Source organism: Lactuca serriola, chromosome 4 (assembly GCF_051521515.1).
Source record: "Lactuca serriola cultivar US96UC23 chromosome 4, Lser_US96UC23_V15, whole genome shotgun sequence".
NCBI classification, from domain to species: Eukaryota; Viridiplantae; Streptophyta; class Magnoliopsida; order Asterales; family Asteraceae; genus Lactuca; species Lactuca serriola.
Genome location: NC_136411.1, coordinates 25,153,858 through 25,225,946, shown reverse-complemented (window position 1 = coordinate 25,225,946; position 72,089 = coordinate 25,153,858). Strand labels below are relative to the sequence as shown.

Sequence of the window (72,089 nt, the reverse complement as noted above, 5' to 3'; positions counted from 1 at the left end):
TTCATTCCACATTTCCACTAAAAAATTAATAAGAAAGAAAACTGGAAGTTCAATACCATATTAGAAAGACATTAAAAATAGGCTGCTATAATATGTAAAAAAACAAAAAGAATAATCCATTAATACAAAAATAACTTGAGGGGCTAAAATATTTCAGAACTACAACAAAGAAAGAAGAACCCGTGTAAGCTATTTGACTGTAGAGATTTCAAGAGTGGTATGTCTGATATAGTTTAAAATTTCAAAATTAAAGATTATGTAGCTGCTAAACTGAATGAATGAAAATTTGTAGATGTCCATCAACAACACTTCTTCACCCTTCACTGCCAAGGAGTTGTGATAGAACCGTTCAAGAGTAACATCATTGTTTGTCTTGTAAAGCCTTCTCCGCCTAAGACGAGAAAATGTGAGCATTAGACAAGGAAAATCATGAAATCTTAAAAAATAAAAAATTACAAATCACCTTTTTCGTTGGATACCCGGTGGCATAATGACCCAATCCCTTGTAATGAGAACAAGTTCTCTTTTTCTTCGCCATCTCTAAAGAAGACTTGATTCTGGTTGCATTTTTGGGACGTCCTTTCGTATTAGTCAGGATAGTAGGATCCCGAATAGACAACTGAGGCATCATGTCTACTTGAGTAAATACCGCACAAGAACTTTGAGGTGGACTTTCAGGTGCATTTGGCTTATTCTGAATAACTTCATCTTCTAAAAACTTTACTAATAAATTGTTGAGTTTTCTTATCTTTGAAGGGGAAGTTTTTGCATGTTCGCTTGCTTTGTTACTGTTTGCACGCACATACCGTAAGGTTAAGGCACTGACTTGCTTTTCATTATTCATTTCGTCAAATCCAATGCCACAGGTGCTCACCTTGAACCTAGAATCAAGTGTCCACCTAGGTAAAATATAATAATTAGGAAGGGTTCGAACATGACTCTTCTTCATCACATATAGAAAATGATTTCATAATATGTCATATGTTTCAAATTTAGCACATGAACATGTGACATTGACTTGATCTTTGAGACAAAACATGACAAGTCTCCAATGTGCTCTATCAACATTCACTTTCCCAACCCGATATTTGATTTCTTCTGTACATTTGCTTAATGTCTCATGAGTTAGATTGCTAGTAGCTTTTATCCATTCTTTTTTTAAAAACCTCAAAAATCTTTCTAGTATAACACTCTCCAACTTTTGCTTTTATTGGATGAACTGACAAAAGAACTGCCTTTGAGTTCATAGTCTTAAAGTCCTCATCTTCTTCAACGGCTCTTCGAGATGCAACTGCTTTATCATACTGAACTACAAACTCATTCAACATAGTCTTGGAATTAACAAAATTCCTCAAAAAAGGAATGAATGCTCTCACTTCGTCCGCTTGTTGTCATGCCTGCAAAGAAAACATCCTTCAAGTAGGCTTTAACCCAATGATTTCGTTGGTTATACATCTGGTGATCCAACGATTATTTTAGAGGTTATATTTAACACATATAACTTCCCACTCTGCTTCAAAATCTTCTATTGAATCACTCTTTACCCATTGTTTATAAGATTCTTTGAAATCACTATAACGGGTTACAAGCGATCGAAGAAGTTATATCTCATGTTTCTTAATATGCCATGCACAGTAGCAATGTTGAATGTTTGGAAACACTTTTTTATTGCATTACCCATAGCCTTGTCTTGATCCGTTATAATTGCAGATGGGTACTTGTTGAACATGCACTTTAAGAAATGCTTAAATAACCATTGGAAAGTTTCTTCATTTTCATTTTCTAGCAATGCACCACCAAATAATATTGATTGACCATGATGGTTCACCCTAACAAAAGGAGAAAACGGCATCTTAAATTTGTTTGTCATGTATGTAACATCAAAGACAACAACATCTCCAAAATTTAAGATAGGCATCCCTTGACTTTCCATAGGCCCAAAAAATATTTCTAGGCGACCCATCCTCAAATAAATACACAACAAAATATTGGTTAAGATCAACTAATGCTTTATCTTGAAAATGTTTGATAACTCCATAAAACTCCTTACCTTTATATTGCTTTCGTTGCTCAGATAAGACATCAACACATTGTTTTGAAGTAACATTAGCTTCACATGGAGTTTTCATTGCATTTACAACCTTTTTAATTTGAGAAGACTTCAACCCTAATTGACCAAGCTCCACCATACGAGATTTACATGCCATTAAGCGGTGGAACTTCCCATAAGAACGATGTTTCATTACTTTGGTCGGTGTAAGACTTAAATCATGATTATGTGTATCATTAAAAATATCCACAAACCATTTTCCATCTTTCCTTTTTGAAATCCGAAGCATCGCTTCACATCCGGTCCTTAAATCTCTACGACGTTTCTTTGTTATCCCACTTGAACTATCACCCTTCAAACGTTTAAAACCTTGTTTGTTGCACACATACATCTATTTTGCCTTGTTTTTATAATTCCAATGAATACGTATGCCAAATCCATGTAAAAAGGCATATTGGTTATAAAACGTATATGCATCATGGCGTGTATTGAATACCTTTCCCATGTTACTTGTATCATTACTTTCTTCATCATCACATTTAAGACTTTCATCCACATCGCTTATTTTCTCACTCTCAGATAATGATTCCCAATGGCCATTGATGTCAATATCTTCAGTTATATATGTTTCATAAGGCCGGTCATCTACTTGGTTTTCTGTATTGATCTGTATTTTTATGTCCTGCATCAACAAAGAAACAAATATTATTTTTTTAATGGCCAGGAATATTATATGTGTATTAAAACCACCCAAAATACATGGGGTTATAAAACAAAACCAAACCTCATATGCAACAGAACAATAGATAGCATGCATAAAAATAAAAAGGCTTAAAATTTTACCTGGGACATCATTTAGACTAGTACGCCGAACTAAAATGGTCCTATAGAATTACAACAGCAAAGTAGTAGTTTTGTACACTGAATCCTGTAACAACACCCACAAAAAATATATATATTATTAAATGTTGCAAAAGTTCAAACTTAAAAATTGAATAAGGGAGAAGGCAACTGATCGTGTTACATACCTACAAGTTATGGGGAAAAAAATCCAAATCCAAATTACATACAAAAGGAAGTAGGATGTAAGCTTACTTACAGGAACAAAAACCAAAAAAAATAATAATAAGGGGCCTAAAATGCCAATGAAACTAGCGATTACGAGCCTACAAATTATGAGGAAAAACACAAATCCAAAAGAAGAAGTGAATGTAAGCCTGCAATTAAAAAAATCATGTGACCTAAAATCCCAATGAAACTAGTTACAAGGGTTGTGATCAAGGAGGATAAAGAAATACATGTCATAAAGTAGCAGTGGAAAAGACGACTTACAACATTCAGTTCCAGAACGTTTTCAATTACTTTCCCCAAAACGCCAAAGATCATCAAGGAGATTAGAGTTGGAGAAAGAATCGTATCAACAACAAACATAATATGTGAATTAGATAAACATGGAAACAATTTAGAATAATTAGAGTAATTAGAAAAATAAACGTATTTTGAAGATTTTCTAGGAAAACGATGGCGTTTCAAAGGGTTCTACACCCAAGCTTAGTTACCTAACAACCACATATTCACTTTTCCACACACACATATATATATATATATATATATATATATATATATATATATATTTATGCATTATATCTTAATATTTTGGCCTTTATTATTCTCTTTTATAACTAAAAAGTACTCATAATGCTTTGAATTATGATTTGCAGCTATTCGTTGACGATAAAGCACAAAAGAAAAGACTGAAGCGGAAACCAGGCTTAGAAGCTAAAAGTAATTAAAAATGCTGGAGCAACAATTATACCCCGCGTAAATAGCAATTACGCTAAGCGTAGTGACCAAATTGAATTACGCCCAGCATAACTTAAGGGTACGCCCTGCGTAATGGCTAGCACCGGATAAACTCCATCGCGTAGTAATCCTTAGTACGCCCAGCGTAATCCGACTTACGCCCAACGTACGTAAGTCGGCTACAAAGGTTATAAAAGTCGATTTTCAGCTAACCAGGAAAGAGGATTCGACTTCCAACTTAATTTAGTCGATATTATACTTCTGTAAAGCCGTTTTGAGGGTCTAGAAGGCGGCCAGAAGGCCGTTAAGCTAACGGGAGCGGAGATCGGAAGGGTTGGAGAGCAGATACGTGTCGGTAATCATATGGGTTGCTAACGTGACCATGTTTAGCATTCCATTGTGGTACTTTTCTGTATTCAGTTTCTGATTTGGGTGTAAAAACCTTTTATTTTGTGTTTATGATTGAATGAAGCTTTGATTATTAGACTAATTGCTATATTGAATTGTTTATTTATGTTTAATTTATCTTGCCAAACTTGTTAAAAGATCCTTATGTGTTAATGATGATTATTTTCTGTTAATTGTTAAGTGAATTGAGTTGTGTGAACACCTTCTTGATTGCTTGTCTCTTATGATTTTGATGACCATCGAGATTATAAGTCTAGGAATAACGAATGTGAAACTAGGATTAACTTGGGAATAAGTAAGTTAATGTGTGAGCCTTGTTTGATGACCATCAACAAGAGGTTAAATTGAATGATTAATTTGATTAACTATATTTATAAGTCTTGCTTGATACGAACTGAACACTAGGAAACATGTTAGTTTAATCAACTTATCACTGTTTAAATTGACTTGTTTGCTAAAGGATTAGTTATAGTGAACGCGAATCTAATCATTTTAGGAATCGGTGAGCATGAATAAATAAATTTGTGTATGCAATTGTCTATGTTTTTAAGGTGTAATTTATCTAAACCAAAGTACCTGAAGAGATTTGCTTTCCTGTTAGTTTATCGAGAGTTGTTATTTGTTAGTTTGAGATTTATTAAACCATTTTCTTTATTATTTTCGTGTGACCTGTAACCTATAACCAAATATATTAAATTAATCCACCGTTCCCTGTGATCGACACCCGACTTACCTAAGCTATACTGTAATCTGACTAGGTACACTGCCTATAAGTGCATAGATAGTCTAAAGTTTGTTAGGTTATAAATATTAAAATTAGTGGGTACTTTTGTGCACATCAAGTTTTTGGCGCCGTTGCCGGGACCAGCTTGTCATTAATTTAGTTTATTTGATTATTCGTTATTTGTTTTTAGTTAGTTTTTATTTTTAGTTTGATTTTCGATGATATCATTTCACTTGTCGGGAAGGTTCTTGTTGTTATTTGCAGGAATTTGGGATTGTACACATTGCTTGACTTTACTTTTCGCATGGGTTTCGAGGATGAAAGCGATTAGGGAATTCTTGACCTGCTTAGCCTACTACTTTGTTGATTTGTCCAACTCAATCCATGAGGCGTAGTATAGCAAGGCGTATTGTGGTGGTTAAGTGGAAGACCGAGCTCTTGCTGTTCTTGACTAGTTAGGTCACTTCTTGTTCCGCTTTTAGTTAAAGGTGCAAGGAAAACAAAGGAAATATTCTAACGGGTCCCGAAAGTGGGTGTTTTCGCAAACCAATTCTTGCATGCAAAGGTTTTTAATCAACCATTGTTGTTTGATCTTGACAAAGATAACAGATTGTGACGTCTCATTTTTTTTTCACGCATCGGAAAGTCATTTGCTGAAGAAATTAAAAAGAAAAAAATAATTAAGTTTTAAGTCCCTTAATTAAATAATTAAAAGAAAAGGAAGTTAAATTAAAGAAAAAGGAAAAGTTTCATTTAAACTTACACCCAGCGTAAGTTTACTTACGCCAAGCGTAAGAAACCCCGGATCGCGTATGGATTTTCATGGAATTGGGGTTACGCCCAGCGTAACATTGTGTTACGCCCATCGTAAGACGACGACCAGGTTATATCTTTTGACCCTTGACTTTTTTGTTACTTTTTCACAATCCCTTTCGCACACACAAACTGTGACGGACGAAGTCTTTCCAAGAATCTCGATTTTTCTACTTTTCTTGTAAAATTCGGCACACAAGTAAGTATTTCGGGTACTCAATGTTATGGATTTATGTTTAAATCGACGAAATTGGCTGCAAATTGCCTTTGTTCGAAATCTAGGGTTTATATAGTTCTTGAATTAGGGCCGATTTCGCAAATATATGTTCTGATTACCACTTGAATGGTCCGATTTCTATCAATTAACTAAACCCTAGGACTTAATTTGGTCTTAATCCCGTCCCACACCCATCGATTTAAACTCGGGGACGTACGCCTAGCGTAACCCCTGTTGACTTTGATTCTTGACTGCTACACATGTTTCCCTGTTAAGTGTTTGCTAATAGACAAGGAATTTACAGGGATTTATTCATATTTTTAGGGAGGTCCCGTTTTTTTCTACTGTGTAGGACCACGCAATCCTTATGCTCGATATGCCCATTTGGTTGCCCCTGCTGGGTTTATTGCTTGTAGAATTGCTTAATTTAAAAAAAAAAATGATTTAGGAACAAGCAAAGGAACCAGGACACAGACTCGTGAACCTGGACGTACGCCCAGCGTACGCTGGATGTACGCCCAGCGTATAGACCATGTCCAGCTCCAATTTTTTTGGTTTAAAAATTTGTTAATTCTGTAAAATTGTGTTTGGTTTTGTGTTTGTGTTTATTTGTGCAGATTATGGCCCGAAGAACCCAACGGACTAACCCACCCGAGGATGTGACCGATCACCGTTTCTTACAATTTCCGCAAACGCTGAACGATGCAACCCGGACACGATATGTCAACAGTTTGAGTTTGCTGCTCACCAAGGAGATCGACATAGCACCCTCATTTGATTGGGACTTGGCGACCCGGACTGGACTAGCTGCACTGATCCAGGAATTTTTGCAATACACGCACTCGGACGCGAGTGGTGTGGATTTGTTCGTGTGTCAGGGATGGGCACGATTGTTCAGGATCCAGGAGCCTGTTTATCGGGAATTTTTGCTGGAGTACTACGCTACAGTTTCCTATGATCCTAGGAAGGCACCCGATGACAGGACAACTTTTGCCTTCAGACTGGGGGGAGTGAGCCGGGAATGCAGCATGATAGAGCTTGCAACTCGAGTGGGTATTTACACAGCGGATGAGATGAGGAGTGTCCACTTCCCGGCATTCCTTGCTAATTGTCTTACGGAGCGGCCAGACGACTATAACGAGAACACTTTTTGGGCCGAGATTACGGAAGGAGTTTATACGCCATCTACTGCACGGGGTAGGATGATACGGTCTACTACCTACAGATTGCTGCACCGGTTGATTTCCATGACTCTCACGCATCACAAGAACAGTGAGAGAGTGCCTTCGATAGACTTGTATTTCCTATGGGCACTTGTTACTCCAGGGAGGCACCTGAACCTTCCCGTTGCTTTAGCTGCATATTTGGGACGGAGGGCCAGGGGACTTCGGGAGGATAGCTCGATATGCAGAGGGCATTTTATCACGCGGTTAGCCTGATCATATCAGTTGCTGACGCATGAGATCACGAGATCGATGGTGTTCCACGATATGAGGCCGATGAGTCTTCAGCTGTTGGAGTCGATGCGTGTATTGGAGCGGGATGGAGATGGTGTCTTGCGAGTATGAGCAGATGATGTGGCGGACGAGGAGGGTGCCGCCGAGCCACAGCCGAGACGGGTCCAACGGCGTAGACCTGCTCCTCGGGGAGTGCAGCAAGGACCTGAGCCGGAGATTGATATGCGCTACCTAGCTCTGGGCATTGACCGCCTTGACATGAGAGTCCAGAACCGTAGTGAATATGTTGCACATGTGGACAGGCAACAACAGTGGTATGGGGATGCGTTGAACGCATTCTTTGCCCACTAGGGGTTTCAGTATTCGGTTCCCTACCCACCACCATTTCAGCCATGGCATGATGGGGCCGGTACTTCGGGGACACAGCAGCATGATGATGGAGATGATGAGTGATCCTTTTTATTTTTATTTTTGTGTTTTTTTAGTTTAGTTTAGTATTTTTATTTGGTATGTAATTAAAATTTAATTTAGTTTGTTTTACTTTTGTTTTCCATGTTGATGCTCTTTGGTTGTTTGGATTTCTGCAGAATTTTCGCCCTTAGAAAGCTGGCAGTAAGTTCAACAGCTAGGTCCGACTGTTGCTAGAGAGAGTCGTGTGAGAGTTCGAAGATTATAGTCAAGACCCACAATTTTTCATAAGTGTGGGGTGCATATTGATTTCGTGAGCGATTGTTTAGAAGATTGGCAATTTTACGATATTTTGACTCTTATGATATGGATGAGCTGTTCCCACACCATAGAGTTCTATTTCGACGCGAGGAAGACGTATCATCCCGGCTGCCATGACATGGTTAACACTTTCCTATGTTGTGGGGGATTTTTTCATCGCAAGAGAAGAGATGTCATTCTTGACGAGACGACGTGGTCGACACTTTCCCATGTCATGGTTACTATACATTGCATTTGTTTGCAATCTTTTGCACCACATTTTTGGAGTCGGCAGTCTTGATTTTATTTTTCGGCAAATTCAGAAGCAGCAGTTCCAGTTTTCAGTCTTTCAGCAATATTTGAAGCAACTTGTAGCAGCCCCATTCGATCTCGCCACAACTACCCAGGGGAGTCTGTTCCTTTTTCTCCCTTTTTATGTTCTTAATCCGTTTTAGCATACAATGAGGGCGTTGTATGAAATAAGTGTGGGGTAGGGGGTCGGTAAAAGTAAATTAAAATTATAAGAAAAAATAAAATAATAGTTAGGAAATTGCTAGATTTAGGAAATTTAAAATTTTAAAAACTTGAAATAATAGTTTAATTTAGAAAAATCTAGTGATAATTTAAATTTTGCTAATATTGTATGAAATGATCCGATGAGAACTCAAATGTTTAGTTGAGCCAATATACGTTATAGTGCATTTGTGGCCTCCCTTATTTTAGTGAAATCATGAAACAAAAACATAGCCCCGCTTGGTTTGAGGGATGTAATATGTTTAGCAGCCTAAACCTGAAATGTATCCAGGAAAATTATTATCATTAACCAATAAAGGTTGAGGTTGAGCGCGTCTGCTTAAGCATGTAGGTTTTGAGTGAAAAAAAAGTGAGGTACATGTAAAAAAAAGAAAAGAGAGAATTACGAGTAAAGTTTGAAGAATTTTGGAGCAAATAAAGTGAAGATCAAAAGATCAAAAGATCAAAATTCTGAAGAAATCCAAAAAGTTGAAGATACCATAAATCAAATCAACAAAGGTGGTGAATTCAAAGAAATCAAAGATCAAATGTCAAAGAATTGAAGAATTCCAAAAGAGCTCCATAGTGGTATCGAAAAGTTGTAATTCTAGATTATGTATGCTTAGGTTGCTCAACTAAAAATACCTTGAGGTTAGGAGGTTTTCTGCGGATGGATTTGGAGGGTTGCATAAAATGAGCATTGTTCGGAAAAAGTGGGCAAGTGTTTATGAAGATTGTGAGTATTTAAAGTATGGGGGGCACTATAGGAAAATTTTAGACACAAATGCATGCGTTGCGGTCTTGACATAATGACTGAGTTTTAAATGGATTGTTTAGTGCGATATTGGTAAAATAAAATTAAAAGTAAATTTGCTTGGGGGCAAGCAAAGGCTAAGTGTGGGGTATTTTGATATGTGTATTTTTATATATATTTTTATGCATTATATCTTAATATTTTGGCCTTTATTATTCTCTTTTAGAACTAAAAAGTACTCATAATGCTTTGAATTATGATTTGCAGCTATTCGTTGACGATAAAACACAAAAGAAAAGACTGAAGCGGAAACCGGGCTTAGAAGCTAAAAGTAATTAAAAATGCTGGATCAACAATTACGCCCCGCGTAAATAGCAATTACGCTAAGCGTAGTGACCAAATTGAATTACGCCCAGCGTAACTTAAGGGTATGCCCCGCGTAATGGCTGGCACCGGATAACCTCCATCATGTAGTAATCCTTAGTACGCCCAGCGTAATCCGACTTACGCCCAGCGTACGTAAGTTGGCTACAAAGGTTATAAAAGTCGATTTTCAGCTAACCAGGAAAGAGGATTCGACTTCCAACTTAATTTAGTCGATATTAAACTTCTGTAAAGCCGTTTTGAGGGTCTAGAAAGCGGCCGGAAGGCTGTTAAGCTAACGGGAGCAGAGATCGGAAGGGTTGGAGAGCAGATACGTGTTGGTAATCATATGGGTTGCTAACGTGACCATGTTTAGCATTCCATTGTGGTACTTTTCTGTATTCAGTTTCTGATTTGGGTGTAAAAACCTTTTATTTTGTGTTTATGATTGAATGAAGCTTTGATTATTAGACTAATTGCTATATTGAATTGTTTATTTATGTTTAATTTATCTTGCCAAGCTTGTTAAAAGATCCTTATGTGTTAATGATGATTATTTTATATTAATTGTTAAGTGAATTGAGTTGTGTGAACACCTTCTTGATTGCTTGTCTCTTATGATTTTGATGACCATCGAGATTATAAGTCTAGGAATAACGAATGTGAAACTATGATTAACTTGGGAATAAGTAAGTTAATGTGTGAGCCTTGTTTGATGACCATCAACAAGAGGTTAAATTGAATGATTAATTTGATTAACTATATTTACAAGTCTTGCTTGATACGAACTGAACACTAGGAAGCATGTTAGTTTAATCAACTGATCACTGTTTAAATTGACTTGTTTGCTAAAGGATTAGTTATAGTGAACGCGAATCTAATCATTTTAGGAATCGGTGAGCATGAATAAATAAATTTGTGTATGCAATTGTCTATGTTTTTAAGGTGTAATTTATCTAAACCAAAGTACCTGAAGAGATTTGCTTTCCTGTTAGTTTATCGAGAGTTGTTATTTGTTAGTTTGAGATTTATTAAACCATTTTCTTTATTATTTTCGTGTGACCTGTAACCTATAACCAAATATATTAAATTAATCCACCGTTCCCTATGATAGACACCCGACTTACCTAAGCTATACTGTAATCTGACTAGGTACACTGCATATAAGTGCATAGATAGTCTAAAGTTTGTTAGGTTATAAATATTAAAATTAGTGGGTACTTTTGTGCACATCAATATATATATATATATATATATATATATATATATATATATATATATATATATATATATATATATATATATATTGTGAAGAGTAAATTACATGAATGGTCCCTATGTTTTAGCGTAATTTCCGCGTTTGTCCCTAATTGTTTGTTTAGCTTGGAAGGTCCTTACTGTTTTTTTTGTTACGCGCTTGGTCCCTGTCTTAACTAAAAAAATATTTTGTTTGATTTTTCAATTTATTTAAATAAACACACCCTCAAACCCACCCTGTCACGTTACCTTACATACCCTACAATTTTTCTCTAATTAAATAATAGGTTTTTTTTGGTAAGACAGGGACCAGGTGCGTAATAAAAACAAACAGTAGAGACTATCCGAGTTAAAAAAATTAGTTAGAGACCAAATGCGCAAATTGCCCAAACCATAGGAACATTCGTGTAATTTACTTTATTCTAAAAGATAACTTTATTATTGTAACTTTAGAAATTCATTTTACTACATAAATATACAAAAATATATAAATGTATTATATATATATATATATATATATATATATATATATATATATATATATATATATATATATATATATATATATATATATTAACGTAAATCACAAATCATATTTTCAAAATTTCTTTGAAAGAAATACATCAAACAAACTTGTTTTATGTCACACCTCCAAACTAGAACGGTGGAAACACCTGAGGGTGGATGACTTTATGTACAATATCATAACAAAATGAATAATAGTGATCAAAGCCATACAACCATCATATTGATAATTAAGAATGTAACATCCGGAATTTCAGGTATTATATTTATTCATTTTATTTCAAGTTTTGTGGAAGAACTCGGCGAGTTGGTGCGTAGACTCGCCGAGTAGAGATGCGATTTCTCACCCGGATTAATGACCGGACTCGACGAGTCGCATTGGCGGACTCGGCGAGTCCGCGCTGTTTAATGAAACCCTAATTTCTTGGGTTTGGGACCTATTTATAGGGCCTTATGGCCGTCATTTGTGCTCACCAGCCCCCAGAGCGAAACCCTAGTGAGCTTGAGCGTTTGGAGTGAGAGAAGGAGCCATTGTCGACCTTGGAGGTGTTGTCTAGCAAGGAAAAGGAAGCTATAGCCAAGAGGAAGCAAAAGGGTTAACTTCCTAAAGATCTGAGGTCCAGAACATCACGTTTGAGGTACTATTTTCAAACCATTTTCTGTTGTGGTGATGTTCATGATGATTTAGGGCTTATTGAGCCCTTTTTGTGACTAGATCTAGTGCTCCCATGGTCCCTTAGCGAGTTAGGTTCTGGATCTGGACCCATGGAGGTCCAGAGTGCCTCTTTGTCCAAGCTTTATATGAGTCTATGGAGGTTTTGATTTGGGATCATTGTATTTGAGGTTAAAACACCATTTATGAGTCAATAGGTGTGATATGAGTGCCAAGACATAAACTTTACGTAATAAATAAGCTTGACGGGATCTATGAGTTAGAGGAACAGATCTGACCTCAGAAGGTCGTTTGGGGTTGTGCATGGAATGCACTCGTCGAGTCCATAGGCAGACTCGACGAGTTGGAGCGAGTTGTTCCGTGTTTTCGAACCAGGGGCTGAGTAACCGAGTTGGGTGAGTGACTCGGTGAGTCGGAAGGGATTCAGAGGAATCGGGTCCCCGTAGGGACTCGGCGAGTTGGGTTGACCGTTGACCATTGACCAGAGTTGAACGGTGTTGACTTGGTGGAATTAGTCAACCATAGTTGGGATAGTGTTAATTAGAGATATACTTGTGTTATAGGAGGACGATAGCTCGGGAGATCGAGCACTAGTGATTTCCGGGATTTACGAGTTACCGAGATAAGCGAGGTGAGTCTTCTCACTATACTTTACCTTGAGTAGGTAATTAGAGTTATGTGATACAGTGGTGTATGCTATATATGTGTTATGTGTTGCACTGCATTATTCTATGTGATTTATGTTGTGCATGCTATAGAGTTAGAACCGGAAGGTTCACAGAGATAGAGCCTGAGGGTTCGTAGAGTTGGGTGCACGGACCCACAGAGTTCTAGCATCGAGTGGCTAATATGTGTTATATATATATATATATATATATATATATATATATATATATATATATATATATATATATATATATGGTATTTTGGGTAACTCACTAAGCTTTGTGCTTATAGTGTTTGGTGTTATTTGTTTCAGGTACTAGTGAGGATCGCGGGAAGGCGCCGGCCTGATCAGTACACACACGGGATTTTTATACTATGAGATCTTGGGATTGTTATATGCTATGAATTTGAGTTTCAAACAATGATGTTTTTATGAATAATAAATGAATTATGTTTTTATAAAATGCGAAAAATTGTTTTGAAATTTACGGTGTTACAAGTTGGTATCAGAGCCTTGGTTTGAGGGATTCGAGTACACCTTCGGGCTTATTTGAACTCAAACTGAGAATTTGAGAAATATTTTCAAAAAGAGTAAAAGATTTTTGGAAAACGCAGAGCAGAGTCATGTGTACAATCAGTCAACGCCCGAAGGGTGATTTCCCAAGATACCCTTATGTTATATGCTTATGATATTGACATGATGTATTCTCGTGCAAGAGTGGGCTAGGTACTCCTATTAGGACTAGAGTGGCCTGATTTGTGATGCCTTAGCCTAGGGAGAGGTGAGCTGCTATGAGATGCTTGAGAGTGAGTAGGTAGCAGCGAGGAGCTTATGAGAGATCTGTTAGAGAAAGGATTTTGCATAATAGAGTACTTGGGACTTGGGATCCTAGGAGGAGGACTTAGATTGTATATTGACGTGGTGTGGAAGGTAGTATTGGGCCCGTACTACTGAAAACACCGGGACGGTGTACAATTCAAGTAAGAATCTTCCAGATGTCGGGGATCAAGGAGGGATGAATTATCGAGTGCGAGTATGCTCGAGTGAGTTTCTAACATATCGTATGTTGTTTTTCAGAGGTAGATCATGGTGAGGACACGTCATGCGCCGGAGAGCAGCGAGACCAGTGATGAGGAGATCCGCCGGATCATCCATGAGGAGGTGGCTGCGGCCATCAGGGCAGAGATACCAGAGATGTTCGGGTCTATCAAGACCATGCTGATTGAGACTTTTGACGAGCGTTATGCCACTCTTTCTGAGGCTGCTGTTGCAGCGGCCACCGCAGCCATTGCTGCTGCTAGGCCGCAAGGGGGTGACTCGTTGTTGTTCAGGGAGTTCAGCAACACGAAGCCACCAGAGTTTGATGGGACACAGGATCCGATTGCAGCGATGAGATGGGTATCTGACATTGAGGGGTGTTTCTATACATGCTCGTGCCCGGAGCACTTGAGGGTTCGGTTTGCGCTGAACCAGCTTCGCCTGGGGGCGAAGGATTGGTGGAAGTTCACGACAGCACACTATTCTCCAGCAGAGCTTGTTGCGGTGACCTGGGAGAGGTTCACCACCATGTTTCATGATGAGTACGTTCCCCCGGTAGAAATGGATCGGTTGGCACAGGAGTTTTTGACCCTCAAGCAGGGTACGGAGTCTGTTACGGTTATTACCAGGATGTTTCATGAGAGGGTGATGTTCTGACCTGAGCACGTGTCTACTGAGCAGGCACGTATGAGCCGTTATTTGAGTATTTTGAGGAGAGATATTCGGGAGTTTGTGGCGAACTCCTCATACCGGACATTTGCCGAGCTTCAGGAAAATGCCCGGAAGAGGGAGATCGAGCTAGAGACTCAGGCTAGGGAGGAGGCGGAGTCTCAGGGGAGGGATCGGCAACCGGCACAGTCCCAGCCGGCAGCCAAGCGGGCCAAGCCCGCTGATCCCAGAGCAGGGAGCCAGAAGGGCCGCACTTGTGGAAAGTGCGACAAGGGTCATGATGGAGTTTGTAGAGTTGGATCTTGCTACAAGTGTGGAAAGGAGGGGCATATGTCCAAGGACTGCCCCAAGGGGTTTGCAGTGTGTTTCCACTACAACCAGACCGGACATCGGAAGGCCGAGTGTCTGCTGCTGTGAGGGTCAGCACAGGGAGCTTCTCCGGGGACTGCCCCTGCTGCGATTAGAGCTTCGGATAGTCGGCCGGTGAAGACCGAGACGTCGAAGGCTCGGGGGAGAGCCTTCCAGTTGATTGCGGAGGAGGTCCGCACAACGCCTGATGTCGTGGCTGGTATGTATTCTTTCATGTATTTATTTTAATGTTTGAGATTTTGTGCTTATTTTATGATATGTGTAGGTACTTTTCTTGTGAGTTCTGTACCTGCTTTGGTGTTATTTGACTCGAGTGCAAGTCGATCTTTTGTATCGTTGGCGTTTAGTCAGCACATCAGTATTAGTCGGGAGGCGTTGAGTCGACCTCTGAGAGTCTCCATTGCCGACGAGAGAACAGTGCATGCCACAGAGGTGATTCGAGGGTGTGTACTCGATATATTCGGTGTAGAGTTTCCTATTGATTTGGTCCCGATTGCGATGGGGGACGTCTGTGTCATCATAGGCATGGATTGGTTGAGCAGATTTGGAGCTGTTATCGATTGCGAGCGGCAGCTGGTGACTATACGAGACCCAAGTGGGGGAGTTTTTACGGTGTACGGCGAGGGTACCCGTCCCGATTCAGCGTTTTGTTCGGCTGCTAGAGTGAGACAGAGCCTACAGCAGGGTTGTAGTGGTTTTGTAGCATATGTGGTGGATACGAGAGTTGTGCAGAGAAACCGAGTACAGTTGAGGAGGTTCTGATAGTGCGGGAATTCCCGGATGTCTTCCCAGAGGAGTTACCAGGTGTGCCTCCCGAGAGGCAGGTTGAGTTTCGCATTGATTTGATTCCGGGGGCAGCTTTTATTGCCAAGGCGCCCTATCACCTTGCACCTCCAGAGATGCAGGAGTTATCCTCGCAACTTCAGGAGCTGATGGGGAAGGGGTTTATTCGGCCGAGCAGCTCGCCATGGGGAGCACCGATCCTTTTTGTGAAGAAAAAGGATGGTTCGCACCGAATGTGCATAGATTATCGAAAGCTGAACAAGCTAACGGTCAAGAACCGTTATCCTTTGCCAAGGATCGATGATTTGTTCGATCAGCTGCAGGGAGCATCTTAGTTTTCCAAGATTGATCTGAGATTTAGATATCATCAGATGAGGTTGCGTGAGGAGGATATCCAGAAGACCGCGTTCAGGACTCGTTATGGGCATTACGAGTTCGTGGTGATGCCATTCGGGCTCACCAATGCGCATGCAGCGTTCATGGATCTCATGAACATGGTATGTAGACCGATGCTGGATCGATCAGTGATTGTGTTCATTGACGACATTTTGGTGTACTCGAGGTCCAGGGAGCAGCATGAGGAGCATTTGCGAGAAATCCACAGTGTGCTGAGATTGGAGAGGCTTTATGCCAAATTCTCTAAGTGCGATTGAGGTGCAATTCCTTGGTCACCTCGTTAACCAAAAGGGGACCTTGGTCGATCCAGCCAAGATCGAGGCAGTGTTGAGCTAGGAGGTGCCGAAATCTCCTTCCGAGATCAGGAGTTTTCTAGGGTTGGCCGGCTATTATCGGAGGTTCATCAAGGATTTCTCCAATATTGTTGTTCCTCTCACCAGGTTGACCCGGAAGGGTGTGGTGTTCAGCTGGGGCCCAGAGCAGCAGGCCTCATTTGAGACTCTTCGCCAGAGATTGTGCGAAGCCCCGGTGTTGGCTTTTCCAGAGGGAATGGAGGACTTCGTGGTGTATTGTGATGCATCTATATCTGGGTTGGGCGCGGTGTTGATGCAGAGAGGGCATGTGATCGCGTACGCATCAGGGCAGCTGAAGCCTCACGAGGCAAAGTATCCCACCCACGATCTAGAGTTGGGGGCTGTGGTGTTCGCCCTCAAGATTTGGAGCCATTACCTGTATGGGGTTCGGTGTACGATATACACAGACCACAAGAGTTTGAAGTATTTGATGGATCAGCCAAACCTGAACATGCGTCAGAGAAGATGGTTAGATGTAGTAAAGGATTATGATTATCAGATCCTATACCACTCGGGCAAGGCTAATGTGGTAGCCGATGCCCTGAGTCGTAGGGCAGAGAACGCCCCGATTCGGGATATTTGTATGAGATTGACGGTGATGACTCCAGTGTTGGACACCATCAGAGGGGCTCAGGCTGAGGCAGTAAGACCGGAGAACCGTAAGAGAGAGCGAGTTATCGGTTAGGTATCAAAGTTCGTAACCGATAGCAGAGGGCTTATGACCTTCCAGGGTCGGATTTGGGTACCGTTTGTTGGAGGAATGCGTACCATCTTGATGGAGGAGGCGCATAGATCGAGATTCTCGATCCATCCCGGGGCCACAAAGATGTTTATGGATCTTAAGAGAGAGTATTGGTGGCCCTATATGAAGAGAGATGTGGCGTGGTTTGTTGAGAGGTGCCTAATCTGTCGTAGGGTTAAGGCTGAACATCAGAGACCGCATGGTAAGTTGCAACCACTGTAAATCCCAAAGTGGAAATGGGAGCAGATATCCATGGATTTTATCACCAAATTGCCAAGAACGGCGAGGGGCGTCGATGCGATTTGGGTGATAGTAGACCGTTTGAAAAAGAGTGCTCACTTTCTCGCCATTGGTGAGAGTTCTTTTGCAGAAAAGTTAGTAGAGGTCTATGTGAGGGAGGTGGTATCGCGACATGGGGTGCCGATCTCGATCGTGTCAGATCGGGATGTGCGTTTCACTTCCAGATTTTGGAAGAAATTCCATGAGGAGTTGGGTACGAGGTTGCATTTTAGTACTGCATACCACCCACAGACTGACGGTCAGAGCGAGCGGACGATTCAGACGCTCGAGGACAGCTCCGAGCATGCGTGTTGGATTTTGGCGGAAGTTGGGACTATTTGCCCTTAGCAGAGTTCTCCTACAATAACAGCCATCATTCGAGCATTGGTATGCCGCCTTTTGAGCTGTTGTATGGGAGGAGGTGTCGGACTCCCATTTGTTAGGGAGAGGTAGGGCAACGAGTGATGGGTAACACGGAGATTGTGCTTCAGACGACAGAGCAAATACAGCGGGTTAGGTAGAGATTGTTGACCGCTCAGAGCTGCCAGAAGAGTTATGCGGATAGGCGACGATCCGAGCTTGAGTTCCAGGTCGGTGATTATGTTCTCCTGAAGGTATCTCCTTGGAAATGAGTGATTCGATTCAAAAAGAGGGGCAAGCTAGGGCCCCGATGTATTGGGCCGTTCGAAGTAATCACGAGGGTGGGCAGGGTAGCGTATCGCCTGGAGCTACCTGCGGAGTTGGAGCGGATTCATAATACCTTCCACGTGTCTCAGTTGAGGAAGTGTATAGCCGACGAGTCGGTGGTAGTGCCATTAGAGGACATTCAGGTGGATGCGAGCCTGAACTACGCGGAGAGACCAATTACGATTGTGGATCGAAAGATCAAGGTTCTGAGAAACAAGGAGGTCTCTCTGGTACAGGTTCAGTGGCAACATCGGAAAGGATCCAAGTTGACTTGGGAGCCAGAGTGAGAGATGCGTGAGCAGCATCCGGAGCTATTTTAGGGATAAGACTTCGAGGGCGAAATCTGATTCAAGTGGGGGAGAATTGTAACATCCGAAATTTCAGGTATTATATTTATTCATTTTATTTCAAGTTTTGTGGAAGAACTCGGCGAGTTGGTGCGTAGACTCGCCGAGTAGAGACGCGATTTCTCACCCGGATTAATGACCGGACTCGACGAGTCGCATTGGCGGACTCGGCGAGTCCGCGTTGTTTAATGAAACCCTAATTTCTCGGGTTTGAGACCTATTTATAGGGCCTTATGGCCGTCATTTGTGCTCACCAACCCCCAGGGCGAAACCCTAGTGAGCTTGAGCGTTTGGAGTGAGAGAAGGAGTCATTGTCGACCTTGGAGGTGTTGTCTAGCAAGGAAAAGGAAGCTATAGCCAAGAGGAAGCAAGAGGGTTAACTTCCTGAAGATCTGAGGTCCAGAACATCACGTTTGAGGTACTATTTTCGAACCATTTTCTGTTGTGGTGATGTTCATGATGATTTAGGGCTTATTGAGCTATTTTTGTGACTAGATCTAGTGCTCCCATGGTCCCTTAGCGAGTTAGGTTCTGGATCTGGACCCATGGAGGTCCAGAGTGCCTCTTTGTCCAAGCTTTATATGAGTCTATGGAGGTTTTGGTTTGGGATCATTGTATTTGAGGTTAAAACACCATTTATGAGTCAATAGGTGTGATATGAGCGCCAAGACATATACTTTACGTGATAAATAAGCTTGGAAAGACTGGATCTATGAGTTAGAGGAACAGATCTGACCACAGAAGGTCGTTTTGGGGTTGTGCATGGAATGCACTCGTCGAGTCCATAGGCAGACTCGACGAGTTGGAGCGAGTTGTTCCGTGTTTTCGAACCAGGAGCTGAGTAACCGATTTGGGTGAGTAACTCGGTGAGTCGGAAGGGATTCAGAGGAATCGGGTCCCCGTAGGGACTCGGCGAGTTGGGTTGACCGTTGACCATTGACCAGAGTTGACCGGTGTTGACTTGGTGGAATTAGTCAACCATAGTTGGGATAGTGTTAATTAGAGATATACTTGTGTTATAGGAGGACGATAGCTCGGGAGATCGAGCACTAGTGATTTCCGGGATTTACGAGTTACCGAGATAAGCGAGGTGAGTCTTCTCACTATACTTTACCTTGAGTAGGTAATTAGAGTTATGTGATACAGTGTTTTATGCTATATATGTGTTATGTGTTGCACTGCATTATTCTATGTGATTTATGTTGTGCATGCTACAGAGTTAGAACCGGAAGGTTCACAGAGATAGACCCTGAGGGTTCATAGAGTTGGGTGCACGGACCCACAGAGTTCTAGCCTCGAGTGGCTAATATGTGTTATATATATATATATATATATATATATATATATATATATATATATGGTTTTCTAGGGAACTCACTAAGCTTTGTGCTTACAGTGTTTGGTGTTATTTGTTTCAGGTACTAGTGAGGATCGCGGGAAGGCGCCAGCCTGATCAGTACACACACGGGATTTTTATACTATGAGATCTTGGGATTGTTATATGCTATGAATTTGAGTTTCAAACAATTATGTTTTTATGAATAATAAATGAATTATGTTTTTATAAAATGCGAAAAATTGTTTTGAAATTTACGGTGTTACAAGTTGGTATTAGAGCCTTGGTTATTCATGCATCAGAATGTTAGATATTTGTCACCCTAGACCTGTCGGTCTAACTATAGCTAACAACTTATGTGCGGGGTTGTCAGTCCCATATAGATCTATACACAAGTGTCACGCTCTCTTACCGAGACTATGGTTATAATTCAGGAACTTTAGTATGTACTCAAGTAAGTACGGTTAAGGCTATGTCTCACAAAATTGTATTAAAATGTTTACGTCTAGTTTAATGAAAACCCTTTTTACAAATAGATGTATTACCCTTCCATAGTGGTTACATAGTGTAAAAATAATTATACCTTTAAATAATTATATGGTTCGTGCAAAATGATGAAACATTATTTGTGGCCCATAAACTATACCTATTATATAGTTTTATATGAATGTTTTCTTATGTCCATTTATATAATCATATATATAAATAAGTATAAGTTATCATGTCTAGATGTTTTAAAGATTATATCACATAAACTTACATCTAACACAAGTATGAGAATATTTGGTATGAAAAAGTCAATTTCTAGTTTTTGCACATTTTTAATGATATTTACCGGTAACTTTAAAAATATAACTTTGTAAAAATTAGTTTTACATTTTTGGGATTTTAACACAAAATAACTTTATATGGTTTAAACCATATATTTTAGTTAAAACCCACAAAATAATGTTCTAAACTTGTTATGACCACTTTTGTTTAAAAATCCATTTTTACATAAAATGATAGATTTTTGAGTTTTCTTTTGTAAAGTTAACTCCTTTGTATTTTGTCTAGTTTTCAAAATACATGTCCTAAACAACATATTTTGGGTTATATCCCACAAAAATGGTGAAATAACAAGAACCTAACCATTTTTGCTAGAAAAGTCATATTTTGACTATAAAAATCTTAATCCTTGTAGCTTGGTAGTTTTACCTTTTCTAAAGAACATATAACATAGATTATCTTTGTTTTTCTTAGTTTTGCATCACAAACTAACATAATACTAATAAATGTTCTACCAACAAGTAATAACCACATTTCATGAAAAATGATGTACACAACATAGAAATGATACATGCAAATATTTGTGTTATAAATCAAGCTTTTCTTGTATCCCCTCCCCCCCCCCCCCATATAACGTGAAAACTCGAAAGTATGGGGGTATGAACTCACCTTGAGTGTGTTTGTGGTTGGTGAAAGTGATGAAGATAAAGATCCTCAAGCTTAGAACACTTGAAGGTGGTTGAAGAACACTTGAAGATAGTATTATCCTAAGGATTTTAACACATGATAATGTGTGTAAATGAGATGAAACTAGTATGCCCGTGTGTGAAATCACTAGATTATGAAAAAAACACTTACCAAGTTGTCAAGAACCACTTGGAAAAATTTATATAGGGAAGGCTTGGACTTGTTCTTGCGAGAAAAGATGAAGAAGGATGAAGATGGTGACAGAGAAGGGCCTTTCGGCTGCAAGTTAAGGGGGAGAGCAAGGGGGTGGGGTGGGGTGGGGTGACATGATGTTTGCATTGTTGTATGTTGAATAAAGGCATTTATATATGTTGTGTAATATTTCTTGGTTGGAAAAGATGAGACAAGTCTCATCAAAGTCAACTCTTTTTTTTATATAAAAATTATTGATATTTTTATAAAAATGGTGTAAATTTTATAAAAAGTATGGTATAAAAATGTATAATTATCTAATTTCAATCATAAAAATTCAAATCATTAAAAGGGAATCATTATCAATAAAGATAATAGCACAATGCGTTGAAAATATTAATTATACAAAAATAATATTTGCTTGTATTATCGAATTTTACGTTATTGATCCTAAACAGGATTTTTATTCAATAATTGATAAAGAGCGACGCACTTTGCAATAATGTTTGTAGGTTATGCGTTAGGATACATCAAGATTCGCTTAAAAATCCTAAGACAGGTCGAGTTGAATTTTGTTGACTTGTTGACTTTTGCAGACTTGTTGAGTTTGTTTGACCCAAAATTGATAGTTGTCACATCATTCCCTCGTTAGAGGGAATTTCGTCCCGAAATTTGTACCTTGGGTGGGTTCTTACAACTAGAGGAAAAGTTGTGGGTATTTCTATTTCGTTTGGTCTCACATTCCCAAGTAAATTTGGACCCTCGTTTGGCGTTCCAACTGACATTCACTATGGGTATGCGACTTTGTTTCGTCCTTTTGACCTATGTGTCCATGATTTCCACAGGTTCCTCTACGAAGTGTAGACTCTTGTTTACTTCGATTTCATCGAGTGGGATAACAAGAGTCTCGTCGAACATACACTTCTTTAGGTTGGACATGTGGAAGGTGAGGTGCACGTTACTGAGTTCCTATGGTAGTCAAAGTTTGTAAGCCACTGGTCCGATTCTGGCAAGGATCTCGAATGGTCCGATATAACTTGGATTCAGTTTCCTATGTTTTCCATAAATTATCATTCCCTTCTAGGGTTTATAGTAGACCACAAAGTCTTCGGTCCCTTTTGGGAGCGACAAGATCAAAGCACTGCATAGAGCTTGTTTTAGCGTTTGGAAGGCAGTCTCTTGTTTATTCTCACAGCTGAAAGTCACTCCCTTCTGAGTCAAGGTGGCGAGCGGCTTTGTGATTTTGTAAAAAAAAATTATGAACCTTCGATAGTAGCCAGCAAGACCTAAAAGTTGGCGGATCTCTGGCGGTGTTCTAGGTGCTGCCTAATTTTCTATTGCCTTGATTTTGGAGGGATCTACATGTATCCCTTCCTCGCTGACTACGTGTCCTAAGAAGTCCACCCTTCGGATCCAGAATTCGCATTTTGAAAACTTCGTGTACATCTTTTCTGCCCTTAACATTTCCAAGACATGTCGTAGGTGCTGACTATGTTCCTCCTTACTTCGTGAATAGATTAGTATGTCATCGATGAATACTATCATGAATTTATCTAAGTAAGGTTGACATACACGATTCATTAGGTCAATGAACACCGCAGGCGCATTAGTCAGCCCGAAAGGCAACACTACAAACTTGTAGTGACCGTAGCGGGTTCTAAATGTCGTTTTAGGAATATCTCCCTCTTGGACTCGTAGTTGATTGTACCCCGACCTTAGATCGATCTTTGAGAAGTAGCTCGATCCTTCCAATTGATCAAAAAGTTCGTCGATTCGAGGTAGGGGATAAAGGTTCTTGATGGTGAGTTTGTTTAGTTCTCGATAGTCTATGCACATGCGGAATGATCCGTCCTTTTTCACGAACAAGATCGGTGCTCCCCAAGGTGAGAAGCTAGGTCTGATGAATCCTATGCTCAGCAGTTCGTTCAATTGACTGGATAATTCCTGCATTTCTGTCGGTGCTAAACAGTATGAGGATTTAGCTATAGGGGTGGCTCCAGGGTTCAAGTTGATTCTGAACTCGACTTGGCGCACAGGTGGTATTCCCGGAAGGTCTTCTGGGAACACATCGAGAAAGTTACAGACTTCTAGAATATCCTTGATGTCTTTCACTTCATGTTTCCCATCAACAACGTGGGCTAAGAAGGCATGGTATTCCTTGCATAGATACTTTTGAGCCTTGGTGCAAGAGATGATTTGCATATTCGCGCCGGGTTTGTCGCCATAAATGACGAGGGTTTCGCTACTTGGCAGGTTAAAGAAAACAAACTTTTCATAACACAGGATATCGACATGGTGAGGACTTAACCATTCCATGCTAATGATAACGTCAAAACTCCTTATTGTGATCGGCATTAGGTTGATTCGGAAAGAATAGTTGTTTAGAGTGAGGGTACATCCTATGTATATATCTTTAGTGCTTTCTGTTTTTCCATTTTCCATTTCTACAGTGAATGTTTCATTTAGAGATTAGGGCTTCTGTTTGAGTAAGTGTTTAAACTTGTGGCTCACGAAACTTTTCTCCGCACCACTATCAAAAAGTATGCATGCATATGAGTTATTGTCTCCCCTTTTTGGTTGTTCAGGCATGGCGTTATAATGCCATGATGGACTCCTTGGTCGACAAGAGTTTGTACCAAACGTTTGGCACTGTCGAAGGTGCTTGGGTTGGTGAATATGACTATTCCCTGAATCTGAGGGGATAGTCCCCAGATGTAACGTTCCACCTTCTTGGCCTCTGGTGTGACCATCCCAGGGCACATAGTTGCCAGTTCGTTAAATCGGGCGGTGTAAGTGGCAATATCAGAGCCCTTCATGGTTTGGTCCCACATTTTTTGTTCCAGTTTCTGCATCTCGCTCCTTGGGCAGTACTCCCCCAGCATCATAACTTTCAGGCCCTCCCAACTCATAGAGTTGGCCATAGCAAGGGTCAAAGTTTTAACATGGTCGTTCCACCACGATAAGGTCGAGTCCGCGAATGTACAAGCTGCGTATTTGACCTTGAATTTGTTCGGGTATGCACAAATTTCGAATACAGACTCGGTTTTCTTAAACCATCTTGTCAAGGTGATGACAATGTCGTCGCCATGATAGGTTCTGGGCTTGCAGTTCATGCATTATTTATAGGAGCACATATGTTGGTGCCCTTGGCTTTCACCCAGATTAGAACAATTGGTCCCATTCCCGCTTCCATTTCCGTTCTCATTCATGCCGTTACTACTGATTTGGGCCATAGCGGCCGCCACTGCGGCTGTTACAGCAGCTTGGAAAACGGCGGAGTCCATTTGTGGAGGTGGTGGCAGTGGAGTTGTTGAAGTGTTGACGACACGTCTGATAACTCTTCGTGGTGGCATCTTTCTGCCATAAGGTTTAAAGGTGGAATGATGGTAAGTCTTTGATAACGGTCATGAATTGGGCATTATTGTAATGGAGTGTCTCTACTATACATGTATTAGGTCCCGTTGTTATTGTAACTTGCAAGCAATTCATAAATGGAAATCTACTATAATAAGTAAGCAATTGCATAACAAATAGCAACACCCAATGAAATAAAATGCATGCCAATTTCATTGATAATATACTAGTACATGGTTTTGGGAAAATTGACCTTTAAGAAGGTCTACAATACATCAAGAGAAAATAAGAAAAAAATTGACAGCATAAGGACCCCTCGAATAGTGGAATCACTTATTCGTAGGGTCCAACCTACATACAGGGAAGAGTAGCACCAACGATTACTCATAAACCTAATCTATAACAAAATGTGAGTAGTATAAGCCCTACTCACGACGTGTTGTCTCTTGTGGGCCATGGGATGAAGTCATGGAGGCCTACATCTCCTCTACTTGGCGCTCAACCTCGATCACCCTCTCTTCGAGGGCCGAGTGTCTCTCCTGGTACTCTCTCGTTTCCGCCCGAGCGGTGGTGAGGTCCTCCTAGTGGCGGTCAATGATACTACATGTCCGGACGTAGTCCCTCTCCAGCTGTCGAGATTGTGCGACAGTGACCTCTGTAGCAGCCCCCACCTCCAAGACCCGACTCGTCGATGCCCTGGCCTGATCCCCGAGATGCGTGATTTTCTGAACCATGACAGGGAGGGCCCTGTCGGCCGGACCTCCGTGACTGAGGTTATAGAAACCCTGCTCCATGTCGTATGGGAAATTTTTGTGCTGCTGTCTGCTCCACCTCTCTAGATCCCCTGCCTAACGGGGCGTGGGCCCCTATTACCCTTGTCCATGCGCAGGAACACAGGCGAATTAGGGAGGGTTAATGACCTCGGACTCCGTGTCAGAGTCCTCCTCCTCTTCCTCGCTCTCCTCCGGATCCTCTTCGGGTTCTTCTTCGATCATCTCTTCGGGATCCTCCTCAATCCAGCCGCCGTTTCTCTGGTTGGGAAATTAAGGATCTCCGGGGTGGTGAAAACCTGTCGTGTTTATTGTGAAATGATAAACTTATGAGAGACACATAATGAATCTAGACGTATGGTTCTATCATTAAATAATCCTATAGTATTTTAAACTTTATATTTGGTTCTTAAAGTTTCTTTGTATAGGGTGTTGGTAAGTATTAGACTTGTCATTCACTACGACTATTCCCAAACGCATGTTGGTCATATCTCGCATAAATATAGTTGATCAGGCTATATTTATCCCATATATGATTACATGACTATCTAGGCTTAATCGTAGTGTTCCACTCATATTTTTACTTTTGTATTGTTCTTGTAATGACATTGGTCTAGTATGTATGTACTTATACTTTTATAAAAATATCATTATATTTTAAAACTATACTTGTGTGAAAATGTTTAGTTAGAGAGTTTTATTCCGATTTTATTTATAGTTGTATATCTTACGTGGTTTGATATACTTAGTTCACTATAAACAATTCTTTGATATCAATCTGCCACACCCCCAAACCAAAATGGGAGAAACATCTGAGGGTGGATGACTTCATGTACAGTATCATAACAAAATGAATAATAGTGATCAAATCCATACAACCATCATATTGATAATTAAGAAGTTTACATTGTATCCAAAAACATTGTTTACTTGATACCAAATACATATGGCAAAAGTAAATGACGTGACACTGCGACACCCCATCCTCAAAACCCTTTTCGTTACTTGTCTACTGATTTCCTGAGAATACAAGTGGTTTTGAAAAAGTGTCAACAATTAAGATTGTGAGTTCATAAGAGTTTTATATGAGAAAAATCGGTAACTTTTCCTTGTAAAAGTGATAGTGTATGTTTCTATAAAATCTAATATTTTCTTTAAAATTGAGCTGCATGTCTTAAACCCAAAGACCAAAATATAGGTTGTACTGTACTAGAAAATAGTATTATGTAGTTTTATCATTATATAAAACTGATTGAATGTAAGTTAGTCCCGTAAACCAAATGTATTGTAAATACCCTATGTGAGTTATTACAACCGGGCTAACGACTACTTAGCCTGCTACGACGTTCTTCAGGCGTCGGAATGTTAGACATTTGTCATCCTAGACCTGTCAGTCTAACTATAGCTAACAGCTTAGGTGCGGGGTTGTTAGTCCCGTATAGATCTATACACAATTGTCACACTCTCTTACCGAGACTCTGGTTGTAATTCAAGAACTTTAGAATGTACTCAAGTAAGTACGGTTAAGGCTATGTCTCACAAAATTGTATTAACAGGTTTACGTCTAGTGTAATGAAAACCCCTTTTACAAATGGATGTATTACCCTTCCATAGTGGTTACATAGTGTAAAATAATTATACATTTAAATAATTACATGGTTTGTGTAAAATGATGAAATAGTATTTGTGACCTATAAACTATACCAATTATAGTTTATTATGAATGTTTTGTTATGTCAATTTATATATATATATATATATATATATATATATATATATATATATATATTTGTTATGTCAATTTATATAATCATATATATATATATATATATATATATATATATATATATATATATATATATATAAGTATAATTTATCATGTCTAGATGTTTTAAAGATTATATCATATAAACTTACCTCTAACACAAGTATGAGAATATTTGGTATAAAAAAGTCAATTTCTAGTTTTTGCACATTTTTAACGATATTTACTGGTAACTAGAAAAAATATAACTTTGTAAAACTTAATTTAACATTTTTTGGATTTTAACACGAATTAACTTTATATGTGGTTTAAACCATATATTTTAGTTAAAACCCTCAAAATAATGTCACAAACTTGTTATGACCACTTTTGTTTAAAAATCCATTTTTAAATAAAATGATAGATTTTTGAGTTTTCTTTTGTAAAGTTAACTCCTTGGTATTTTGTCTAGTTTTCAAAATACATGTCCTAAACAACATATTTTGGGTTATATCCCACAAAAATGGTGAAAAAACTAGAGCCTAACCAATCTTGCTAGAAAAGTCATATTTTGACTATAAAAATTTTAATCCTTGTAACTTGGTAGTTATACCTTTTCTAAATAACATATAACATACTTTATGTTTGTTTTTCTTAGTTTTGCCTTACAAACTAACATACTACAAATAAATGTTCAACCAACAAGTAATAACCACATTTCATGAAAAATGATGCTTTATACACAACATAGAAATGAAACATGCAAACATTTGTGTTATAAATCAAGCTTTTCTTGTATCCTATCCCCCCCCCCCCCCCTAAAACATGAAAACTCGAAAATATGGGGGTATGAACTCACCTTGAGTGTGTTTGTGGTTGGTTAAAGTGATGAACATGAAGATCCTCAAGCTTAGAACACTTGAAGGTGGTTGAAGAACACTTGAAGATGGTATTATCAATTTTAACACATGATAATTTGTGTAAATGAGATGAAACTAGTACGACTGTGTGTGGAAACACTAGATTATGAAGAAAACACTTAACAAATTGTCAAGAACCACTTGGAAAAATTTATCTAGGGAAGGTTTGGACTTGTTCTTGATAGAAAAGATGAAGAAGGATGAAGAAATATGAAGATGGTGAGAGAAAGAAGGACCTTTCGACTGCAAGTTAAGGGGGAAAGGGAGGGGGTGGGTGGGGTGAGGTGATGTTTGAATTGTTGTATTTTGAATAAAGGCATTGATATATGATGTGTAATATTTCTTGGTTGGAAAAGATGATACAAGTCTCATCAAAGTCAACTCTTTTTTTATATATATAAAAATTGTTGGTATTTTTATAAAAATGGTGTAAATTTTACAAAAAAGTATGGTATAAAAATGTAAAATTATCTAATTTCAATCATAAAAATTCATAGCATTAAAAGGGAATCATTATCAATAAAGATAATAACACAATGCGTTGAAAATATTATTTATACCAAAATAATAGTATTTGCTTGTATTATCGAATTTTACGTCATTGATCCTAAACATGATTTATATTCAACAACTGATAAAGTGTGACATACTTTGCATTAATGTTTGTAGGCTATACTTTAGGATTCATCAAGATTCACTTAAAAATCCTAATACGGGGCCGGTTGACTTTCGTTGACTTGTTGACTTTTGCTGACCCAAAATTGACAGTTGTCACATTTTAGGCATATGATTCAAATATAAGCTTTTAAGATACAAAAAATACAAAAATAAATGTTTATAATAAAATGATAATCACAGTGATAATATTCATTTGGTTATAATTAAAAAAAATCATAAAAGGTAAAAGGGAGCCTTCTAGAGTAATAATGAAAAGTAATAAGGTACATGGTCTTCGTTTAACTTGTTCAAGTTATAGTAGATGATAGATGAACCATAAATTTATGTTAGATGATTAATAAACAATGAGTATGAACTAGTAACAAGGTTCGGTGTCATAGTCCAATATGTACACGAACCATTTTAGTAATGATTGTACTCATAATCAAGATATATTAAATTGCTGATGAACCATCAATTGATTATATATAGTTGAATTAGATCCCAAACTATGATTAAGTAATGATAAAATCTTTAACAATTTTAAACAAACAAAACATTTAAAAAAAGCGTTTCAAAACCTATTCGAACAAAACGTCAAAAAATTAGAAATATTTCTTCAAACAAAACATCAAAATAAATGTAACAAACAAAATGTCAAATAAAAAAACATTAAGCAGTATATTCAAATAAAATATCAAAATAGAAATTTTCTAAATAACAAATATATATAAATTAATAAATTAAATAAAACCAATAATCAATAATAAAATTATAATAAAGAAATTAATTTAATTTATACTAAAACATAGGAAAAAAAATATAATGATTATAAGTTGATAAATGGTTATAAGGTTTTTTAAAAGCAGTGAATGTTTGTTAAAAAAAACCCTAAAATTAATGCATATTTGGTAACGAGTTTTTAAAAGTTTTTTAGAGTTTTTAACTTTTTACTTAAATAAAATCAAATTAAAGAAAAAAATTTAAATCATCTACTTCAAATAACTTTTGAAAGTTTTTACCTTTTACTCCTTTCGTCCCAAAATTATTGTCCACAGTCAAAACACATATAGATTAAGAAAATATTGAATATTGTTAGCTTTATTAAATGAATTGATAGATTTAACCTTTTATTGCATTTAATTCAATGGTAAATGAACTAATAACGAGGGGTGTTTTAGTAAAAATGATATGTATTTTTAAAAGCACACTATTATTTTAAAAAAAAAAAACCAAAAAGAAAACATAAACTATTAATATGGGACAAAGAGAGTATATTTTATCATTTTTACACATTTTAAAAACATACAATCATTTTTATTAAACACTTCCATACATATAAAAGGTTAGGCTCTAGCTAGCTTTTAAGTTTCTACCTATGAATTAGTTTTACCAAACACCAAAAACGAAAATTGTTGGTCATTTGAATTGATTAGATTAATGTGTTTTCAATCGATATGTATTGAACTACATGTTGTATTTTTATTTTAATTAAAGAAAGGCAAGTTATCTTGAACTAAAAAAAACATAATTAAACATCAACTCTGTTTTTTATTTTTGAATTGTAATTTCAATTTTATTTAAAAAATACCATCCCACTGGATAAAGAACCTCACAAGATGTCATTATCATTTATCATCCATTCATCTAAAATGTCATGTAAATCAAAGTCATCCTCAAATTATTCTTACTCTCAATTCTTAATTATCTCTTCCTCCAAATGGAGCAATTTGCATTGCCTCTAAATTTGGCCCCTACCTTTGAAACTACTTATGAATGTTCATATGAGAATAATAAAAGTGTCGCACATCCAATATATATATATATATATATATATATATATATATATATATATATATATATATATATATATATATATATATATATATATATATATATGAGAGAGAGAGAGAAAAAAAGAGAGATTTGTCACCTTGACAAACATTAAACTTGATGAAATATATAAGATTTTTTTTGACAATTATGTAGAAATTATAACTTCTTACCCCGTCATTTGAAATGCCAAAAAAAGTAGCATGAATATTCTCCCTAATAAATGAAGGTTGTTTTTTTACTTGTCACACTTTCATTCACTTTGTCAAATGTTATTTTGTAATTATTTTAATTATTTTTTTTTCTATACGTTATTTTATAAGTTTTTCTATTTTATTAAATTTCACATAATATTTTAATGTGATAATTGCAATAAATGTAGTAATAAATGGATATTAATTTCACTAATAAACTTACCTTTTAATTTTAAAATTCCCAAAATTAAAGTTTTTTTTTATTTAAATTATTTGTTTAAATATAAAAAATAAAAAACTTTACCATTATAATAAATCATTATTTTTCTTATTTTGTTATAAATTCAAAGTTTTCAAATATTTTGACTTTTATTTTAATTTTTTTTAAATTAATCTATTTAATATATAGATGAACTAGTTAGTAAATAATATATAGAAGCCGGTTATAATAAACGTGATTTTCTAATTCTTTTAAGAAAAAATTGGGATAATGCTTAAAATAGTATAATGAAAAAGACATCCACCTCCAAATAGTTTGCCCAAATGTGGAAAAACCCATCAATAATTGATCTCATAGCCCATGTTACATGCATTTCCAATCTCAATGCAAATGACCCCTACCAACATAGTCAAACTACTTTCTATAAGTTGTTCCCACTAGTTCTGAGTTATCCCAACGACATCTTATCCACCACGTTAAGCCCTTCAAACTAATTGAAGTGTTTACAACTTTAAAATTAACTTTTCAGTAAAGTATTGACTTTATATTTTTTCTATTATATATATAATTATTAGTAACTGAGGACGCCCATTGCAGTGAGTTTTTATGAATATTTATCTGTTTTTGTTGTATATTAGGAAAGTTGAAAGTTGAGAACATATTATATATATATATATATATATATATATATATATATATATATATATATATATATATATTATGGGACGGGTGGTAAACACTAAAATTTAGAAAACAAAGGGTAAAAGAGAGACAAATTATATAAAATTGAGGAATTAAAGTTGCGCTTTACACGTTCATATATATATATATATATATATATATATATGATTGAATCTGGACCAATCATTTTGGTTATTTTAAGAAAGTAATTAATGCATATTAAATGCTGAAGATGTAATTAATATCCATTATATCTTCAACATGTAATATGCATTAATTACTTTTTTAAAATAACTAAAATGATTGGTCCAGAATCAATAATAGATGCACACAATAGATAGTGAAAACAAAATAACCTAACCATATATATATATATATATATATATATATATATATATATATATATATATATATATATACTAGCTGTGAGACCCATGTATTACATGAGTTTATTTAAAAAAAAAATATATAAAATTTTAACAATTTGAAAATTTTGAATTTATAAGAAAAATGAGAAAAAAATTTAAATTATTAAAATTAATGAGGCTTTAATACATTGAATACATTACATATATAAATCATTTCTAAAAAATACCTTACATATATATTACCTTACATATTAAATGTGAAATTTTAATTTAATAAAATGAAAAATACAATAAAATGACAAGTGGAAAATCAAAAATTCAAAAATTCTAGAAAATATCATGTGTCCAAATGAAGTAAAAGAGGACATGTGGCAAAAAAAACATTGATTTATTAAGGAGGATATATATATATATATATATATATATATATATATATATATATATATATATATATATATATATATATATATATATATATATATATATATAACGAAGTTCATGCGAAAAAAATAAGATGTAAAAATGTAAAAACCAATCATAATTGGACACATGTATGTGACAAATATTTTAATTTTCGAATTATATAAAAGTGTTTATTAAAATATAAGGGCAATAAAGTAATTATTTCTTATGAAATGTAAAGGTGGGTAGTAACTCGAATGTCGAAGAAATTTAGTAACCTCCCAATCGTGGAGCGTGAATCTAATCGGAATATATTTTCGTCAAGAACAAAGAAGTTGTCTTATTTTGAGGTATGTAATTTTTTTCGAATTATATGTTTGCGTTTAAAGCGATATCGGATGCTAGTTCAAGTAGGAAAATGGTTAATACGTGATGAGAATTGTTATCGAGATTTAGAAAACAATCATGATTGAATGAATGAAAAGTATGAACACAGAGAGTAAATATTAATCAGATCTTATATTGATGAAGAACTGATTATAATGTTTAAGCAGAATGAATGCTCTCGTTATCAAAAGCTCTTTCTACTTCTAACCTCAGTCTCTATTTATAGGCAACCTGAATGTACAAAAAATATACTAAGTCTAGAGCAATACACTTCGCACAAAATATGACTTAGTAAAATAACTAACATGCGAAACTAAAGAAACAAACACTTCGACTTTTTACAACTTTTAGACTCTACAATACGCAAAGGAAAAAAAAGAAGGTTTTGCAGATGGAATTTGAAGGAATTGTTAATCGGAAGTTAAACTTTGTTAATAACCCAATTGAAGTTGAACATGACGAAGAATCGGATGACAGTTGTTCAGTTGATCATTTACTTATCCAGAAAAAGTTAATCGATGAAGGTTTGTGGTTTATAAATAACGTTTTAGTTTTTTTGATCAAAACTTTGTGGTTTTATATTTATATTTTGTATAAGATAAGAAGAAGACAATTGAGATACATTCAAGTGGTTCTGTGAAGATTGAGATTTAGCTATTGCTTTTTCTGCAACACTTTTGATTATATTTCTCTTTCCATTGCCTTTTATTTTTATCCCACTAGGTACTTTGATTTTAATATCATCCACAATATGAAGTCCAATGCCATTCTCAACTTCTTTTATTTGATTTGAATTTGGTTTAGATGCAACATCCTTTCCACAATTTACACTTAATTCCTGAAGAGCATTCACCAATTCTTGTAATTTTTCCTTGTCATGAACAACCGTATCAATGCATTTCTCATAATATGAAAAAGCATCTTGCAGGAGATTAGAAATATCTGTATTGCACACCTGTCATCTTTGGTTTACCTTTTGAAAAGCAACATCCACTATATTCTTTTTCCATCGATCCAAAATGTATTTCTATGGTATCTCGAATATGTCATAATCTATTAGAACTCTAAATGCATGACTACATAGTATTCCAAAAAATGGGAAATGCAAACATGCACAATCAATTGTTTACTCATGTGCATTGAAGGATACCTGAAAGATAATCAAAATATTTGATTAGACAAATATTAATATAGAAATTAAAATAATTGTAAATAAATATCATCAATAAATAGAATTAAAAATTAACCTTAAATTCGGGTCTTTTGCCTGACTTAATTTCTTTGTAAACGATTGTGCATTCTTGAAAGCCATTAACTATGATAGAAGTCTTTTGAAAACACTAATAAAATGCCTTTTTAATCTGTTTCTGGACTTCAATGAATGCTTCTCGTGTGTAGACTAATGACACATGTTTTTCAATCTTCAAAGGATCAAGTGCAAATAAAAGTTGGGGAGAAGTATCTCTTGATGCAATATCCATCTTTTTTGCTCATCGCGTTGCGTTGAAAGTGCAGTGTCAAAATTGAACATAAAGTTTTCAAGTAAGTTTGTTGGACTGGAGAAAACATTGAAAAATGAATTAGAACTTTCAGACCGAGATATAGTTTTCATAATGCCACATATAGGTATCTCTCTAAAGCATGCGGAAATCCACTTGTCTCTCCTGTTGAACATATCATCTAACCATTTATTTTCCCTGAGATCAAATTCATCCAACATCATATCCCACTTACACTTAAATTTCGGTGGTTCAATATTCATACTTTAAACTAGTTGATTTACGTGTTTCTTGAAATTTGAATTTGAAACTACATCAGGTTTAATCTATCATTTAAAATGTTTAGATATTATTATTTTTACATAAGATATATAAAATTTAATGAATAAACAAATATATTACCTTTGAAGGCATTTTTGACATTATATGCCACATACATAATCTGTGGGTACATCCTTGAAGCTCCTTTGATATAGAAGAAGTTAACGTTGGATCCATATCTATCAAAATCATGGTTGTTTTTTTGTATATGCTGATAGAAAAGCTTTTAATAATCAAGAGTATGACTCAATTGTTTCGTCCGATATTAGTCCTGCTCCAACATTGATTGTCTTCTCATGGTTGTTAATAGCAGTGAAAGGAACAAATATCATATTGTACCTGGAATTTTTTTAAAATTATATAAATTAATGTATACTATATTTTATTATATATAATCATACATGTTTGTTCTGTACGTTGCATCCATTGAAATAACATCTGAAAACTTAGAGTAGTTTTCTTTTCTTGTTTCATCAACCCAAAACATAGCACTTGTTTCCTCATCATTTAACTTATATTCAAAATGGAAATTTGGATAATTATCTATGTGAATTATCAACTGGTCTACAACACATTGAGCATCATTTGGTCCAACAATATTGGTATAATCTCTCTAGAAATTCTTGAAATCATTCTTTGTTGCTGGCAAATGATCATATCCTCCTTTTAATGATGCTCGTATCTTGTGTGCTTTAGTTGCACCAACGTTGAGAGTTGAAGCTTTGAAAATAAGTTCCTGATCAGAAATACTAAGTCTATGATTATGAGAACAAAGACTTTCTTCATTAACTTCAGTAAGTGAATGGTTGTGTGCTTCTTCAAATGCATATACAGTAAAAGTATTTGTTCTATAATCCTTGTCAAAACCAATCATCGCCATACATCCTGTAACTTTTGAATATGATTTTCTGTCTTGCTTTTCAGTCGTTTGGATGTAAGAGTATCAATGGATTTTTTTCCTTGGTTGTCCATATCTGTTGCATCTTACATGTTTTTTTCTTAGACTGTAGTCACCATATGTAGTTGATCCTAATCTAATTCCAAAACCATCAGCTTTTCCATATGTTCGATATAGTTCAATTCCTTCATCTATAGTTGACACAGTTTGTCCTTTTCTAGGAATCAAATCTGCTAGAACATTTGGATTATACAGTTCTTCTTGATCTATGGTTGATTTTCCTGTCAAAATTTCAATAAGCTATATATTGAAATATATATATATATATATATATATATATATATATATATATATATATATATGTATATATATATATATAATATAAAGTATGAAAACTTGCCCTTATAATTTTCGTTTATTGTTGATTGTGAAGTCCCGATTGAAGAATCATTGAAAGATGCAGTTAATTGCTTCATGGAACAAATAAGAAGAAGATAAGACTTTAAAAGATTGCGTAATCATCTAATTCAATTGTTGATCAATTCAATTGGCATGACAGCTGAGTTGGAGAGGTTAACTAGCATTCCTGATCAATTCCATCCTCGTTCTGGTCCAGACAAATAGATATGTCCTCTTGATCCTGATGGTGATTATGAGGTGAAATTCCTAAGGCGATACATTGACCGCTCTCTCATGGTATTACCTACTCATTCTCACATTAGATGGTGTAAAATGATCCCCATAAAAGTCACATGCTTCATATAGAGGGCTGTGCAAGGGAGGTTACCTGCCACAGTAGAGTTAAGAAACAGGGGAATCTTGATAGATACTACTTTATGTGGAGCTTGCATCAGAATGGAGGTGAGTGTCGTACATATCTTGTTTAACTGTCCATTTGCAGGAGAAGTTCGAAATATGGTCCTTAATTAGTGTGGTATGGATAATAATGAGACAAATAGCATAATGGATCTTATCCATTCTATGGCTTCCCATGGAAGATGTCTAAAGGAAAAAGACAGTTATACATCGATCTGCTACGATATGATATGGGCAATTTGGAGAGCCAGAAATGATCGACAGGTGGTAGATGGAATCAAATCCATGGTGTATCTGTGGGCAAAACATAGGAGTAAAGGTGTTCATATTTCATGGGAAGAGTGGTGCTCTAGCCCTCTTTTGTAATTTGTATTTGTTTTGTATTTGACTGTAATGTTCACTCCTTATCCTAGCTGCTTGCTTAGTGTTGGTTCTTTTTATTAATGGTTGTTTCCAAAAAAATCTAATTCAATTGTTAGTATATTCTTTTAAAATCAATCAATAATCAATAATATATAATAAAATAATCGTTGAAAACTTGCCTTTATCACCTTCGATACCTTCATTTAACGATGATTCTGAAATTTCAATAGCTGAAGATTTGAAAGATTTATTCTTTTCATGATTTAAATCATAAGAAGATGACTTTTTAAATTCTCACATAGACATCTTTCCACATGGAAATTAAATGTTTTTAAAAGCAACGATTATCTTTTTCAATCTAATAATAAATGTTAGAAGAAAAAGCAATGCAGTTAAATTCGTAAAGATTAATGCGTTCATACAATAAGAAGTTATCTCTAAAGCAGTTAATGCACACGGTTATTAACTTGTAAACGACAAAACTGCAAAATTGGTCTCTGTAATATTCAAAAAACTTTGGATAGGGTCCAAAAAGTTTCCAACTTGCATGGATGGTCCAAAATCAAGGTTTTCCTTTGGTTTTGGTCCTGAAAGTGTTGAAATGTCTATTTTACCATTTTTATTTCTTTTTTCCATTTTTTTATTTAGTTTAGTATTTAAAAAATTATAAATAAAAAAAATATATCACCCTACTCCTCTCCACGACTCCACCCACAGTACCCCCTTCTCTCTCTCTCTCTCTCTCTCTCTCTCTCCTTATTCTTCTTCTTCTTCTTCTTCTTCTTCTTCTGCAAATCAAAATGAAAAAAAAAACTCGATTTTTTGCTAAAAATTACACTTCTTCTTCTTCTTCTTCTTCTTCACCTACAAATCACAAAGGAAAATAAAAAAATAAAAAACTTGATTTTTTTTCTACAGATTACACGCACAATGAGACCCCCAAAAAACATGGTTCTTCAATTTCTTTTGCCAACCTTCAAGAACCAACTCATATTCTTCAATGATCAAACACAAACACCCCATTTTGAATCTCTCTCTTTCTCTCTCTCACGTGTTTCTCCTAAGCCCTAGATTAGTTCTCCCCTTCCTTGTTATTGCAATTGAAGATGGTAGTCGACTACATCTGCATCTTTTTTCTTTACTTTCCTTAAATTTTCCCAAAATATAGAGTTGAGCGGGGTTGTTCGTCTCCGGTGAGATTTTCCAACGAATACAGGAGGAAGAGGATACAGGTTGATGCTGAATATGGAGGAAATATGAGGGAGGACGTGTAGTCGGCAGTCATTGTACCTCTCGATTTGGAAGAGCTGAGAAATCAAACCCAATCAAGACCCTGTCTCCCTTATTTGGTGTATGCAGATCTATAACCCTCTATTTTTATGTACCATTAATCTGGAACACATCAATTCTTCATCATCCAGATAACGAGCTTCGTCCGAGAAGTCCACTGTGAACCACCTTCATCTACCACCGGAGATAACCTCCCTCGTCTTTGTCTCTCATCAAGTGAAATCAGTTATGGCTTCCAATCGATTTATCTATTTTCTAAAATGAACTAGAAATAATTGACTTTCAAACTATTTGGAAACAATCGATGTTCTCAAAATCAAAATGATAAACTTTGGGTGTGTCTCTATTTATTTGGATTTAGGTGTAATGGAGGGTGGGTTCTTGTGATACATACAATACTTTGTATATATATGTGTGTGTATGAGAGAGGGCGAGGAAGAAGAAGATGAAAGAGAGAGAGAGAGAGAGAGAGAGAGAGAGAGAGAGAGAGAAAAGGGGGGGGGGAGGAGGGGGGAAGTATGGGGTGGGCCTTTTGTTTAATATTTACAAAATAGAAAATATATAAAAAAAGAAAAAAGAAATTTCAAGGGCAAAACAGTCAATTCAAGTGCTCCATGGACCAAAACGACACAAGTTTCTTAATTTTAGGACCAAAACCAAAAGAAAACCTTGATTTTGGACCATTCATGTAAGTTGGAAACTTTTTGGACCCTATTCAAAGTTTTTTGAATACCACAGAGACTAATTTTGTAGTTTTGTCTTTGTAAACTATTCCATTCTTTTTTCAATAAATTACTTATATACCCCTTTAAAATAATTTAAATAAACAAAAATTATAAAACATAATTAATGATGTGTAGCATTCTTAGACCGGAGGGTATGGGAGGGATGTTTCCCTCACTTTTTGTGGTCCACACCACCATTTCCTTCATTTTCCTTTCCCTCACCTAAAACCCAAGGAATGGGTGGGAAGCTCCCCTCACTATTTTTTTTTATTTTTTTAAAAGAAATATATTTCATACATATATTATACTCACTTTGTAGGGAATTAAAAATTATGAATTTTGATATATTTTTATATTTTTTTAGTAGGTATATAATTTTATAAATATTAAAAAATTTTTTAAAAAAACTACCCAATAGCATGAGGAGAGAGAGTGCGGCACCCCCTTCCCCCACCCACTACAAAAATATCACCCTTTAGTGGCGACACTATTACCGGTGACGTGTACTTTTAGCGGCGACAAATGCTAGAGTCGCCGCTAAAAGTATACGTCGCCGGTAATAACATCGCCGCTAAAGGGTTATCACCTGAATCCGCGTTTTCCCCCTCCATTACATCTAAGTCGTTCGATCAAATATCCAATCCAACGGTTAGGGTATCCTTATCCGCACTAACCTAATATCGACGACATATGTGTCGCCGCTAAAAGGTAAAAATGTCGCCGCTAATAGTTAGCTAAAAAATGACATGTTACCCTTCCATCCAGATTGTCGCTGGTAAAGCCCTAATTGTAGCCGCTAAAAGTGTCGCCGCTAAAGGATCTCGCAGATAAAAAAACGCACGTAGTTTCTTCATTTCTCCCATTTTGCTTTATGTTTACTGCATCCCACACCTCGCCTCTTTCAGCTTCTACCGAGTTTGTCTTCAATTAGGTTGTTCCAACTAGATATCTCCCCACATTGTGTGAGATTAAGGATCAAGGGGTGGTTAGGGCTTTTGGGACCGATTTCTAGCTTCACTTCTTGAAGAAAGGTTAGTTGATTTTGTTGTTTCCTTTTTAATTTGTATGTTAATTTCGATTTTTAGCTGCATTTGATGATTAAATGACAATAAATTGTTCAATTTCTTGTTTTTGGTGATGTTGTCTTTGGATTAGAAAAAAAATGAATTTGAATGTTGTAGTTTAGCCTTTAGAGACATTTGGTGATTATTAAGAGCTGAATTTGATGATTAAATTGCAATAAATTGTTCAATTTCAATGTTTTTGGTGGTGTTGTCTTTGGGTTTACCGGTGAGGGTATTTTCAGGTGAAGACCAATTTTTCCGGCTACATATCCGTTGATTTCCGCCACTACAGGTTCTATTATTTCATTTTTTTTGTGAATTTGGTGTATATATGCCAATGTATGTGTGTTTGATGTATATGTGGTATATGAGTATTTGGTAGAAGTATATATATATATATATATATATATATATATATATATATATATATATATATGATGTTATTATACGTATTTGTTATAAGTAGGATGTTATTGTATGTATGTGAATGTATGTATGTTTGTTGTAAATGTGGTATATGATTGTGAAATTTTTGTATTTGATATAAATAAGATGTTATGATCTATATATGTCAAAGTATGTGTATTTGGTTTAAGTAGGATGTTATTTTGTGTGTCTGTGAATGTATTTGTATTTGGTGTATATGTGGTATATGTATGTGAAAGTATGTGAATTTTCATGTTCTTGTGTATTATGTGAAAAAGTATGTGGTTTTGGTATAAGTAGGATGCTATAATTGAAAAAAAAATAAAAATAAATTATTGTTATAATTGGAAAAAAACACAAAAAAATGTTATAAAATTGTTTAAAAACTTATATACGAATACTAGAAAGTTTTTAGTTTGTTCCCAAACTAACCCCTAGTTAACCAATAAGTTATATAGTTAACTAATAATCTTCAACTTAACTTATAATCTTGCAACATATTTATACAATGTTATAAATAAATAAATATATATATATATATATATATATATATATATATATATATATATATATATATATATATTTCATAATATCGACGGTAAAAATGAACAACACAACAACATAATATAATTGTTTAAAGTACAATGCTATAATTGAAAAAAAATGTTATAAATAAAAAAAAATAGAAAAAGATACAATAGTAAGAAATGTTTTTTTATGGATATATCAAATTATTAATTTTCCTTTATTTAATATTTTATTCATTAAAAACTAATTGCTAAACATATAAAAATAAATCATTGTTATAGTTTGAAAAAAAAAACACAAAAAATGTTATAAAATTGTTTAAAACCTTATATATAAATACTAGAAAGTTTTTAGTTTGTTCCCAAACTAACCCCAAGTTAACCAATAAGTTCTATAGTTAACTTATAATCTTCAACCTAACTTATAATCTTGCAACATATTTATACAATGTTATAAATAAAAAAAAATATTTTTTAATCTTGACGGTAAAAATGAACAACACAACAACATAATATAATTGTTTAAAGTACAATGCTATAATTGAAAAAATATTATAATTAAAAAAATATAAAAAGATACAATAGTAAGAAATGTTTTTTATGGATATACTAATTGCTAAATTTTTTAATTTAATTTTTTAACTTTATTATTCTTTTAATTGTAAAAAAAATATGGATTGGAAAAAAACACAATGCTAATTCTATATACTAAACTCTAAACCCAAAATTATGTTTCAGCAACATCATGTCTATTGATAAAAGTTGGACTACTAATCTATATCAAAACCATCCCGGGTTCCAAGCAGGACTCAAAGCTTTTATCGAGAAGTCCAAGTCACACCTTGATAGTAATGGTAAAATCAGATGTGCATGTGAAAAATTTGATAACCGTTACTTCAAGTACCCAACTGCAGTTGAACGCCATATATTTATAAATGGTTTCAATAAGTCGTACAAAATTTGGATCTATCATGGTAAATCTTTTATTCCTCAAGTCGTCTTGCCAAGTAACGAAATGGCCGATTTAATCGACGATGTGATGTGAGAGTCGAGAGAAAATGATACCAACCTTGATGAAGGAACCTCGAATACGAAGGGTAGCGGCGTGGATGATGATTTTGCATAGTTGTTAGAAGAAGTGGAAACTAAATTGTATCCTGGTTGCATTTTTTCTTCCCTTGAGTTTCTAGCAAAGTTAATGCATATCAAGGTGAACAACAAATGGATTGATAGTTCATTTGATCAACTCCTTGAGTTGTTGCAATTAGCGTTTCCCAAAGGCAACAAGGTTCCCCTTTCACATTACCTAGCCAAAAAGAAACTAGAGTCTATTGGTCTGGGGTATGATTCGATACGTGTGTGCAAAAACGATTGTTGTCTCTTTTGGAAAGAACACAATACATTGCAAGTTTGTCCTGTTTGTAAAGAGAGCCGATGGATCAATAAAAACACCAAGGGTAAGAAAGTACCTCATAAGGTGTTACGGTACTTTCCTGTGACCCCTAGACTACTACGTTTATATTGTTTGAGGCACACTGCCAAAAATATGATTTGGCATAGTACCGGACGTTCAGAAGATGGTGTGATGCTTCATCTTGTTGATGGGGGACATTGGCAAGATTTTGATAAAAAATACCCCGACTTATCGAGTGAACCCCATAACGTACGCCTAGGTCTTTCAGCTGACAGTTTCAATCCATTTGGAAACATGTGTATTCCACATAGCACATGGTCGGTCATACTCACCACATACAATCTGCCATCCTGGCTTTGTATGAAAGAGTCATCGTTTCCTAGATGTTAATGATCCGTTAAGAAAGAGGTTGGACTTTAACGGGATGGAAGAGACAAGACCCGCTCCTAGACACTTTAGTAATGACTACATACAAGAGTAACTAGGTCGTCTACTAACTCGTAAACCGGGTAAACATCCTAAGCATGGAGGCGGGGAGCCAAAGCGGCAAGATTATGAGTTGAACTGGTCGAAACGAAGCATTTTCTTCGAACTCGAGTATTGGTCTTCTCTACAGTTGAAACACAACATAGATTTCATGCATGTCGAGAAAAATGTGGATGAGAGTTTGTTAGGTACTCTTCTAATGAACGATAAAAGCAAAGACACATCAAATGCACGAGATGACTTGAGAATTCTAAGCATTCAGAGAAATGAATGGTGGGAAAAAAATGGACACAAGTTTCATAGACCCCATGCAAGATACTCTTTCATGAAATCTAGTCGACAACTCTTTTCTCAATTTATAAAATATGTTAAACTATCAGATGGGTTTGGTTATAACATCAGTAAGAAAGTGAACGATACCAATACTAACATTATTGGGTTGAAATCGCATGACCACCACATTCTTATGCAACGTCTGATACCGATTGGAGTAAGAGGGTTGTTAGACAAAGACACTTATACACCTATTGTAGACCTTTGTACGGTTTTCAAGCAACTTTGTTCCAGAACATTGAAGGTGGAGGATATGAGGAAAGCAAAAGTAGACATTATTGCAATCTTGTGCAAGTTAGAATTCATTTATCCTCCAGCATTATGGTTCATTTACTTTTGCATTTACCTGATGAAGCGATTGTCGGAGGCCTGGTATGTATGAGATGGATGTATCCCATCAAAAGGTATATGAAAAAACTAAAAAACTATGTCAGAAACAAGGCGAGGCCGGAAGGTTCTATAGATGAGGGTTATGTTGCTGAAGAAATGTTCGATGTACCTTCGAGATGTAAAAAATCGTCCGGAAAGAAATGAAGAAGTTGTCATTGAAAAAACAAAGTTTTGGATGTTTGAGTCTAAATGTCGACCGACCAGCACAACTCAAATCAAAACTCTTAATATAACTGAAATGCGTAACATGGAATGGTTTGTATTGAATAGCTGTGAAGGAGTCACACAGTATATCAAGTAACTAATCTTATCTCTAACTTTCATCCTTAATTTTTTTAAATCTTTTTAAATCTATATCCTTTGGTCATCAACATAGGAATTTCAAATATGAACATCCCCAAAGTGATGAAAAGAGAGAATTTTGTAATTGGTTTCGTGAAAAGGTAATATAAATTAATAAACAAATTTGTTTCATTGATCTAACGAATACATAATACATATTAATTTATAATTGCTAGGTTCATCAAATGAAAATAGAAAACTCTCTAGAATTCCACAAAGAGTTGTCGGCTCTTGCAATGGGTCCGCAAATGAATGCTTATTCTTACACCGCATACGTAGTCAACGGTGTTAGGTTTATGGTACTTAGTCGTGACACACAACGTACAACACAAAACTATGGGGTTTTAGCGGTGGGTGAGAAAGGTGAGAAATATTATGGCCAGTTAGAAGAGATTATAGAGTTGAGGTATACACATGATTATTCAACTGTACTATTTCGTTGCAAGTGATTTGATACTCGAACAGGAGTTATTACTAGTGATACTTTCACCACTATCGATACATGACGCAAAGCATAGAAAGATGATCAACTCATATATGCTTCACAAGCCAAACAAGTGTTCTACATCAGAGAGCCAAACAATAACCATCGGTGTGTTGCCGAGCATGTTAACCATCGAAGTATTTGGGATCTACCATCGAACGATGACCGTGTCCAAAATGTTGACAATGGCTCACACGAAAATGTTGACAATGTAGATGTACTTCAAAATATCTCTTCATCCGATGCTCCACTTTTTATCAATTTCAGCATGTACTTTCAAAACATTCCTAAAGTCATTGTTGATGTAGAAAGTGCAACTGAAGTTCCTCCACCAACAAGTACAGTCAATCATGTTTCTAATTGCGAAACTGATTACAATGAGACCGATTCTGATTATGATACCGAAGAAGACACTGAAGGATATGAGGAAGATTCTGATTAGAATAGTTCTTATGTAATACGTGTTTGTAATATGAACTTTATTTGGATTTCTTGTTTAAATAGAAATGTTTATTCCTATGTAAATGTTTATTTCAATGTAATGTGTATTTGTAATAAAAATTATATTTGTATATCTTATAATTTTTCAGGAAATGATGACAATATGGCTTTTGTTTATGTATAACATGGCTAATGTTATGGGTCGTGGACACGGGGCTGATGGAGTTGAGGACCCACCTCTCCCAGGTGGTAGAGGTGATGGTTATCACGAGCGGGACGGTAAGTCTTATTATGAATTTTTATTTACTATTTTTTTCAGTTATTATAAATTAAATACCGTTTCTAATAATTTTTAATTACATTTGTAGTTGATCAACCTGCACGAAGGAAAGTTCGAGGCAAAGCGAAAAATATAAAGCTTGAAAAAGCGACCTTATGGAACCAGGGCAAACCGATTAGCATGGAATATGATAGGGATATCACATTTGATCCCGTAGGAGAGCCGAAAGACATGTTTTCCCGAGAAGTTGGAAAAAAATGTGGCAGATGGTCTCATTTGATAAATGGACTTGGAAAAAAGTTTCCCCTGCAATACAGGACACCGTATTACAACATTTAGCAGTAATTATTTATTTAAATATATTTTATATATTTAACTATAATTTTTTTTTACTTGGTTAACTTTTTTTTCTGGAGACACAGTTTGATTTGGATCAAATGTACCGGGATGTACAAGCTAATATGTTGACAGAGAGTTTTCAAGCAGCTTTGTTAAAAGGTTATCGAGAACGTAAAGCTGACGCAAAAGAGTATTTTATGTTAGCCGGAGGGTATGAAGATATCCCGGGAGCATTAGCCAACCCTCCAGAGGGTATGGAAGTTGATAACTAGAAGAAAGCAATTGAGTATTTCCAAATAGACGAACACGGAATTGCTTCAGAAAGGAACAAAAAAATCCGTGAAATGCAAACAAATGTGAATTGTGGGGGTCGAGCTCGTATACCAATACTTGTTATAAGAAGGTAACGTACAATACATGTAATTATTTATTTAAAATATAATCTAATTTTTAAAGTTAAACAAAACCTTAAGAGAGTGGAAACGTTTCGCAAAGCTCATATCGATAAGAATGATGTATTTGTTATTGTTGAGGCGGAACAAAAATATGTAAGTATTTAATTATAATTTTATCATATAGTTAAATGTTTATTTATACTTAATTGTTACTCACTTTTGGGAGTTACAGAATCGGTTAGTTGAAGAGCTGTTAGAACAAACTGAAGGTGAAAGTCAGTTAACACCTGCTCAAGAAAGAACTATGTTTGAGAAAGTATTAGGAGAGCGACGTGGCCATATTAGAGGCATTGGCCGTAAACCTTCTGCTCTCCCGCCGATTCCACAACCTTCGCAACCATCACAGGTAAAACAATCTACTTTGGTTTTGTGGTGATTATTTGCTAAAAGGTTTGGTAATTAGGTTTTTGTCCCAAGTGCAAAAAATAACAACGTACTTTGTTTTTTTTTTTTTGTCTTAGTTTAAAAATAGCAATCTACTTTAGCATCGTAAATGCATGTTGATTTGGTAATTTTGGTTTTGTGGTGATTATTTGCTAAAAAGTTTGGTAATTAGGTTTTTGTCCCAAGTGCAAAAAATAACAACGTACTTTGGTTTTTTGTCTTAGTTTAAAAATAACAATGTATTTTAATAGTTTTTGTTTATGTTTGATAATTTAACTTATAAGTTTATATATGTTGTTATTAATTATGTAGTTGTAAAATCTCCGTGCAATGCTGAATGACCCGGCATGTAGGGATGAGTTGTATTCGTTTTTTCAATCCCAAAATAATCGAGGAAACGATGGGAACGAAGATGATGGTATGTAGGCCAAGATGAGTTTTATGTTGTCAGGCTTTACTACTTGGTAGATTGTAAAATTTTAGTTGTTTTTTGTAATTACCGGCGACACTCGACATTATTATTTTTTTATATTTAATCGGATATTATGACTTTTGATATTTAATTAATTATAATCAGATGTTTGTTTTATAATTAGCAGGGACACTTTATTTTTTATATTTAATCGAATGTTGTTAGGTAATTACCGAGTACATTATTACCAACAACCAAATCGTTAATTACAAAAAAAAAAATTAAAAAATGAAAATTGTAATTACCGGCGACATGGTCATTAGCGGCGACATCTATCATTAGCGGCGACAAGTTCACCAATAGCGATGAAGTAGTAGCGGCGACTTATGGCCAGCGACGCGCCGCCGCTATTACTATTACCAGCGACAATTTGACTTATTACCGGCGACTTTTGTCGCCGCTAATGATCGTGTTCCTTGTAGTGACCTCTTTCCCGCAGGTTGCTCCCCTCACCCAAGGGATGGTGTTCCAGTGAGGGAAGTTTCCCTCTCCCCTTTCCCACTTCCATTTCGTCTGGTCTTATTGGTTCTTGCGTTTTCATATATATATATATATATATATATATATATATATATATATATATATATATATATATATATAGGGCTAGGTTATAGTGAAAACATTTGAACCTAACTCTCTCTCTCTCTCTCTCTCTCTCTATATATATATATATATATATATATATATATATATATATATATATATATATATATATATATAGGGCTAGGTTATTTTGTTTTTTACATTTATTGTGTGTTACAATGCACCAATAGGAATTTAGTAAATTAAATAATTATTTAATTAAATAATTATATATATTAAATGATATCCATAATTATAATTCTCTTTTTATGGAAACTAATTAAATCCGTTGTTAATGTCAGCAATAACATTCTTTCAGAATGAATTTGCATCTAGGTTTTTATATATGAGTTCGTACTTTGTTTCAAGACTCAATCACTTAAAATACAATAAAGTTGTATGGAATATGAAGAACGAGAATGTATTCTACTAGAATACACTCTCGTTCTTCTAGATATGAATTTATTTTGAAAGAATATTATTGTTGACATTTATGACGAATTTAATTAGGTTCTATAAAAATAAGTTATAAGTATGGATAACATTTAATATACATATAATTAATACTAAATTCTTATCGGTGCATTTTAGCACACAATATATATATATATATATATATATATATATATATATATATATATATATATATATATATATATATATATATATATATATATATATATATATATATATACTCGCAGTTTAAAAAAAATGTTCAAAAGAAGAAGAAAAAATAGAAAATCTTATATTGAAAGACGAGTTGAATACTCAATGAATGATACTCATGTTATAAGGCGAGTTGGGCCTACATGGGATATTAATTTCCTGGACACATATGTATCGTAAAACAAGAATTCTTGTATTTTTCACATAAGATATACCCACATCTTGCAAGGTTCCGAATGCATTGGCATCCATCACAAATTTAACAGAATCTCTATTGGGTGTACTTTCCTATTTCCATTTTTCAACATTTACAATAAAACCCTTCAAGGGATCTCTCTATAAGTATGCAGACCTCCACTTACTTCTCTAACACCCTAATTCTTTTGATTCTCTTTTTAACTTTCATAAAGGTCCACCAACAAGAAGATGGACAGCTCTTGCAGTGAGAACTACTTGGATGAGCTAAGAAGAGGGTCGTGGACACTCGAGGAAGACAATCTTCTTATCAATTACATCACTCGTCATGGTGAAGGCCGTTGGAACGCCCTAGCAAAATCTTCAGGTACATAAAACATGAAAAGAAACACTATTTATTCGTGTTTCGTGAATTTTATGGTCGTATATATGTTGTCTTCTTTAACAAAGGTTTGATATAGTCTTCTTTGTGTTCTTTTCATCTCTCTTTTTGACAGGATTGAAAAGAACCGGTAAAAGTTGCAGATTGAGATGGTTGAATTATTTAAAACCAGATATTAAGCACGGTAATCTTACCCCACAAGAACAAATCTTAATCCTCGAACTACATTCCAAGTGGGGTAATAGGTGAGACTACACGTATGCCAATATATATATATATATATATATATATATATATATATATATATATATATATATATATATATATATATATATATATTTGTGTGTGTGTGTGTGTGTTATGTTAAGAGTTTAAGATGATCTAATTTACTATTGTTTTCTGTCTTCAAGATGGTCGAAAATTGCACGCCACTTGCCAAGAAGAACAGATAACGAGATCAAAAACTACTGGAGAACAAAGGTACACAAACAAGCATGCCACCTTAAGATCGACTCCAATAGCAAGAGGTTTGTGGAAACACTTCGGCGATTTTGGATGCCAAGATTACTTGAACAAGTTGAACAAAACTCATCCTCATCGTCATCATCTATTTGTACATCAACATCTGAAACTGATCAAAACAACTTAAGCACTTCACCACAAACCGAAACAAACTCTAATGGTGTCCTCAGTAACATCTTCTTCGCTATCAAACAAAGCCGACAACCCTAATACGAGCTCAAGCATTTGTTCTCAGATTCCACAGCTATGGTCTTTCCTGAACATGTAAATCTCCAAACAAACCCTAATGGAGAAATCGCTTACTACGACTCATCACGCCAATACAACGACTGTTACCATGTGAATATCAGTGAATTTGACATGGGCTTCATCCATTTGGACATGCAAGCAGTGGGACCTGGTGACATGTCGGCTCCAGAATTCCAGCTTACAGAAATAGATTGGATGAAAGACGACGAATTGGCTAGCACATCTTGGAACATGGATGAATTGTGGCATTTTAGGAAGTAGGCAGTTTTTGTTGCCATTGATAGTTGGCCATGATATTATTAAAGTTTGAGTTGTATATAATGCATAGGTGCTTGTACATCTCTCTCTCTCTCTCTCTCTCTCTCTCTCTCTCTCTCTCTCTCTCTCTCTCTCTCTCTCTCTCTCTCTCTCTCTCTCTCTCTCTCTCTCTCTCTCTAAGTTTTTTGAAAACATGGTGTATTAAATAAGTTTGATAAAGTAAAAAAAGAAAGCAAAAAAAAAGGACATTGCCTAATTTTTTTCATTTAAAACCTTTTCAATTTCTATACATGTAAATTTACAAACACTTTCTATATTTCATAACTTAACACTCATTTACTAATTTTACATTATTAAACACAAATAAATTACAATTAATATCTTTTAGTTATTAGAAAAAAACAAAAGTATAAAAAGTCATTGTGATTTATCAAAGGTCATAAACTCATTATCCGTGAATTTTTTAACGAATATGGTCTATATTTCTAAAATTACATGAATGGTTTTTTTACCGAGCGTCGTTAGTGTTCATCCATTAGTATCGTGTATTTTGGTCTTATATGTGACTATGGGTAAACCATAGAGATCATTTATGTACTTCTTCTATATTTTATATTTATAAATTTCTAACTTTGTCACCACTTTATTTTTTAAAATATTATTTTGAACTTTGAAAAATATTACTTTTACCTATTTATTTTTTAAATTTTCGTATTTAACCTCGTATTATATATAATTTGATTTTTATTAATAACTTCCGTTTGTTAACCTAAAAAAAACTATTTTTACATGTTTATTTTTTTTAATTTGTAGGTATAATTCAAGGTGGTCAACGTTTCGACTTTAATTTAGAACTTCCGTTCGTTATTTTTTTTTTTAAATCACATGGTTTTTTTTATAAACTTGTCGATTTAAATTCGAGTTTGTCTAGATTTCAACGTAGTTTTTCTTTTCGATTTTGTGTTTTACTTTATGTACGTTTCCTAGGTATGAGACGGTCACATATAATATCTTTTGTTTGTTAATTTAAAAAAAAACGTATTATATTCGAGTTTGTCTACGTTTCGATGTATTTTTTTTTATATTTTGTGCATAATTTTATGTGTATTCCTACGTATCATTCGGGTCACACATAATAACTTTCGTTCGTTAGTTTAAAAAAATATATTATATTCGAGTTTTTCTACTTTTCGATGTAATTTTTTTTACATTTTTTACGTATTGGTATAGATTCGAGCTCGTTTACATTTTGGTGCAAATTTTTTTATGTTTCATGCTTATTTTTGTGTACATGTTTTTTTCGTTTGTGTTTTTTACATTGAAACGTAACTTTTATCAATACAATCATTAAAATTTAACTTACAAAATCCAATGCTTATAATTATATTTTTATCTATTATATGTGAACAAACTCATACGCATGAACATACATAAAATAAGCATCAAAACATACAAAAAATTACATCGAAACATTAAAAAAAATCAAATTTCTATCGAGACGTGCATAAAAATAAGTAAGATTTTTTTAAGTTAACGAACGAAAACTTAAATAATCAAAAACATATTATATGTGACTCGATGATAATACATTTTTTTAAGTTAACGACCGAACGTTATTATATGTAACCCGAATGATACGTAGGAATGTACATAAAATTAAACACAACAATGTAAAAAAAAATATATCGAAACATAGACAAACTCGAATATAATAGGTTTTTTAAAATTAACAAACGAAAGTTATTTATATGACACATCTCATACGTAACAAATGTACATAAAGTTAAACGCAAAAACGAAAAAAAATTACATTGAATCATATAAAGACTCGAATTTAAAACAACTTTAGAAAAAAATCATGTAATTTTTTTAAAAAGAAAAATTAACGAAAGAAACTCTAAATTAAAATTGAAATTGTAACGACCCAAAAATTAACAGTAAAAATTTCGTTTTTAATATGGCTAAAACATTGATACCATTTATTTCAAACATTTCAAATCATCATTAAGTAAAATCATCTATCAGAGTTTATCCCAAAATCATTCATTGCGAAAATCGTAGGTGTGTGCTCTGCGATCAATCCGAGTCCTTCCTTTCCAAAACGATGATACTTGAAACAATAAACAAAACCTGTAAGCATGAAGTTTAGTGCGTTTCCCGGAGCATACCACACACACAATCCACATATCACATATCATGTTAGCTATAAAAGCTACACACATATCACATAAGCAATGTATACATAAAACCTGCAAGAATGCCATGGGCTACCTCACATGGTCTTTACTTAGGACTGTCATGGGCTACCTCACATGGTCTTACATCCAATGTCATGGGCTATCCCACATGGTATTACATCCAATGTCATGGGCTACCCCACATGGTCTTTACCTAGTACTGCCATGGGCTACCCTACATGGTCTTACATCCAATGTCACAGGCTCCCCCAGGGTCTTCATGCAAAACACACAATCACATATCATATTAAATCACAGAATGACTAACACATCTATCATAATCACATAATGGGCCGACCTTGGTGCGTTAGACCCATGGGTATGGTGGTATGGTGAGAAGACTCACCTTACACTGCTGAAGTCCCGTAGACACAATTCCAACTGCTGGATGACAGATTCCCGAACTATCAATATCAAAACATCACCCAATTAATAATTGGGTTCCAACACAAAATCATAAGTCCAAGCTCGGGGTAAAAGACTGCTTTACCCCTATCTTAGCTTGATTCAACTCAAGGCTCAAATCCAAAGGCCCAAAAGTTAAACTATGAATCAAAGCCCAACATATGGCCCAATTTTCCAAATTGGGCCTAAACCTTTACATGGTCTTATTCTAAGGCTCAACTATTTAGTCCAGTCCAAACATTTGGCATTTCAAGTGGCCCAACATCTCATAATCATGAAGGCCCAATTATGGCTCATCTATGGCCCAACTTTCCAAATCGGGCCCAAACTGTAGCACCTAGTTTTTGGTACGTATTTTTTTGATTTAAGTATTTTGCATTTTGGCCTGGGACTTAGAGAGTTGAAGGCCCAACTCGTCGAGTAGGAGCGGGATAGGATGCGGGACTTAAGTATTGGACTCGTCGAGTCAGCGTCTAGACTCGACGAGTAGACTCTGACTGGACAAAACCCTAATTTCAGGACTTGCACCCTATTTAATCATCTCATTCCGCCCCCATTCATCCCTGTTGCTTCCAGAAACCCTTCATAGCAAACCTTAACTATGTGTGGAGAGATTTTAAGAGCTTTTGAGTGATCTTGGTGTTTTATGGTGTCAAGGAAGAAGGGAAAAGCTTAGAGGATCGAAGGAGGACCAGAGGAGTTTGAGTTGGTGCTTCCTTTGCAGCTTCCAGAAGGTATAAAGTCTATACCTTGCTTGTTTATTTGTTAGATCCCTTTTTGGGGAGATTTAGGGCTTTATAAGCCATATGTGGAAACCAACCATGATTGCAAGCATGGTTGGGGGTCAAACTTCAGATCTAGGACCTTTGAGGGGTCAGAAGGCAGGAAGGGGTTGCTTTTGCATCCATGGAAGGCTCCATGCAACCTAAGAGCTTCTTTGGAACCTTTTTGGAGCTTAAAGTCCCATGCATGCACGTAAGTTTGCAACTTTACGTGCTAGATCGATTGTAGGAGCCTAGATCTATCTCCTGGACAAGTATTGTACATCAGAAATCGAGAAATGAGACTTGGACAACCTCGACTCGGCGAGTCCAAGGTTTGACTCCCCTTTAATGTTTGGGTTCGAAGGAACCCGGTTGAGTGTTAGAAGGGTGTTAGAGGGTCCAAAGGAGTGACCCAACGTATTAGACTTAGCCTTAGACCTGGAGTTCATGGGACTCGACGAGTGCTAGAACAGACTCGGCGAGTCCAAGGCAATCTCCTAATAGTTGAAGATGAACTCGACGAGTTGTTCATTCAACTCGGCGAGTCAAGGACAGGACTTATTTATCAGATGAAGGTGAACTCGACGAGTTGTTCATACAATTCGGCGAGTCGGATGAAGGTTCATTCGATGTTCATATAGAAGGGGAACTCGTCGAGTCGTTGCTAAACTCGACGAGTAGAGTCGTGGATAAGGACGAGTAAAGGGTTAGGGAATCGACGAGTTGACGACCTAACTCGGCGAGTCGGGTCAACTGGAAGTTGACTTTGACTTGAACTTGGTCAGGGGTAAAATAGTCATATTACCCTAAAAGGAGATATCAGATTCTGACCAAGTGTTTTATGGGGATTATAGTCGGAGGATTTCCGGAGAAGCAGTAGACAGAGGTTTCCCGCACAGATTATCAGCAGCTACTCGTACGAGGTGAGTTACCTTCCAGTAGCGGTGGGTCTACGGCCACAATGTCGGCCCATCAGTAGGAGTTGTATGATTAGATGATTGTCTTTGTGATATTCATCTAGATTTGCTACTACCTGATATATTTATGTGCTAGTATGATATGATGCAAAGTGCTAGTGACAGTAGGGGAGATAGTCCCCAGATTACCGGTCGATAGGGCCGAAGGGGTAGTCATACCTAACCATGCTAGATAGATTATGTGATATGTGTTATGTGGTAGTAATAAGGGGTGAAATAATCCCTAGTATCCGGTCGAGAGGACCGAAGGGGAAGCCAGCACCCAGATATACTAGCCAGTATCCGGTCGAGAGGACCGAAGGGGCAGGTCGGGCACCCAGATATGCCTGACAGTATGTGTATGTTATGTGACTGTATGGTATGTGGTACGATGGGGGAACTCACTAAGCTTCGTGCTTACAGTTTACAGTTTTTGTTTAGGTACCTTTTCAGCGAAGGGGAAGGAGCTGGCGCTGTAGCAGCACATCATACACACACGCATTGATTTTCCGCACTTGAGATATTCTGGGATTGTACTCTGACATGTTGATATTATATGATTTGGGTTTTCATACGTGATACATTGATTTACAAAATGATATTTTGTTACATAGTTTTCTTATGAATGTTTTTATAATCAGTTAATTAAAATGAAATTTTTGGACTCGTAATTTGGGATGTTACAAGTTGGTATCAGAGCCCTGGTTTGAGGGATTCGGACACACCCTCGGGGGTGTCTGGACTCAAATTGAGGGATTAAAAGATTTTACAAGAAAATGGTTTTCTAAAGGATAAGTTAAAGGAGTTTTGAGAAAGAACGAAGTGTGTGATGTGCACGACCGGCCGAGATCAAGTAAGTATTCCCCAAAGTACCCATACAAGTTTATGTTATGTTTATCAGCTTCAGTAGAACATCATGCTAGAATAGGACTAAGGATCTAGGAATGATGCCTTATGTGCCTGCTTCATGTGTTTTCAGCTTTTGAGAATTGCATGCTAGTATTGAGTAGACAGCAGTATGAAAGCTTGTTTAGGTTATGCCTAATAGTATGAGCTTAGCATTATATGCTAGTACAGTTTCTCGTTATGAGGACAGGTTTGCTTGAGTAGTTTCCTGCGTTCGAATGCTGCTTGCTTTGTGCTTTATGGGACTCTAAATGATAGGAGTTAGCCATTAGGTGAGTACATCGCGTCACATGTGATTAGGGTTGAATAATCTCAGAGTGTTGGATTTGGTTTTATTGCGCAGCTCTTGTTTGAGTCTAACCGTTGTAGGGACGAGTATTTTACTCGAAGGATTATCTGAGCCTCGTTACATGTGATGGTATTCAGGTGATGGCTAATTGGCATTACAAGGAGACCTTCAGTAGCCGAGGACCGGTTTGGGTGGAGTCAGAGATTTTCCCTAGGGTAAGCCTAGGATGAGAGTAATAGAGATCGGTAGCAATAGTAGTGACTTGGTGGAGTCGAGGCGGTCCTTGAGGAAAGTACGGATAGATGTGGAAGGTAGGATGGGCCCGTACTACTGAAAGCAGAGGATCCGTACTTGAATCTAGGAAGGCTGAGGCAAGACGAAGGAAATCGTGATGAATGTGATCCCTCTAGATGTATCAGTATCACTAACGGTTGTCATCATGTATTGCAGAATGGTGGTACTATGTCCGAGGCCAGCAGTTGGTAGCTCAAGAGAGGGATCGAGTTTGAGTTCAGGCTCTGAACTAGTGGATGAGAGGCTACGCGAGTTCATCGCGTCCGAGATCATAAGAGGCATCCTTGATGCGACCCCGATCATCTTTGGGTCGATCAAGGAAAGGATTATCGAGCTGATGGAGGATCGCCTTAGGGCGTTCAGGAGTGACATGGAGACCAGCCAGTCAGGTTCACGCATACTGTCCTTTAAGGACTTCAGGGGCAGTGGCGCCCTGGATTTCCGTCGGGTGAAGGACCCCATTGCTGTCAGTCGATGGATTGCAGACATTGAGTCTGCACAGTTGACCAGCTTCTGCCCGAGGGGTCGAAGGTGAGATATGCAGCAGGGTGCTTGAGGGACAGAGACAGAGATTGGTGGGAGTCGGTTGGTGACTCTCTGGGAGCCACAACTGTTGAGGCTATGACGTGGCCAGACTATGTGACTCGGTTCAGAGCGGAGTTTGCACCTGCAGTGGAGCTCCAACAGTTGGCTAGGGAGTTCTTAGACATGAGGCCGGCGATGGAGACTGTGGCGGAGATCACCGCCAAGTTTTGGGAGAGGGCGTTACTGGTGCCCTAGTATGCGGGAGACGAGGACATGAGGAGGACCCGCTACCATGACATGCTACGAGCTGACATTCGGGAGCATGTCAGTTTCTCAGCTTGCCCTACCCTGGATTCCATGATTGCCAGGGCAAGGGAGAGGGAGATTGATCTGGAGCACATCCGGAAGAGGAAGGCCGAGGAGGGACAGGTTGTTGGGGCTTCGGGGAAGAAGCCCAAGGGATCAGATGTTGGGCCAAGAGGCCAACAGAGCTAAGGCCGCTGCAGGAAATGCGGCAAGACACATGAGGGGGCTTGTAGGTTAGGGGCGTCTGGTTGCTACAAGTGCGACAAGCTAGGACATTTTAGCAGGGATTGTACCTCCCCTGCACCTGCTATTCAGACGTCGGAGTTGCTGTGTTTCCACTGTAACCAGAGGGGCCACAAGAAGGCCAATTGCCCCCAGTTGACAGCGGCAGCGCCAGTAAGGGCGCCAGCTCCAGCGACCCTATGGATTACTGATGGCCGGCAGGGCAAGTCAGAGGCTCCAGTGGTGAGGAGCCAGGCTTTCCAGTTGACTACCGAGGAGGCACGCGCCACACCCGATGTGGTGACGGGTATGATTCTTTCTCCCTGATCTATTTATACGATGTTTATGATATTGATATATGCTCTTTGTGTACATGTTTAGGATCGTTCCATGTGAACGGTATTCTGGTATAAGTGTTGTTTGATTCATGTGCCACTCGATCTTTTGTTTCTCTTACGCTCAGCAAGAGGTCTTTTGAGTCTTCGGGCATGCTGGATTGCCCTTTAGAGGTAGAGTTTGCCGATGATCGATCGATGTGAGCATCAGCAGTATTCCGAGATTGTGTGCTGAGATTATTCGAGGAGCACTACCTGGTAGACTTGGTTCCCATACCTTTGCGGCGGAACAAGGTTATTATCGGTATGGATTGGCTAAGCCCCTATGGGGCGGTGATCGATTGCGTGCAACAGTTGGTGCGGATCAGGACCCCAAGTGGGGGAGAGCTGGTGATTCAGGGTGAGAGGCCACAATGAGGACCATCATTATGTTCGGCATCGAGGGTTAGGCGTTACCTTCAGCAGGGTTGTGCAGGATATGACACCTATGTCATGGAATTCGGGAGGCGGGTAAGGCGACGGTGAGTGACGTTCCGGTGGTGCAAGACTACGCAAATGTGTTCCCAGAGGAGCTTCTTGGGATACCTCCAGAGCGGCAGGTGGAGTTCAGGATCGACCTAGTCCCTGGTGCGGCTCTGATAGCCAAGGCACCATATCGGTTGGATCCTCCCGAGATGCAGGAGTTGTCTACACAGTTGCAGGAGCTGCTAGACAAAGGATTTATCAGGCCAAGTAGTTCGCCTTGGGGAGCCCCGATCCTGTTTGTTAAGAAGAAGGACAGGTCGCATCGCATGTGCATAGATTATCAGGAGCTAAACAAGGTAACGGTGAAGAACCGTTACCCACTTCCGAGGATTGATGACCTTTTTGACCAGCTACAGGGAGCATATTGGTTCTCCAAGATTCATCTACGTTCAGTATATCATCAGATGAAGGTCAGAGACTAGAATGTACAGAAGACTGCGTTCTGGACGCGCTATGGCAACTATGAGTTCGTGGTGATGCCTTTCGGGCTCACCAATGCTCCTGCCGCGTTCATGGATCTCATGAACCGCGTGTGCAGACCGATGTTGGATCAGTCCGTGATAGTTTTCATCGATGATATCTTGGTTTACTCCAAGACACAAGAAGAGCACCAGGATCATCTGCGAGAGGTTCTAGAGACTTTGAGAAGGGAGAACTTGTATGCTAAGTTCTCCAAGTGTGAGTTCTGGTTGCGCGAGGTGCAGTTTCTCGGGCACCTTGTCAACCAGAACGGAATATCGGTAGACTCGGCCAAGGTGGAGGCCGTGATGAGATGGGAGGTTCTGAAGTCTCCATCCGAGATTCGGAGTTTCCTGGTATTAGTCGGCTACTATCGGAGATTCATCCAGGATTTCTCCAAGATAGTCGTACCCTTGACGCGGCTGACGAAGAAGGCCGTAGTCTTTCGCTGGGGGCCTGAGCAGCAGGCAGCGTTTCAGACACTTAAACAGAGATTGTGTGAGGCGCCGATCTTAGCCCTGCCAGAGGGCGTAGAGGATTTTGTTGTGTACTGCGACATGTATATTTCGGGTTTGGGCGCGGTTTTGATGTAGAGAGGGAATGTCATCGCCTACGCTTCGAGGCAGCTGAAGCCTCACGAGGCGAAATACCCGAAGCATGATTTGGAGCTGGGGGTTGTTGTGTTCGCCCTCAAGATTTGGCTTCATTACCTCTATGGGGTCCGTTGTACCATTTACATGGACCACAAGAGTTTGAGGTACCTCATAGATCAACCGAATCTAAACATGAGGCAGCATCGGTGATTGGACGTGGTGAAGGATTATGATTGCGAGATCCGTTACCACCTGGGGAAGGCCAATGTGATGGCAGACGTGCTTAGCCGTAAGGCAGCGTCGATCAGGTATATCTGCATGAGGATGACCGTGGTGACTCCATTGTTGGAGCAGATTCGAGAGGCCCAGAAGGAGGCCATGAAGGAAGAACATCGGAAGAGTGAGCGGATTGTAGGCCAGGTTTCCTCCTTCGATTATGATAGTCGAGGGTTGTTGACCCTCCACCGAAGGGTGTGGGTACCGTACCATGGGGGTGTACGCCAGGTTCTAATGGAGGAAGCGGACAAATCTCGATTCTCCATTCATCCTGGGGCGACGAAGATATATATGGATCTTCGTTTGGACTATTGGTGGCCCTACATGAAGCGGAATGTAGCATGGTATGTGGAGCTGTGCTTGACCTGCAGGAAGGTCAAGGCCGAGCACCAGAGGCCACATGGCAAGATGCAGCCGTTGGATATCCCGCTGTGGAAATGGGAAGACATTACCATGGATTTTATCACAAAGCTTCCCAGGACCGCACGAGGAGTGGATTCGTTTTGGGTCATCGTTGATCGATTGACCAAGAGCGCCCATTTTATTCCGATTCAAGAGAGCATTTCGGCTGAAAAGTTGGCCGACATCTATATCAGGGAGGTGGTGGCACGGTACGGGGTACCAATATCGATGATTTCAGACAGAGATGTTCGGTTCACTTCCAGGTTTTGGAAGAAGTTTCACGATGAGTTGGGTACTCGTCTGTATTTTAGCACCGCCTTTCACCCGTAGACGGATGGTCAGAGCGAGCGGACCATCCAGACTCTGGAGGATATGCTGCGAGCGTGCATGCTAGACTTTGGTGGTAGCTAGGGCACTTACCTCCCATTGGCTGAGTTCTCGTACAACAACAGCTAACATGCGAGTATCGATCGTCCTCCCTTCGAGATGTTGTATGGGAGGAAGTACAAAACCCTGATATGATGAGGGTGAGGTTGGCCAGAGGGTCATGGGGAGCACCGAAGTGGTGCTCAAGACGACAGAGAGGATTCAACAGGTTCGGAGCAGGCTTCAAACTAAACAGAGTCGGAAGAAGAGTTATGCCGACAAGCGCCGTTCAGACCTGGAGTTTCAGGTCGGGGATATGGTTCTCCTGAAGGTGTCGCCATGGAAGGGTGTCATCCAATTCAGGAAACAGGTCAAGTTGGGCCCATGTACATTGGGCCTTTCAGGGTTATCGCCCGGGTGGGCAAGGTGGCATACAGGCTAGATCTACCAGCCGAACTCAGTCAGATCCACAACACTTTCCACATCTCTCAGCTGCGAAAGTGCCTGGTAGATGACTCAGCAGTGGTGCCCTAAGAGGATATTCAGGTCGATGACAACCTGAATTACATTGAGCGGCCAGTGGCGATCCTCGACCAGAAGTCGAAGGATCTAAGGAACAAGAGGGTGGAACTAGTGAAGGTGCAATGGCAGCACCGGAAAGGCTCGGAGTGGACTTGGGAGTCGGTGGATGAGATGATGGAGCATTACCCAGAGCTTTTCCAGGAACGAGCAGCAGACTTCGAGGACGAAGTCTGAAATAAGTGGGGGAGATTTGTAGCACCTAGTTCCTGGTACGTATTTTTTTTATTTAAGTATATTTCATTTTGGCCTGGGACATGGCGAGTTAAAGGCCCAACTCGTCAAGTAGGAGCAGGATGGGATGCGGGACTTAAGTATTGGACTCATCGAGTCGACATCTAGACTCGACGAGTAGACTCTGACCGGACAAAACCCTAATTTAAGGGCTTGGACAATATTTAATCATCTCATTCCACCCCCATTCATTCCTATTCCTTCCAGAAACACTTCATAGCGAAACCTAATTGTGTGTGGAGAGATTTAAGAGCTTTTGAGTGATCTTGGTTTTTTGCGGTGTCAAGGAAGAAGGGAAAAGCTTAGAGGATCGAAGGAGGACCAAAGAAGTTTGAGTTGGTGCTTCCTTTGCAGCTTCCAGAAGGTATAAAGTCTATACCTTGCTTGTTTATTTGTTAGATCCCTTTTTGGGGAGATTTAGGGCTTTATAAGCCATATGTGGAAACCAACCATGATTGCAAGCATGGTTGGGGGTCAAACTTCAGATCTAGGACCTTTGAGGGGTCAGAAGGCAGGAAGGGGTTGCTTTTGCATCCATGGAAGGCTCCATGCAACCTAAGAGCTTCTTTGGAACCTTTTTGGAGCTCAAAGTCCCATGCATGCACGTAAGTTTGCAACTTTACGTGCTAGATCGATTGTAGGAGCCTAGATCTATCTCCTGGACAAGTATTGTACATCAGAAATCGAGAAATGAGACTTGGACAACCTTGACTCGGCGAGTTGTTCTTTGGACTCGGCGAGTCCAAGGTTTGATTCCCCTTTTCTGTTTGGGTTCGAAGGAACCCAGTTGAGTGTTAAAAGGGTGTTAGAGGGTCCAAAGGAGTGACCCAACGTATTGGACGTAGCCTTAGACTTGGAGTTCATGGGACTCGACGAGTGCTAGAACAGACTCGGCGAGTCCAAGGCAATCTCCTACTAGTTGAAGATGAACTCGACGAGTTGTTCATACAACTCGACGAGTCAAGGACAAGACTTGTTTATCAGATGAAGGTGAACTCAACGAGTTGTTCATACAACTCGGCGATTCGGATGAAGGTTAATTCGATGTTCATATGGAAGGGGAACTCGTCGAGTCGTTGCTAAACCCGACGAGTAGAGTTGTGGATAAGGACGAGTAAAAGGTTAGGGACTCGACGAGTTGACAGCCCAACTCGGCGAGTCGGGTCAACTGGAAGTTGACTTTGACTTGGACTTGGTTAGTGGTAAAATAGTCATTTTACCCTAAGAGTAGATAATAGATTCTGACTGAGTGTTTTGTGGGGATTATAGCCGGAGGATTTCGGGAGAAGCAGTAGACAGAGGTTTCCCGCACAGATTATCAGCAGCTACTCGTACGAGGTGAGTTACCTTCCAGTAGCGGTGGGTCGACGGCCACAATGTCTGCCCATCAGTAAGAGTTTTATGATTAGATGATTGTCTCTGTGACATTCATTTATGTTTGCTACTACCTTATATGTTTATGTGCTCGTATGATATGATGCTAAGTGCTAGTGACAGTAGGGGTCCCCAGTTTACCGGTCGATAGGGCTGAAGGGGTAGTCATACCCAGCCATGCTAGATTGATTATGTGATATGTGTTATGTGGTAGTAGTAAGGGGTGAAATAGTCCCCAGTATCCGGTCGAGAGCACCGAAGGGGAGGCCAACACCCAGATATGCTAGCCAGTATCCAGTCGAGAGGACCGAAGGGGCAGGTCGGGCACCCAGATATGCCTGACAGTATATGTATTGTAACACCCAAGTTTTGAAGGCCAAGAAAGGAAAGAAAAACCCTAATTTAAAGGGGAGACTCGGCGAGTCCAAGGAGGAACTCGGCGAGTCCGAGCGGGATCCGGGTCGAGGAGTAAGTGATCGACTCGGCGAGTCGGCCAAGGAGACTCGGCGAGTATGTTCTGTGCAAGGAAAACCCTAATTTTGGGAATTGTATCCTATATAAAGGGTGTTATGTCCCTCCCTCAGCCTCCATATCATCCTAGAGAATCTGTAAACCCTAGATTTCGTGTGAGCTTCCATTATTTGAGAGAAATAGCTTTAGAGGAAGGAAACTTTGGAAAGGAACATGAAGATCAAGAAGGTTGCTTGAAAGGAGAGGTGTATATCCGAGATCTACTTCAGTTTGTGTTCATCTTGGAGGTATTAAGCTGCCATTTTCCCTTCTTTGCATCTAGATCTATTTTGTTATGAGATTTGGGGGTTTTAGGGTTGATTGAGACCCAATTCGAGTTAGGGGCTTAGATATGTTGTTGTCGCTTCAGATCTAGTTTTGGGATGGTCCAATATGTCATAAAGCTTCAAGAGATGAGTAGTGGGTAAAGCCCTTTTGTCCTTAAACCAAACCCTAGTATGTTTTGAGCATAGATCTCTTTAGTTATACGTAAAGTTTGCAACTTTACGTGGGGATTGAGCTTTGGAAGTATGGATCTATGGTTTGGAGTCCCTGCATGACTCAAAAGTCCTCTGCATGTTTGGAGATCTGAATGGACTCGGCGAGTCCTTTGAGTGGACTCGGCGAGTAGCATGAAGATTTGGAGAAACTCGACGAGTGGGATGAACAGCTCGTCGAGTCAAATGATGTTGGGCAGGAACTCGGCGTGTTGGATGAACAACTCGGCGTGTCTGTTGAAGGTTGTCCTGGACTCGGCGAGTCTGTTCTTGGACTCAGCGAGTCAGGTCGCGAAACCCCAAACCCTTTGAGTTGAGACTCGAATTAGTGAGTCGAATGGAGACTCGGAGAGTTGGATAGGTCAGGACTCGGTAATCGGTAGACTCGGCGAGTCATGGACTGACTCGGCGAGTCGATTCGCAAAGAGAAGGACTCTGGACATATGAACTTGGCAAGTCAATAGGGTGACTCGGCGAGTAGGGTTGACCTGGAAGGTTGACTTTGACCAGGACTTTGACTTTGAACAAAGTTGACTTGGTTGTATTTCGGGGGTCAGTTAGACTCAGTGTTGCTTTGACATTGGTAGCTCGGGGAGCGAGTGGAGCAGAAGTTCAGAGAGTTGTCGGGCAGCAGCTAGTGGGTTCATCAGCTAGTTCAGCCAGTGCAGGTGAGTTTCCCTTTGTATGAATGGGTCTACGGCCACAATGCCAGCCCATGTAGTTATGAGTAGAAGACCCGGGGGTTAGCCCTAAGCACATTATGCTAGTATGATATTCGGGACGAGGTCCAATGATAGAGGGCGGGTGCCCAAGGAATGGTTTATGTGATAGTTAATACTTGTTGTCTGTGTGATACTTGTATGTGCCTGGTAGGGAGGTGAGTGTGGGCGAGGTCCTGTATCTCACCAATAGCATAGGGTGGATGGTGTTCCACATCTCAGTAGCAGCAGATCAGCGGCGAGGCCCAAGTTAGGGAAGGGGTGAGGGTGGGATGGGCCTGTACCTCACTATCAGCAGGAGTATGGACGGGGTTCCATGACTTTTCAGTAGCAGGACAAGGGCGGGGCCCGGAGATAGGCGAGGCCTTAGGGCAAGATCCGTTAGTATGTGTTTAGATTATGTGATGTGATTGATATGTTACGTGCTATTATATGTTAGTGGGCGAGGCCCTGTGACAGGCGAGGCCTAAGTGAAACAGATCTGTATCCGAGCGGGGCTCGAAGCCAGGCGGGGCCTGGAGCGGCGGGGTCGTTGTAGCGGGCGAGGCCCGAGGTAGGGGCGAGGCCCAGGATAGCCGGCGTGGCCCAGTATGTGCAGTATGTGGTTATGCATGGTATGTGGTAAGGTGGGGAACTCACTAAGCTTCGTGCTTATGGTTTTCAGTTTTGGTTTCAGGTACTTCCGGTAGCGGAGGGAAGAGCTCGGGGTGATCGCATGGCACACACCATAGTTTAGACAGCCTGGGAATGTTTACTCTGATAACGAGCATGTATTTTGGAAACTAATACTCTGTTCATGTTTTAAAATGATGAATTTGCTTAAAGTAATGTTTTATTAAAAGAAATTTTTAGTCTTAAATTTTGGGATGTTACAAGTTGGTATCAGAGCCTTGGTTTGAGGGATTCGAACATGCTCTTGGGTGTGTCTGAACTCAAACTGAGGAATTGGTATAGAAGTTTTCAAAATGAAAAAAAAAAACAGTTTTGAAAAAGGGAGTTTTGGGAAAGAAAACAGTTTTAGAAAAGCAAAAATAATTCAGAAAGGAAAGAACTTTGAAAAGAGAAAAAGGGTGTGGTGCATGCAATCAATTGAGCTCAAGTAGGTACCCCAAAATACCCATACAAGTTTATGTTATGATTATCAGTTGATAGAACAGCATGCTAGATTAGGACTAAGGATCTAGGGATGATGCCTTATGTGCCTATTATATGTGCTTTGAGCTGCATGATAGTGCTGATTAGACAATAGTAGGATAGCCTGTTTAGGTTATGCCTGAGTTATGAGTTTGTGTTGCATGCTAGTTCAGATTTTTGCTATGTGTGTATGATTGCTTGAGTATGTTGTGGTTAGATTTTCCCTTGTCTGAATGCTGCTTGCTTTGTGCATTGTGGGATACTGAGTAATGGGAGTTAGCCATTAGGTGGATACGGCATGTCACATGTGATCAGGGTTGGATAATCTCAGAGTGTTGGATTTGGTCCTATTGCGTAGATCTTGTTTGAGTCCAACCGTTGTAGGGACGAGTCTTTTACTTGAAGGATTATCTGAGCCTCGTCACATGTGATGGTATCCAGGTGATGGCTAATTGGCATCACAAGGAGACCCTCAGCAACTGAGGACTGGTTGGAGTTGAGTCAGAGGTTTCCCTAGGGTCAGCCTAGGATGAGATAGTGTTGGGAGCAGTAGTAGTGGTTAAGGGACCTGGTGAAGTCAAAGCAATTCCGGAGGAAAGTACGGATAGATGTGGAAGGTAGTATGTGCCCGTACTACTGAAAGTAGAGGATCCGTACTCGATTTGGGAAAGGTCGAGACAAGACCGGGAACCTGGTAGGGTGTGTTTGGTCTCGCATCAGTGATGAGTATTCTGATAGTAGTTGTGGTATATTTTCAGCATGGTGACATTGTGAGAGAGACCAGTAGGCAGATCAGGCGCCGGAGAGGGACCAGGCTCAGGTTCAGGGGCCGAGCAGCTCGAGGAGCGAATGAGGGAGTTGATATACGCCGAGGTTACGCGCAGTATTTTGAATCAGACTCCTGTGATCTTTGGCACGATCAAGGAGGGTATATTGGAGATTTTGGATGAGAGGATGGGAGCCTTCCGTACTGAGATGATGGATTTGATGGGAGCGCGTACCTTGACATTTCGAGAGTTCAGGGCTTGCGGGGCACCAGATTATCATGGGGCTAGGGACCCCATCGCTAGCAGTAGATGGTTGGCTGATGTTGCCAACGCATTCCGTAGGAGCCGGTGTCCTGAGGGGGACAAGGTCAGACTCGCTTCCTGTCTTCTGAAGGACAAAACGAGGGATTGGTGGGAGGAGATTGGTCATGCTTTGGGGGATGATGCCGTGTTGGACGCGATGATTTGGAGCGATTTCTCGTCCAGGTTCAGGGCGGAGTTTTCGCCGATTATTGAGGTGCAACAGTTGGCACGGGAGTTTCAGGATTTGACGCAGACCACTGAGACTGTGGCGGAGATCACTGCCAAGTTCAGGGAGAGGGCTCTTCTTGTACCGCAGTATGTCGCGGATGAGGAGATGAAGAAGGCCCGGTACCATGAGATGTTGAGGGATGACATCAGGGAGTTCGTGAGCAGGTCCAGCTGTAAGACGCTGGAAGATATGATTTCTCGGGCTAGAGAGAGGGAAATTGATTTGGAGCAGATCCGGAAGAGGAAGCCGGTTGAGGTTCAGGTAGGGATCGGATTCGAGGTCGAGGGATTATCAGGACCGCAACCGGTGCGGAAAGTGTGGCAGGGCGCACGGGGGCGCGTGCAGGAGTGGTAGCGGTGGTGAGTCTGGCTGTTTCAAGTGCGGTCGGACCGGTCATTTCAGCAGGGATTGTACTGTTACCACCTCATAGGGATCAAACATGTTATGTTTTCACTGCAACCAGCGGGGCCACAAGAAGGCCCAGTGCCCCAGTTAGTTTTCAGCAGGACGGGTGATGGCACCTGCCCCTGCAACTTTGAGGATCATAGACAGCCGTCAGGTCCGTGCAGAGGCGCCTGTGGTAGGAGGCAGAGCTCTTCAGATGACTACCTTAGAGGCGCGATCAGCACCGTACGTTGCAGGTATGCGATTTCTGCTTTCAATTCTTTTTTTTGTGCATGATTATATTGTTATGGTTCTGCATCATTATCGGTATGAGTATTTTATTTTTTGAGCGGTTGATTGTGATCGAGTTATATGCCATCTGCATACCTTGGATATTCGAATGGTAGTGAGGGGATGTGCCCTATTGGAGAAGGTTACATTGGATGCAGTAACTGTAGCATGCTTAGGAGGGGCTTGGTATGTCTCGCTAGATCGGGGTCGTATAGTGTTAGAAATGGATTGGTTAGATCCCTAGCTATGGTAAGCTTGGGTTCCTTAGCAGATCAATTATGGAATGGTAGCAAGGATTTCTTTTGAGTATTGAGCAACAAGGGGTAAGCAGGATCGAAGTGGGGAGAATCCTCCGAGTGAGCAAAGGTAGGAGCACGCAGACCCAGAATGAGTGCGCGACCTCCGAGAAGGAAAAGAAGTGGTTTAACGCTTGATGGATCGAGGATTTCAGGGTTGGGAGTTTGAGAAACTCCGCATCAGCTAGTGCGTGTAATGGTAATGGTCAATACGTGGTTGGGAATGCAGGTTGTGGATCGCCCATAGGACTCGAGGGAGTCGGAATGGGGATCTTGAGAGCTAATGGCATGCGGGTGCCTTCGCATTAGCAGTTAGTGGTAGAAAGTGATGTAAGACTATGGGGCAGCCGTAGCATTCACTAGCAGTTAGTGGTGGAAGTGTTGTAAGACTACGGGGCAGCCGTAACATTCACTAGCAGTCAGCAATGGATGGTGATGTAAGACTATGGGTAAGCCGTAGCATTCCTTAGTAGCTTCATTAGCAGAGTTGGGGCGAGGCCCTTACCTCCTAGTGATCAGTCAGGGATCAGGAATGGGTAGTGGATGAGAATGATAGGGAGTTTGCCTATATAGCCCTAGTGAGGTGAGACCTTGGGAGGCCGCTCCAGGATATGGTTGGGTGAGACCCGTGGGCGAGGCCCGAGCGAGTGTGATTAGAATAGTGGGACTAAAAGGATAGAGGCGGGTGGGACCCGTGGGCGAGGCCCGTGAGTTTTAGCAGCGTAGGTGGGACCTGGTAGAGACCTTAGTGTCAAGTTAGGGGATCGGGAATCCCAGGTTTGTAGCGCCTGAATGGAGAGATAGATTGAGCAGTTATAGGTGGTCGAAGTTTCTTCGGAAGTCACTGGGAGCGACTAGTGGTGGTGTTGGGACTAGCTACCGGTGGAAGCCGGTAATCCAGGCATTGATAGGTTGGTAGGGACAAGGGTGGTCTCAGTTCATCCGGAAGGCAGACAAGGAATAGCAGAATTTTCAGTCAGTGGTACTGCGGGTAAGCAGTGTATGGTGGAATTCAGTTAGTTGAATCGAGGGGTGCTCGGCACCAAGTTTTGGTAGAGAGGAGTGTTAGTGGTTACTGACGGTGATGACCCGTACTAGGAATAGCGGGGGTGATGGAGTTGGTGAAGGTTAGGACCTTCACAGTGTCAGAGGAAATAGTTGGATATGGAGCTTTGCCTTGGGAAGGCAAGGAATTTACGCAAGGAAAGAAGGGGTGAACCCCTATAGGTTCAGTGCAGTACTCGGTGACTACCAGAAGGATTGTCTGTGAGTAACTTGTGTTTACAGGATGTTCAGGGTCAGGGTGACCCGAGTCTATTATCTGCGAGGATTATGTTAGTTATAATGACCAGGTGGAAGACCAGCGAAGGTAGGCAGCTGGTGTTGGGATAATTGGTGGGTTTTGGAAGCAGATCGCAGGCGGTGGACCATGGCAAACTTCGAGGACGAATTTTAGTTTAAGTGGGGGAGAGTTGTAACACCCAAGTTTTGAAGGCCAAGAAAGGAAAGAAAAACCCTAATTTCAAGGGGAGACTCGGCGAGTCCGAGCGGGATCCGGGTCGAGGAGTAAGTGACCGACTCGGCGAGTCGGCCAAGGAGACTTGGCGAGTCTGGTCTGTGCGAGGAAAACCCTAATTCCGGGAATTGTATCCTATATAAAGGGTGTTATGTCCCTCCCTCAGCCTCCATATCATCCTAGAGAATCTGTAAACCCTAGATTTCGTGTGAGCTTCCATTATTTGAGAGAAATAGCTTTAGAGGAAGGAAACTTTGGAAAGGAACTTGAAGATCAAGAAGGTTGCTTGAAAGGAGAGGTGTATATCCGAGATCTACTTCAGTTTGTGTTCATCTTGGAGGTATTAAGCTGCCATTTTCCCTTCTTTGCATCTAGATCTATTTTGTTATGAGATTTGGGGGTTTTAGGGTTGATTGAGACCCAATTCGAGTTAGGGGCTTAGATATGTTGTTGTCGCTTCAGATCTAGTTTTGGGATGGTCCAATATGTCATAAAGCTTCAAGAGATGAGTAGTGGGTAAAGCCCTTTTGTCCTTAAACCAAACCCTAGTATGTTTTGAGCATAGATCTCTTTAGTTATACGTAAAGTTTGCAACTTTACGTGGGGATTGAGCTTTGGAAGTATGGATCTATGGTTTGGAGTCCCTGCATGACTCAAAAGTCCTCTGCATGTTTGGAGATCTGAATGGACTCGGCGAGTCCTTTGAGTGGACTCGGCGAGTAGCATGAATATTTGGAGAAACTCGACGAGTGGGATGAACAGCTCGTCGAGTCAAATGATGTTGGGCAGGAACTCGGCGTGTTGGATGAACAACTCGGCGAGTCTGTTGAAGGTTGTCCTGGACTCGGCGAGTCTGTTCTTGGACTCGGCAAGTCAGGTGGCGAAACCCCAAACCCTTCGAGTTGAGACTCGAATCAGTGAGTCGAATGGAGACTCGGAGAGTTGGACAGGTCAGGACTCGGTAATCGGTAGACTCAGCGAGTCATGGAATGACTCGGCGAGTCGAGTCGCAAAGAGAAGGACTATGGACATATGAACTTGGCGAGTCAATAGGGTGACTCGGCGTGTAGGGTTGACCTGGAAGGTTGACTTTGACCAGGACTTTGACTTTGACCAAAGTTGACTTGGTTGTATTTCGGGGGTCAGTTAGACTCAGTGTTGCTTTGACATTGGTAGCTCGGGGAGCGAGTGGAGCAGGAGTTCAGAGAGTTGTCGGGCAGCAGCTAGTGGGTTCATCAGCTAGTATGTGTTTAGATTATGTGATGTGATGTGACGGGGTTCCATGACTTTTCAGTAGCAGGACAAGGGCGGGGCCCGGAGATAGGCGAGGCCTTAGGGCAAGATCCGTTAGTATGTGTTTAGATTATGTGATGTGATTGATATGTTACGTGCTATTATATGTTAGTGGGCGAGGCCCTGTGACAGGCGAGGCCTAAGTGAAACAGATCTGTATCCGAGCGGGGCTCGAAGCCAGGCGGTGCCTGGAGCGGCGGGGCCGTTGTAGCAGGCGAGGCTCGAGGTAGGGGGCGAGGCCCAGGATAGTGGGTGTGGCCCAGTATGTGTGCAGTATGTGGTTATGCATGGTATGTGGTAGGGTGGGGAACTCACTAAGCTTCGTGCTTACGGTTTTCAGTTTTGGTTTCAGGTACTTCCGGTAGCGGAGGGAAGAGCTCGGGGTGATCGCATGGCACACACCATAGTTTAGACAGCCTGGGAATGTCTACTCTGATAACGAGCATGTATTTTGGAAACTAATACTCTATTCATGTTTTAAAATGATGAATTTGCTTAAAGTAATGTTTTATTAAAAGAAATTTTTAGTCTTAAATTTTGGGACGTTACATGTATGTTATGTGACTGTATGGTATGTGGTATGATGGGGGAACTCACTAAGCATCGTGCTTACAGTTTACAGTTTTGGTTTATGTACCTCTTCAGCGAACGGGAAGGAGATGGCGCGGTAGCAACACATCATACACACACGCATTGATTTTCCGCACTTAAGATATTCTGGGATTGTACTCTCACATGTTGATATTATATGATTTGGGTTTTCATACATGATACATTGATTTACAAAATGATATATTGTTACGTAGTTTTCTTATGAATGTTTTTATAATCAGTTAATTAAAATGAAATTTTTGGACTCGAAATTTGGGATGTTACACAAACCCTTACATATGGGCCTTACCCTAAAGCTCATCTAAATAGTCTAGTCCATATGATTATTCTTGGATGGCCCACCAATAACCCAATCATTAAGGCCCAATAGAAAGGCCCAACAATAAACCCAAGTGAAATTGGGGTTTCACATAAAATGACGATTAGGGTTAAGTGTTTCTCACTTAACCCATTAAGGACTTAGTACATTAAGTCAATCACTCTTCTAGATAAATCATATGGTGTGATTGGGCTTAATAGACAATTCCATTCAAATGGCCCAAAAGTGGGTCCCGATAAGTCCAAGCCCATAAATCCAATATTTGGGTTATTCACATAAAATGTCGATTAGGGTTAAGTGTTCCTACTTAACCTATTAAAGACTTAATCCATTAAGTCCAATATTTTCTTTAGGTAAAATTGCCAATGTTTGTTAATTAATATTTTGGGTTTATTAAATAATTCTAATGCGGTCCTGATAAGTCCCAAATTAGGGTTTCATGGCATTAGGGCTTCCAACCCATATTAGCCCAATAGCTAGGTCCTTTGAACAATTAGGGCTCATTAGGCTCATTATGATTTCACTAGGACCATTAGGGTTTCACTAAGCCCATTAGCGTTTCAAGCATCCCAACTGAATCAAACATGACAAGGCAAGCACATCGCCACCCGACACGACGGCCGGTGGCGGCAGCCACCACCTCACGGTGGTCGTTTTGAGTTTCTTTCATTATTCTTTTGCTAATACATTTTACAACCCGAATCTAAAAAAAACACACACTAACATAAGCACACACAAACAACCACTCTAGTGGTGGCCGGTGGTAGCACACGGCGGCAGAAAAGCTATAACTAGCGGCAACCACCACGGTTGGCTGCCATGGTGGTGCACTTGCTTTCCGGTGACACAAACATCCCAAACACACACATCACACACCAACAGTGGAAAATACAACCACATACACATGCTTCGTATGTAAAAGGACACATCCATCCTCTCGGTGGCGTATGGCGGGCCGACAGCGGTAGCAGCACCTTCAATCATTGGTGACAGCGGCAGATGGAGCACGAAGGCGTCATAGAAGCGGCTAACGAAAGCAGTGGTTTGCCCCACTCCACTCCCGACGCCCCACCGACAGTCTTCTCCCTTAATCGCAACAGAAACGACGTCGACCGGGTCTTTCACGGAAATGGCAGTGGTGGTTCGGTGGCAATAAGTCAGTGGCGAAGGACATCTTTACTGATAGGTAGAATGGTCGTGGTGGTCGACTTGTATCCTCGTCAATGATGGTGGCGCCGGAGATCGTAGAAGCGGAAGTAGCGGTTAGACTCGACGCCGACGTTGGCGAGACAGAGGAGCAGTGGCAGCGGACTCCGATCACGGTTTGGAGGTTCGATCTCGGCGGCTCAATACTTCCGACAAGAGTGCTGAGGCGTTATCCAACGGGTGGCGATCACCCTAAGCTTAAACCTAACTTGTCCTCAAGTTAGAACAAGACTAAAAATGAGCTCGGGATGAACT

The 72,089-nt window shown here is 38.8% G+C and overlaps 1 pseudogene across 1 annotated transcript; it reads left to right on the top strand.

The window, feature by feature from the left end:
- Positions 1 to 48,335: 48,335 nt before the first annotated feature.
- On the top strand, positions 48,336 to 49,792 carry LOC145100003 (transcription factor MYB78-like; annotated as a pseudogene). The gene is made up of 3 exons (XR_013704756.1): positions 48,336 to 48,667; positions 48,798 to 48,927; positions 49,093 to 49,792. The product of XR_013704756.1 is annotated as a transcription factor MYB78-like (transcript).
- Positions 49,793 to 72,089: the final 22,297 nt, after the last annotated feature.